The sequence below is a fragment of the Hemisphaericaspora subhashii genome, assembly GCF_019202705.1.
Source record: "Hemisphaericaspora subhashii strain CBS 10753 chromosome Unknown scaffold134, whole genome shotgun sequence".
In the NCBI taxonomy this organism is placed as follows: domain Eukaryota; kingdom Fungi; phylum Ascomycota; class Pichiomycetes; order Serinales; family Debaryomycetaceae; genus Hemisphaericaspora; species Hemisphaericaspora subhashii.
The window spans coordinates 1-55,606 of NW_026057430.1; the positions used below are offsets into that span (position 1 = coordinate 1).

The 55,606-nt window shown below is 36.0% G+C and overlaps 19 protein-coding genes across 19 annotated transcripts; 11 read left to right on the plus strand and 8 right to left on the minus strand. All coding sequences in view use genetic code 12, as the record gives it.

The window, feature by feature from the left end:
* Positions 1-301: 301 nt before the first annotated feature.
* Positions 302-4,351, minus strand: SFI1 (Sfi1p; the record flags this gene model as incomplete). The annotated part of the gene is made up of 1 exon (XM_049409410.1): positions 302-4,351. The coding sequence occupies one exon, from the start codon at positions 4,349-4,351 to the stop codon at positions 302-304; it is 4,050 nt and encodes a 1,349-aa protein (XP_049261349.1).
* Positions 4,352-5,660: 1,309 nt separating this feature from the next.
* DED81 (asparagine--tRNA ligase) lies at positions 5,661-7,325 on the minus strand (the record flags this gene model as incomplete). The annotated part of the gene is made up of 1 exon (XM_049409411.1): positions 5,661-7,325. The coding sequence occupies one exon, from the start codon at positions 7,323-7,325 to the stop codon at positions 5,661-5,663; it is 1,665 nt and encodes a 554-aa protein (XP_049261350.1).
* A 312-nt stretch (positions 7,326-7,637) lies between these two features.
* J8A68_005355 (proline--tRNA ligase) lies at positions 7,638-9,695 on the plus strand (the record flags this gene model as incomplete). The annotated part of the gene is made up of 1 exon (XM_049409412.1): positions 7,638-9,695. The coding sequence occupies one exon, from the start codon at positions 7,638-7,640 to the stop codon at positions 9,693-9,695; it is 2,058 nt and encodes a 685-aa protein (XP_049261351.1).
* Positions 9,696-9,754: 59 nt separating this feature from the next.
* Positions 9,755-10,702, minus strand: J8A68_005356 (histidinol-phosphatase; the record flags this gene model as incomplete). The annotated part of the gene is made up of 1 exon (XM_049409413.1): positions 9,755-10,702. One exon carries the CDS (start codon positions 10,700-10,702, stop codon positions 9,755-9,757), a length of 948 nt encoding a protein of 315 aa, XP_049261352.1.
* Positions 10,703-10,862: 160 nt separating this feature from the next.
* Positions 10,863-12,380, plus strand: J8A68_005357 (asparagine--tRNA ligase; the record flags this gene model as incomplete). Its single annotated transcript, XM_049409414.1, has 1 exon — positions 10,863-12,380. The coding sequence occupies one exon, from the start codon at positions 10,863-10,865 to the stop codon at positions 12,378-12,380; it is 1,518 nt and encodes a 505-aa protein (XP_049261353.1).
* A 1,586-nt stretch (positions 12,381-13,966) lies between these two features.
* TIM9 (protein transporter) lies at positions 13,967-14,319 on the plus strand (the record flags this gene model as incomplete). The annotated part of the gene is made up of 2 exons (XM_049409415.1): positions 13,967-14,199; positions 14,286-14,319. The coding sequence occupies 2 exons, from the start codon at positions 13,967-13,969 to the stop codon at positions 14,317-14,319; spliced, it is 267 nt and encodes an 88-aa protein (XP_049261354.1).
* Positions 14,320-15,242: 923 nt separating this feature from the next.
* On the plus strand, positions 15,243-16,841 carry J8A68_005359 (uncharacterized protein; the record flags this gene model as incomplete). Its single annotated transcript, XM_049409416.1, has 1 exon — positions 15,243-16,841. One exon carries the CDS (start codon positions 15,243-15,245, stop codon positions 16,839-16,841), a length of 1,599 nt encoding a protein of 532 aa, XP_049261355.1.
* Positions 16,842-17,219: 378 nt separating this feature from the next.
* Positions 17,220-20,420, plus strand: J8A68_005360 (uncharacterized protein; the record flags this gene model as incomplete). The annotated part of the gene is made up of 1 exon (XM_049409417.1): positions 17,220-20,420. One exon carries the CDS (start codon positions 17,220-17,222, stop codon positions 20,418-20,420), a length of 3,201 nt encoding a protein of 1,066 aa, XP_049261356.1.
* Positions 20,421-20,504: 84 nt separating this feature from the next.
* MNN26 (Mnn26p) lies at positions 20,505-22,673 on the minus strand (the record flags this gene model as incomplete). Its single annotated transcript, XM_049409419.1, has 1 exon — positions 20,505-22,673. The coding sequence occupies one exon, from the start codon at positions 22,671-22,673 to the stop codon at positions 20,505-20,507; it is 2,169 nt and encodes a 722-aa protein (XP_049261357.1).
* A 3,564-nt stretch (positions 22,674-26,237) lies between these two features.
* Positions 26,238-29,213, plus strand: J8A68_005362 (uncharacterized protein; the record flags this gene model as incomplete). Its single annotated transcript, XM_049409420.1, has 1 exon — positions 26,238-29,213. One exon carries the CDS (start codon positions 26,238-26,240, stop codon positions 29,211-29,213), a length of 2,976 nt encoding a protein of 991 aa, XP_049261358.1.
* Positions 29,214-29,899: 686 nt separating this feature from the next.
* J8A68_005363 (U6 snRNA complex subunit) lies at positions 29,900-30,413 on the plus strand (the record flags this gene model as incomplete). Its single annotated transcript, XM_049409421.1, has 2 exons — positions 29,900-29,902; positions 29,976-30,413. 2 exons carry the CDS (start codon positions 29,900-29,902, stop codon positions 30,411-30,413), a joined length of 441 nt encoding a protein of 146 aa, XP_049261359.1.
* A 9,156-nt stretch (positions 30,414-39,569) lies between these two features.
* On the plus strand, positions 39,570-40,736 carry TOM40 (Tom40p; the record flags this gene model as incomplete). The annotated part of the gene is made up of 1 exon (XM_049409422.1): positions 39,570-40,736. The coding sequence occupies one exon, from the start codon at positions 39,570-39,572 to the stop codon at positions 40,734-40,736; it is 1,167 nt and encodes a 388-aa protein (XP_049261360.1).
* A 146-nt stretch (positions 40,737-40,882) lies between these two features.
* Positions 40,883-42,724, minus strand: J8A68_005365 (uncharacterized protein; the record flags this gene model as incomplete). The annotated part of the gene is made up of 1 exon (XM_049409423.1): positions 40,883-42,724. The coding sequence occupies one exon, from the start codon at positions 42,722-42,724 to the stop codon at positions 40,883-40,885; it is 1,842 nt and encodes a 613-aa protein (XP_049261361.1).
* A 372-nt stretch (positions 42,725-43,096) lies between these two features.
* Positions 43,097-43,942, minus strand: J8A68_005366 (putative rhomboid protease; the record flags this gene model as incomplete). Its single annotated transcript, XM_049409424.1, has 1 exon — positions 43,097-43,942. One exon carries the CDS (start codon positions 43,940-43,942, stop codon positions 43,097-43,099), a length of 846 nt encoding a protein of 281 aa, XP_049261362.1.
* A 161-nt stretch (positions 43,943-44,103) lies between these two features.
* Positions 44,104-44,724, minus strand: MED9 (Med9p; the record flags this gene model as incomplete). The annotated part of the gene is made up of 1 exon (XM_049409425.1): positions 44,104-44,724. One exon carries the CDS (start codon positions 44,722-44,724, stop codon positions 44,104-44,106), a length of 621 nt encoding a protein of 206 aa, XP_049261363.1.
* Positions 44,725-44,895: 171 nt separating this feature from the next.
* Positions 44,896-46,017, plus strand: J8A68_005368 (putative serine/threonine protein kinase; the record flags this gene model as incomplete). Its single annotated transcript, XM_049409426.1, has 1 exon — positions 44,896-46,017. The coding sequence occupies one exon, from the start codon at positions 44,896-44,898 to the stop codon at positions 46,015-46,017; it is 1,122 nt and encodes a 373-aa protein (XP_049261364.1).
* Positions 46,018-46,181: 164 nt separating this feature from the next.
* On the plus strand, positions 46,182-46,769 carry J8A68_005369 (uncharacterized protein; the record flags this gene model as incomplete). The annotated part of the gene is made up of 1 exon (XM_049409427.1): positions 46,182-46,769. The coding sequence occupies one exon, from the start codon at positions 46,182-46,184 to the stop codon at positions 46,767-46,769; it is 588 nt and encodes a 195-aa protein (XP_049261365.1).
* A 192-nt stretch (positions 46,770-46,961) lies between these two features.
* Positions 46,962-48,651, minus strand: J8A68_005370 (SUI3; the record flags this gene model as incomplete). Its single annotated transcript, XM_049409428.1, has 2 exons — positions 46,962-47,806; positions 48,060-48,651. 2 exons carry the CDS (start codon positions 48,649-48,651, stop codon positions 46,962-46,964), a joined length of 1,437 nt encoding a protein of 478 aa, XP_049261366.1.
* Positions 48,652-48,911: 260 nt separating this feature from the next.
* Positions 48,912-51,857, plus strand: J8A68_005371 (uncharacterized protein; the record flags this gene model as incomplete). The annotated part of the gene is made up of 1 exon (XM_049409430.1): positions 48,912-51,857. One exon carries the CDS (start codon positions 48,912-48,914, stop codon positions 51,855-51,857), a length of 2,946 nt encoding a protein of 981 aa, XP_049261367.1.
* Between the last annotated feature and the right edge of the window lie 3,749 nt (positions 51,858-55,606).

The window sequence follows — 55,606 nt, forward strand, 5'->3', positions numbered from 1 at the left end:
AACCCATTTTGTACCCTTTCTGAAGGTTATGGTATAATTCGTGACATGATCCGATACTCTACCTAGGGCCCGATCAAGAGATCTATACATTGACTTATAAATTTATTCTAGAGTAATATCTAATGGAGCAACCAAAAGAAACGCTATCAATGGGACCGCTAGAGGTACGTAAAGTTGTTTTGTTGCCAACTGAGAGAATAAATCAACATGAAAAGTTTATCTCCAACCACATACCCTTTTCCGTTACTCATTAAACCATGTACTTTATATAATATTTATACACTCTATAGAATAGATATTTCTAACCTTGGAAGGACCCATCCGTAAATCTCCTCCTTAATGTGTCAACATTAGAAAGTTTCATCTGATTATATTCCTCATCAGTAGGGAATCGCTTTGGAATAATCCGTTTCATTTGCTTTGCTTGTTCAACCATATTATCATCATACCGATTTCTCAAATCGGCTTCAACTGCAGAAGATGAACCTTCTTGAATCTCAGGTTCTACTCTATTATTAAGAAAATCAACTTCTTTTGTAAACCTAGGTGGTTTTGGAGGCGATATCGATCGAGTCCGAGTTGTAGGAGGAGACAATCGATAAAACTTTAATCGTTGAGGTGTCCTTCCTAGAGGTGGAGCAGTTTGACTATTCTTATTAGCATCAATTGGAGATGTGTTTGGAGTAAGTTTCACTCTTGAAAATCTTTGTCTTAATGCATACATTTTCTGATTTTCCATTCTTTCTTTAGTCTCTTGTAACTTGGTTGGACTCGGACCTTTTCGAGGGGATGGTGTAAGGAATGGACCTCTATTTTCAGCTTGTGATTTCACTGGTGTTCTTAAGGAAGCCATTTGTCTTCTTGATCTGCTTGCAAGTGGTGACAGACTACTTAATATTGATGTATTTGCATCAATATATTCCTGTTCCTCATTCTGATTATTCCGATGGGCTATCCTTTCTAATGTCTTATGATGCCATAATTTGAAAATCGATTGGTTTCTCGAGCGATCCATTTTTTCAATAAAAAATTGACATTGTGATTCATGCCTTTTGATATGCTTATGATATTTCATGTTCCAATTACGAACTAGATCACGCAGTATACTAAAATCCTTTCCTGCCAATAAATCCTCCGCTTTATTTTCCATTTCTTTATTCATGTCTGATCTGCCAACCCAAATCGTCAAGAATTTCTTGCCTAAATTATTTTGAACAATTTCATTTGCATGCATTTCCATTTCATACCGCTGTGCTAACTTTACTCTCCATAATTGAACCATTGGTTGAACAAGAGTCTTTCGTAGAAAGTCAGCAATTTTCGATTCAGCTTCATTTTGCCAATCTAAACGGGTCTGTAATTTATTCCGCCAGGTTTCAACTTTTCTTGCCAATGTCATTTGCTCAACCATTTTAATCTTCTCAGTTGCTTGCATTTCAAATACTTCATGATGCTTATCTCTCCAATTCCTTAATACCCCTTTCATGGTGATTGAATCCAGGAGTGTTATTGGATGTTGTTGTTTATAGCTCTCATACAAACTAGCTAATTCAGCAGTACTAATGTTAGTTTGAGTCCGCCATAGATCATAATATTTTCTTTTATCCATTTCAATTGCAAATATTTCCATATCGACTGCATCCTGAGTGCGTGATTTCCAATGATGTAATACCTTTGATTTTAATCTGTCTTCATTAATTCGTTGTGCCAGAAGCTCGTTGCCTCGAACTTGAGAAGCATGGTCCTTCCAATTTGAGAATATCACATCGACACTAGTTTCATTTTTCTTTCTAGCAATCACTCTTAAATTGTAATTAATGAGCAATAATTTCCAGTATGATCTTTTTACCGTTTCTTTGAAACTATTTTCATTTCTTATCAAAGTCAGACTTGTGTTCAAAAATTTTAAAAATTTCTTCTTGGTATTAGTTTCATAAAAGTTTTTGGCTATAATCATTTGAGACGTTTTAGTACTCCATTGCTTAAAGATATTTGTTTTTAATTTGAATAAATGATCAGCATAAATAATATCTGCTTGTCTTGAAAGTTCGACCTTATATTGCCAATTATCGACAAATATTTGACGAGCTAGTTTTAAATCACTATTCTGTTGAATGAGATGAACTGTTTTCTCTAATCTATGTCGTTTCTTCCATTTATTAAAGTAAATGGATAATACAAACCTTCTTGCTAATTGATTTAAATGGATTAATTTCTCACTTAGGGAACCATTGAAGACTGATAAATCACCATAAGCTCGAGAGTCCATTTTAACGTACCAGTTTAAAAAATAGTATGATGTAATACTTTGATCTCTTTGAATACGAAATGCATGAGAAAGTTCTAATACCTTGGACTTGTTCTCTTGGATAATACGATATTTCTCTTGGATTATATTGAAATATTTTGAAATTAATGAATTGTTGAATACTTGTTCGGCTTTTTTCATTAGATCCATTTTCTCGGTCAAACCGTTCTTCATCTTGATTAGAAATTTCCTCTTCACCAAACCGTCAGCAACAAAACGATTCTGACTGTGATTGTGCATCTTTTGTTTCCAAAGAGAAACCAGCTTCTCCTTTAAATTTTTCCCATAAAACGCATCCAGATCGTTTAACACAATATTATGTTCAACAGTTTTCGAGATCCAGTCCTTCAAAAATCGTTTTGTTCCTGCTGTGGATACATACTTTTCCATTTCCTCCGCATGTCGATTTAGTCGTGAGATTCTTTGAGATTTTTCGTACCAACCTCTCAATACTATTTTGTTGAGTTTTTTCAGCTTGTAATAATCCAATGTGCTAGCTCTCATCAATAATGAAGCTTGTCGATTCAAATGATTGCCTATACTTAGTAGTTTATGTGCTTCATAAAACTCATAAATAATATCTTTTAAATTAGCTTCATCCACATCATCATCCAATTTCTGCATAATTTCCGCTGATAAGGATATAATTCGTGGTACAAACTGATGATCAGAAGCCTGAGCCATAGTTGATAGAATAGTATTATAACAATCAAAATAGTGTTTTAGGAGTTTGGGGAATTCGGGATCAAAATCAAGTTCTAGACTATTTAAAGTTGGGATTAGAAGTTTCATTTCAATAAACGTCTTTCTCTGATTTTGCTTGAGGGTTTGTTCGGAATTATTAGCATTATCATCAAAATTAAGATTTTCAAAAATATCAGGCAATATATTAGATTTTTGGGAACCTTGAGAAGTTTGGGATGGTGGTGGGTTGTATTTGTTAACAATTTCTCTAACCACTTTCTTGTTGATATCATCAAGTCCTCGTGGAAGGATCCTATCGGCTTGGTAATCATTTATTTTATTATTCTGGAGAAGGAACCTATTTATCGTATCAGTCATGAATTTGTTGTGATAATGATTGATGGATTCGAAACAGTCTATATTTTCTTGTTTCTTAAATAAATTGACAAATACGTATGCAATACGGGTAGGGTTTGGAGATTTCATAGCATATAGTATACCGAGAAACAATTTATAAAGCTTGTTAAAACTTTGATTATTTGATTCTAATTCTAATGGAAGTTCGATATTTTCATTTCTTCTAGGGTTGCTGTTATGATTAGTATCTGCATCTTCATTATCAGCGTAACTGAAGATAGTGTCATTTTCATCATTTCTTGAAGAAGGACGAGGAGGAGATGGAACATTATTATTATCCGAAATAAAAGAATCCAAATAGTTTGCAATTGCAGTAGTATCTTCGCTATTCATATCCAGTTCAAATTTCCGTTTTAAATCTGAATGAAACTTTAATTCATAATGAAAACATCGAGTAATATAATTAATGAAAGATTGATCCGATTCTTGATGATAACTCAATATTTGTTCTAACATTGCAGAAAGCTTAAGTAAAATGTTTGAATAAAAGCTTTTAATTCTTGTCGGCTGTTTATCATTAACTGAAAGTAACAGGATTAAATGTTGTAATACTTGAATTGTTGAATTTGTTTCATCTGTATTCTTTTGATAAGCTTCAAGATAATTTAGTATGCTTTGTTTGGTAATATTTCTGCTGCTGTTGTTGCTATTATTACTAGGACTAGAATACCAACGTAGGTGTAAGTTTCCAATATTCGTTGTTCTATCGGTAGTTGTAGTTGTAATAGCAGTAGTAATTTGTAAGTCTGCGAATGTGTTTGTATAGTTTAATAGTTTCATTAAACTATCTAAAGTTGAGGTTAAGCTACTTTCATATTGATTTCGTTGATCCCATTGATTGAATGAATGAAGATTATTTAATTGTTTAATTACTTTATGTAATGATTGTTTTAAAGGATTGTTGATGTTGATGTTGTTGATGTTGTTGTTGCTAGATGACATGATTCTAATTAATAATGCTATTGATATTGATGATATTCTCTTACTTCCATATCTTCTAAATTCTCCTTAAACCCCTCTGTTATTGTTTATTATATATATCTCCCCTAATCAGATTAATTACTTCTCCCCTTCTTTCTTAATTACAACCAAAATTTTCAATTTTTACAACCAAATTGTTTTTTTTTTAATAAAAAGTGTAAAAATTAAGGTTTGCGGTTGTTTTTTTTTGGCTTAATTTATCTACAAACTATATAATTAGAGATACTATAACTTATAAACAAATACTTGCTATTATTGAATTACCCCAAAAGAGTGTAAATTGTTCAAAAGGTAATTGTTTAAATGATTTTAAAATGATTTTAATGTTTAAATTGTTATTCATTTAAAGTTAATTTTCAATTGTCATGGCTTGAAAAACACACCGTATGAATGACAACGGTTTTTGGTCGGTCGTCTTCTTTTGTGCCTTTTGTTAGTTTGGTAAAATACCTATCGGCTACATATTCATCCATATGGAGAACTTCATTACCTATTAAAGCCGTAGATTAAAGGAGTAGTTGGGACAATAATATCACCAAACTGTAAGATTCTTTGTATTACGTAAGCAAGAAAAAATAGAGTTAATTTTTAACATGAATATTAATGGAAGGCGTTTATGTCCAATCCCCCTTTCGGCCTGTCTTGCCTTCGGAGAACCTTAATACAGCAGAATGTGGTATGACACTAACCCGGACTGAGGCTCCCAATAATGCAAGTTACATGCTTGGTCCTTCCTTGACATAGAGTTCAATTTAGTGGTTCAGAATGGTACCACCTTACACTTGGTGTTAGGTAGAGTTTACGCCCAGCTTCGAATGCCACATCTTGTCATACGGTATCCAGCTTGACTTGGATAAATACCTGTGGAATTGCTGCTTCTTCAAGTTGGAATCAGGAACGGCAAGAACAAGAGTTATTCGACAGGTCCTGCACAAGAGTCATTCTACGGATCTCACCGTCTACGGTTCTCGACACAACGATATCAAGCTTGGAACTGCATCCACCTCCCCTATTGCAATACACAATCATCCGGTTCCTCCACAGACATAGAACTTTGATGGCGATTCGGTCCAAATGTAGTTTCTCTCCCAGGGTTTTCCCCCTGGGTAATATCCGCCTCACAATAAATTTCATATTAAAATTTATGAACATAATAGGTCTTACTTTATTGTTCGTTTTACCACATTCGCTTTTTGATTAAAAAACAGAAAATAATATTAATTAATTAGTAATATTAGTATAAGTATATTTACATATAAGGAGTATAAACTTATGGTTTACATCTACCAGTAAATCTTGGATATAAGGAACAATCTCTAACAGTAAATCTATCACATAACCAAGCTAAAATTCTTTCAGTACCTAAACCATATCCTCCATGTGGACAAGTACCATACTTTCTTTGATCAGTAAACCAATAATAACTTTCTAAATCTAATTTTTCTCTTTTAATAGCAGCAATTAATTCTTCATAATCATAAGTTCTCATAGAACCACCAGTAATTTCTCCAACATTTGGCATTAAAACATCAACTGATTCAGTAACTCTTGGATCATCTTTACATTTTTGCATATAAAATGATTTAATTTCAACTGGGAAACGAATTAATAAAATTGGTTGATTAATTGTATCAGTCATCTTACGTTCAGCAGCTTCAGCAATATCATCACCAAATTTAAATGGTTCACCATCTTCATTTGGAATACCATGTTCATTTAACCATTCAAGGGCATCAATATATTCCATTCTTTTAAATGGCATTTGTGGTGGTTTAAAATCAGGGTTTAATTGTTTAATTAATGGACCAGCAACAGGATCTTCCAATACATATGAAACTGTCTTGGTGATTAATCTTTCTAAATGAGATAACAAGTCATCAAATTCTATAAATGCTAATTCACTTTCAATATGAGTATATTCTGATAAATGTCTTCTAGTATGAGATTTTTCAGCTCTAAAAGATTCTTGAACACAATAAACATCACCAAGAGCTGGTAAACAAGTTTCAAGATATAATTGAGATGATTGAGTTAAATAAGCTTCTTCACCATAATAGTCCATCTTAAATAAGGTTGAACCACCTTCAACTTGAGTTTGAACCATACATGGAGGAGTAACTTCTAATAAACCTTCTTCTTCAAAAAATCTACGAATTGCTTTTAATAAAGTAGCTCTAACTTTCATAACTGCAGATAAAGTTTCACCTCTTAAAGTTAAATGACGTTGATCTAATAATAATGAAGGATCAGCATTTTCTTGAACCTTGTTAGTAAAAGCATCATCACCACCTGGAGATAATCCAACAACTTCATAATAATCAGCTTTTAATTCAACACCACCTGGTGCAGTCTTACCTTCAGGTAATTTAGAAATAACCCCCTTGATAATAACAGTAGATTCAATAGTTAATTCTTGAGTTTGTTTAGCTTTAGCTAAATCACCAGTTAAAACAGCTTGAATAAATCCAGTACCGTCTCTAAGAGTAATAAAAGCTAAACCCTTTTGAACTCTTAAACGATGAATCCAACCTTGAACAGCAACTCTAGTTTCCAAGTTATCTTGCATTGTTCTTAATTTAATCTTCTTAGCAATTGGTAAAGATTTATCTTCTTCAATTTTAATTAAATCTAATTCAGCAAGTTTTAAACTTGCTTCTTCAGCCTTTTGTTTCTTTTGTTCATCTAATTTAATTTGCTTTTCAATCTTTTTCTTAATACCTTCAGCTCCTTTCTTAGCTTTCTTTAAAGCAGAGGCAGAAATTTCAAGATATCCTTCTTGTTGTTCTTCTCCTTCTGATTGTTTAAAAACATAAATCTTTGAATCTGGGTAGGTAAATAAAGCATAAGCTGGAGTAGCAAATGGTTGTTGCTCAGTACCTTTTACTTCAGTACTGTCAACACCTGACTTTTCGTTAACGTATACAACTTGTGACATAATGTCAATTGACTACCAAATAGTTACTAGAAGTTGTCAAATTATAAGACTCATTTTTCAGATATCCGAAAAAGTTTTTCATTTTTCAAAAAAGGTTTACAGAATGTCATATTTACAGTTTACCTATAAAATACACATGTTAAATCATAAATTTTTCATCTTTTGTAATTTTTACAGTTTATGACTCTGGTCGTAAAAATAAAAAAAAATTCTTCAAAAATCTTCATCTATTACTTTCCAATCACTCTGTCTCTGTCTCTATTTCCAGCCACGTCAATACAATCTATATTTAGACAAAATATAAAAAAAGAAATGGCATTAGAACAATCATTAGCTGCTTTGTCTTTAGCTACTGTTGCATCTGAATCTTCAGTTCCAACCAAATCTTTAATCTTTAAACCAAAAACAGCCAAGACTGCTACCCCAGTTCCAATCTTTGTATTTGCATTACAAGAAACTCAAACTCCAGCTTCAGTAATTGCTAAAGCTGCCAATGTTAAGGAACCAAGATTGGCTAAGGATGATTTAGTTCAAGAGTTCTTTGCTACTTCTACCAAAGAAGTTTCCATTGCTAATTTAAATAAAAATTTAAAAGATAAAATTAAAATTATTATTGATGAAAGTATTATTAAAGCCGCTGGTCAAGATCTTGTTTTGAAATTATCTACTGAATCTTCAGCGGTTTCTGTTCCTGCTAAAACAGTTGTTGAATTCTTAGAATCAACTGGTATCGAATTGATTAGTGTTGATTTCTCCGCTGAACCAGCTGCAACTACTCCAGCTTCAAAGTCGGAATCCTCCACCAAGAAAGAAAAGAAAGAAAAAGATACTGGTAAATTAGAAGATGCAAAATTAATCGGTATTACTTCTGATAAAGTTAAAGATTTCTCCTCTTGGTATACTCAAGTTCTTACCAAAGGTGAAATGTTAGATTATTATGATGTTTCAGGTTGTTATATCCTCAGACCAAACTCATATGCCGTTTGGGAAACCATCCAACGTTGGTTCGATGATCGTATTAAGAAATTGGGTGTTCAAAATGCTTATTTCCCTATGTTTGTTTCCCAAAGAGTGTTAGAAAAGGAAAAAGATCATATTGAAGGTTTTGCCCCTGAAGTCGCTTGGGTTACCAGGGCAGGTAAATCTGAATTAGAAGAACCTATTGCCATTAGACCAACTTCTGAAACCGTCATGTATCCTTATTATGCTAAATGGATTAGATCTCATCGTGATTTACCATTAAGATTAAATCAATGGAATTCAGTCGTTCGTTGGGAATTTAAACATCCACAACCATTTTTAAGAACTAGAGAATTCTTATGGCAAGAAGGTCATACTGCTCATTTAACCAAAGAATCTGCTGCTGAAGAAGTTTTACAAATTTTAGATTTATATGCTGGAGTATATGAAGAATTATTAGCTGTTCCAGTTATTAAAGGTACAAAAACTGATAATGAAAAATTCGCTGGTGGTGATTATACTACAACTGTTGAAGGTTTTGTTGCTGCTACTGGTAGAGGTATTCAAGGTGGTACTTCTCATCATTTAGGTCAGAATTTCTCAAGAATGTTCAATATTTCTGTTGAAGATCCAACCAATCCTCAAAACCCACCTATTCATGTTTTCCAAAACTCCTGGGGTTTATCTACTCGTGTTATTGGTGTTATGGTTATGACTCATTCTGATAATAAGGGTTTAGTCTTACCACCAAGAGTTGCTCAACATCAAGTTGTTGTTATTCCAGTCGGATTAACTTCAAAGACCACTCCAGAACAAAGAAAAGAAATTAATGATGGTGCTGAAGCTATTGAAAAGAGATTATTGGCATCTGGTGTTAGAACTATTGGTGATTATAGAGATATTTATTCACCAGGTTGGAAATTTGCTGATTGGGAATTGAAAGGTATTCCAATTAGATTAGAATTTGGTCCAAAAGATTTAGCACAAAATCAAGTTACAGCAGTTAGAAGAGATGATGGAAGTAAATATTCTATTAATTTGAATGATTTAGAAACTAGAATTCCAGAAATTTTAGATGAAATGCATGATGGATTATTATCTAAAGCACGTCATGAATTTGATACTCATCGTATTCAAGTTGATGATTGGAAAGATTTCGTTCCAACATTGAATGCTAAGAATGTTATTCTTGCTCCATGGTGTGGAGATAGTGATTGTGAAGATGATATTAAGGATTCTTCTGCTAAAAAGGATAATGGTGATGATGAAGAAGTTGATGAAAAGGCTCCATCTATGGGTGCTAAGACTTTATGTGTTCCATTTGATCAACCAGAATTGAAGGAAGGACAAAAGTGTATCAAGTGTGACAGGTTGGCTGCTAAATACTGTATGTTTGGTAGATCTTATTAGAAATGTCTACAAAAAGTGCTTCGATGTAACGAATGAATAATAAAAATGTAATCTGTTTTCTATTTATATTGATCCCAAAATGTAGATCTCTCTAATATGTTTATGTCCTCAGTTCTAACCTTTAACTCATTATCATCATCTAAGTCAAGATGATAGATTTCATCAACATTCAATGATTTCAAATATTCCAATACTTTATGATAATTAAGTCCAACCTGAGTAAGTGCATGTGAATCATCGGATAGACAGAATCTCCCTCCTCCATACTTTATAATTGCTTCGGCTATATCTCGTCTAGGATAAGGTGTATCCCAACCTTTTCTAATCGCTGAAGAATTCAATTCAAAAAGTCCACCATATTCATAAACAACCTTAATATTCCTCACTATACGTTCCCAAACCTCGGGCCAATCTATTTCAACATTAACATCTCGTGTAAGTTTTCCCGTAGTACTATCGAAATCATCTTCTGGTTGTAATAATCGAATCAAATCAAAATGACCAACCACCATTGGTTTCAAACTTGTAATCACACGATATTGTAAATCAAAATAATCACAATATAATCCTCGGGTTGTTCTTGATTTAGATCTTGCCTCTTTCCAAAGCTCTACCGTAAAATCAATTGGAATTTGATGAACAAAATGTACAGACCCTACCATCATTTGAATCTCATTATTCTTTGCAATTAATTCTTGTGAATATTCAATATGAGGAATATCAATTCCTTCAACTTCAAACCCAATAATAATCTTCATCTTGTCTTTGTATTCCTGTTGTAGTCTCTTCGCATGGTTTGTGAATGCCTGGAAATCAGAAACAAGATTATCAGTGGTGTAATGCTTTTCAAGTTCTTCAGGATATAAGAATTGATCATGAAGACGAGGCATATGTTCAGTTAAACAAACTATTTTGAATCCTTTGGAATAATATAAGGCGACAGTTGCATCGAGCAGATCAGTCGCATGAGACACATAATCTCCACTATGTGAATGATGGGTGTGCATCGTGGTGGTGCGTGGGGGGGATCAAATAGGCTATCCGGGGTTTAAGATTTCATTTTCTTGGAGGTTTGAAAAATCGAGATTACATAATCAAGATCTGGAACAAAAAATTTTCAAAACGATTGAATCGATTAGGAGACTCTGATAGACAGCCCCCATACAAATGCTATCAATAATACGAAGTCGATGGCTATTGAAACGGAGTTCATGCACCGTAAGACTCTATAGAAACATAGCTGCATCAAATTCCACTCAATTAAAACCAACAATTCTTGAAATTCATAATCAACCACCACCAACTAATCAAATATTGGAAACTCAAGGACATGTTAAAAGTATTAGAAAGTTCAAAAAAGTAGGATTTTTAGATATTAATGATGGTTCAATATATCAAGGACTTAATATCGTATTAAAAGATCCAAATTCTCAATCACTACCTGAATTAAAGGTTGGTCAAAGTATTAAGGTTAAAGGTGATTGGATAGAAAGTAAAGGAAAACAATCATATGAATTGATATATGATGATAAGAACCCAAAGCATGAGTTGACTATAGTTGGTGATGTTGCTTCTGATTATCCTCTTCAAAAGAAAGAAACAACTATGCAAAATTTACGATTATATCCATCACTTAGACATCGTACTTCTACATTATCATCATTTCTTAGATTACGATCATTTTTAGAAACTAAATTTATGGAATTCTTTAATTCAAAAAGTTTTACAAAAGTAACTCCTCCTATAATTACCAGTTCTGATTGTGAAGGTGCTGGTGAAGTATTTAAAGTAGAACCTGTTGTTAATAAAGGAGGTGATGATGGCAAAGAAACAGAGAAATTCTTTGGAAAAGATGCATATCTTACTGTATCGACACAACTTCATTTGGAAGCACTTACAATTGGATTGAATCGTGCTTGGACATTAACACCATGTTTTAGAGCGGAGAATTCCAATACTAGTCGTCATTTATGTGAATTTTGGATGCTTGAAGCTGAGATTTGTTATATTGATGATTTGAAACAATTGACGAATTTTACAGAAGATATGGTTAGATATGTCACTGAAGCGTTGGTTGAAGGCACAGGAGCAATAACAACTAAGTTTGAGTCTGGAAATGGGAATGATTTATTAGGTGCTTCGTATGGTACTGCCAATGAAATAATTAAGAAGAGATGGGACGCGTTATTGACATCAGATAGATGGCCAAGTATGACATATACTGAAGCAGTGGAATATCTTAATAAGAATCATTTACCATCCGTAGAACAGCTTACATGGGGAGAATCATTACAATTAAAACATGAGAAATTATTAGCTAAGGAATCACCAATATTTATTACTGATTATCCATCAAGTTTAAAACCATTCTATATGTTAAAATCAAAGGATTGTGATCCAACTAAACCCACGGTTGCATGTTTTGATCTTTTGATTCCAGATTTTGGTGAATTAGCCGGTGGATCCCTTAGAGAACATGATTATGATACATTGGTTAGGGATATGAAGAGGTATAACATGAATATAGAAGATATGGAATGGTATTTAACTCTTCGTAAGAATGGTACTGTTCCGCATGGAGGATTTGGTTTAGGATTTGAAAGATTAATGATTTATTTGGTAGGACATGAGAACGTGAAAGATATTGCTGCATTTCCTAGAGCTCCACAAGTTTGTAGTTGTTAGAAAAAGAAGATTACTTGTAAATAACAGAAGAAGATTCTCTAGACTAGAAATATATATATATTCATGTAAATATTAAGAAGTTTAATGTTCCATTCCTTGCTATTCATACGTTAATTCAATTACCTCACGTACTTTTTTTTTACTCATATCAATTAGGAAAACTATACAATTATAAAAACTATACAGAAAACCTTTCTCCTATTGAGTAAACTCAAAGGATGTTCCTATCGGTTGGTTGTTTGTTTATTTATCTGTTTATTGAATGGGGGACCCTTATTATTATGCGGAGTAGCTGTTTGTCCGTCAATGGACTCAATACTTTGTTGGATCGACGTCGATGTTTCCATAAGTAGGTGACAGTTTTGATGTAACTATCCACTTTTAGGGCGCAAGTGCGTTGTACCAATAATGCTTCTTAATACTAGGTATTGATTTGGTGAATCTATTTTTTGACATTTCACGGTCTTGGTAGATGTGATTTGAGCCTAGATTGATTGTGGATTGATTTAGACATAGTCGACAATATTTTTTGTTTGGATATTATGGATGCGGTTCTGTTGCGGTTTGAGAAGCTAAATAACTACAAAGACCTAAATGAAATCGATCTTAGTTCTTCAATTCGTCCATTATGTGAATTTTAGTATTTTCTGATATTTCCAATATTTTAACCATTTGTTGAGAGCCCATATTCATAGCTAATTTGTGTTGCTGTTATAGTTTGGTTGTGTCGAATATTTGTTGAGGAGGATTCAAATGTAGTTGTGTCATCAACTTGCAGAGAGCTCTACCAACCAATGCCGGCGGCAGCGATCGCAAGTTATTATCCAAAAAGTTACACGGGATTGATTGGAAAACCCCAACAGCTAGGACGATACTGGGTACTTAACCTTAAGTATCAGCTTATCGGACGAAAAGCAACCCTCATATATCAACTCCTAACCAGTACAAAAACCACTCCCACCATTATTATGTTTCGTTTTAAAATTCAGTATGTTATCCATTATAAGTTAACAAAATCTGATTTAGAATTCAACAATAAAATTAAAACAATACTATGGTATTCAGTATTATTGGGAATGAGGATTCATCAACCAGATCTTGAAGATTTCCACGCAACTTTCCAATATCACGAACAATTTACCAAAAGCGAGGGATATATCTTACAAGGATGGTTTTCATTAGTATATATCGAACACCTCAACTACCAACGCTTCATACATTGAAGTTGATCAACATGATTTCAAATTCAATCATCACAAACCTGTCAGATCCCATGTTAATTAATCGATATCTTACAGATTTGGATGACCAACCATTATTGAATCCTCATCAACAAAACATAATATTTGACACAACCTATAACTTACTCAGTTAGTGATTTCCCCATACAAAAATAATTTACATTTGGTAAAAAAAAAAGCAATTGGAAAAAAAAAAAAAAAATCTTTTTTTTATTTGCCTAAAAGAAAAAGTCAGTTGAAAAAAAAAAAAAAAAATTCGATGAAATAAATTTGCCATTTAAGAAAACCCTTTCTCTCTCTTCTCTTTGATTACTACTAAGTTTAATAGACAACAAGCATTACAAGATGGACCAATTAAATGTTAAGGAACAACAAGAATTTCAACAAATTGTTGAACAAAAACAAATGAAAGATTTTATGAATTTATATGCAAATTTAGTTTCAAGATGTTTTGATGATTGTGTTAATGATTTTACTTCTGGTAATTTATCAACTAAAGAAACTAGTTGTATTTCTAAATGTTCTGAAAAGTTCTTAAAACATAGTGAACGTGTTGGTCAAAGATTCCAAGAACAAAAGTATGTATATAACCCCCTCCCCCCCTAGCTGCCCCCGGGGCTTGATTTACCAATGATGATTTAAATATACTAACCCATGTTTTTAGTGCTTTATTGATGCAAAAGCAAGGTCAACAATAAATGGAATATGACTGAATAGATAGAAAAAGAGAAAGAAGGTTAATAAGTTGGAGAAGAAGATTAATAGTTTGTTACTCTTATATATATTATCTTCTTATTATTATTATTATTTGTACATATTATTATTTATAAGCTATCTTTATTTATAAAACAATACACATACATGCTTACGTATTACATCTGTTAAGTTGGACACAATCTATCCCTCTAATAAGCTATCAAATGTGTTCTGCTTTTATTGTCGATAAATCACCAAACATCAAGATGGTTTGCAAAAACAGAATCAACTCCTGGAATATTCATATTTTGCTTCCCCCTTGGATGAAGATATTTACTTCCAGAATCAAAATAATGTCCACTTACTTCCATTTGATGGTAGAAGTAAATGGGAGAAATATCAAGTCTCTAATTAATCGTCATAATAATCGAATCAATCGCCTTGTTACCGAGAAAGTTAGCATTATTTGAAGATTTAACAAAACTATATTTCTCGACAACAAGTGAGGATTGGTTCTACCAAGTTCCAGCGTAGCTTGATTGAAATCAAAGTTGTGGCTTTAGGTAGAGGTGTGGTAATTTGAAATACTCTTGAAGATTGACACTTTTTAGTATGCTGCAAATAAACAGAGTTGTATTAATTATATCAATTGGTTCAATGTACATATTTCGTGATAATCATATCACACCTTCTATAAAGTTACTTTTCTAATTAATATATCTAACTATTTAAAAAGAAGTCTCTTTTAATTAATTACTTTCCATGTAGAAGAAGAACAAGAAGAATCTCCCTTTTATATTTCCAATATCAACTGAAAAATTTCAACACCCTTAACAAACGAAAAAATAGAAAAGCATTATTCATCATCAACTAAAACCAATCTTTATTCCATACAACAACAACAACAACAAAGAGACAAGAGACAATGTCGTCAGAGCCTATTAAGGTAAATCCAGATCTACTGATTATATTATTAGGATCTGCCATTAATAAAGTTGTTAGTAAATATAATCAACAAATTAAAGATGATTGTAAAATTGGAATATCATTAGAAGAATTCCTTTTAATCTTAAATAAACAATCAAAAGATTATATAACAACATTTAATAATAATGATATTAACTTCCCAGATATTGATTCTAAATTATTATTATTCATTGTTAGTAAAACTTTATATCATAAATTTGTAACCATTTCAAATAATAATAATGAGGTTATAATTGATATACTGCCTCCAATATATGAAAATATAATGAAGAATATTGTGGCAACTTCAACTTTAAGATATTCAAAATATCTACTTAAACATGCTAGAGATGCTTATAATAAGGAGAAACAACAACAACAGCAAGAGATTGTTGAACAAACAATGGAAGTTGAGTCAGAAGAGGAGGAGATCAAACCAGCTGAGAATGTCGTTGAGGATAGACAGCAACAAGAGGCAAAGAATGATGTAGATGAAGACATGGAGATTGACAAAGAATCAATTGGATCGGAAGAAACACCAAAGCAACTGCAGGAGTCAACACCAGCTAAAGAAACCGAAAAGGAAGAAAATAAACAACTACCAACCGTTCATGAGGAAAAGAATGAGGTGGATAAAGAGACAGATAAGCTACCTCAAGCTATTAAAGAAATAGATATTTCCGAAGAGCAAGAAGAAGATGATGATGAAAAGAACGAGACAAAACCAGGTTCAACTCCTGAATCTATTGGAGATGTATCTTCTGAACAAACTTCAACTGAGATTGAAACTAAAGAGACTAAGAACGAAACGATAGAAGAGCAAGATGTTGCGAAAGTTGATTCAGTGGATCATATTCAAGAAGATAATAAGGAAGATAAAGAAGAAGACGTAAAGAATGACATAGTAGAAGATGAGGACGAAGGACACGGTGACTCTGATAAAGCAGAGGAAAGCGTCCAGGAAATAGCTTCTCTTGAGGAGGGACAGTCTGTACCAGAGGAAAACCCGGAATCTGATACTGAAATGAAAGAAGAAGACAAAGAAGAAAAATCTATAAAAGATAAGAACGAGCAGGTTGAGCCAAAGGAAAATGACAATATACAAGAACAAGAGAAAGAGGAAGAAGAGGAAGAATCAATAAGAGAAACCCGCAAATCGGACTCACGCAAACGATCACGGTCACCAGCCTCCACTCCAGGTCCATCTCAACATAAACGATTCCAGAATATCGGAGTCAGTCTAATCACCGCCATTCAAGAACATCGATTCTCATCTCCATTTTTACATGCTGTTAATAAGAAAGATGCCCCTGATTATTATGATGTCATATATGAACCAAAAGATTTAAAGAATATGTTAAAAGCTGTTAAACTGAAATTGGATCCTCCAGTATATCAACTGATAAAGGAATTGGAAAGGGATATTATGCTTATGTTTGCTAATTGTGTCATGTATAATAAATCAGATGATGATTTGGTTCAATTAACAAGAAGTATGAAGAATGAAATGACAACAATATTTAAAATATTTGAAGAAGCTGAAGAAGAAATTAGATAAGTCAAATATTATATAATGAGTTTATGTATCAACCAATAATAAATAGACATTGGGTTGCGACATTACTTTGTCATCTATATTTATTTACTCCATCTCTTACCTTAAGCTTTTCTCTCTCTTCTGGGCTCTTCGCATAATCAAAGATCAATGAAAAAAAAAGCCTTAAAAATTTCAAATGATTTCATATCAATTTGCTTTAAAGAAGACAGTTTTCAAGTTACTTAAGAAGAGTAAGTTACGAGGGCAAGTGGTAATCCGTATACAATTTATAGAAGTTTTATAGAGACACTAGAAACGCATTTACATCATAAATATTATTACCAGAAGTTTCCTTTTAGAAAACCACCAGTTAAGATAATTCAAATTAGAAATCAATTAATGACAAAAGTTGCTTCTCATTTCATAAAGCAATCTTCATTTGAAGTTGAATATGCTCCTACTCATATCAAAAAATGGAAATCTCAAAGAACTGGTTTACAACTCACCTATATTAATCAACCTTCTCCTATTGTTAATGGATATTTTGCAGTAGCAACCGAAATCAAAGATAGCTCAGGATGTCCTCATACTTTAGAACATTTAGTGTTTATGGGATCCAAGAAATATCCATATAAAGGTTTATTAGATAATTTAGGTAATCGATTATATTCATCTACAAATGCATGGACTGCAGTAGATCAAACTGTATATACATTAACAACTGCTGGTTGGGATGGATTTAAATCATTATTACCAGTTTATTTGGATCACTTATTTAATCCAACATTAACTGATGAAGCTTGTTTGACTGAAGTATACCATATTGATGGAAAGGGGAAAGAAAAGGGAGTTGTTTTCAGTGAAATGCAAGGAATTGAAAATCAATCATGGTTTGTTTCATTCCAAAAGATGCAAGAGACTTTATATGCACCAACTTCGGGTTATTCTTCTGAAACAGGTGGTCTTATGTCTGAATTGCGTCATTTAACCAATGATCAAATCAAAGAATTTCATAAATCAATGTATAGACCGGATAATTTATGTGTTATCATTACTGGGTCGATAAATGAAGATGAATTACTTGAAATTATGACTGAATTTGATAACGAATTACCTGATTTACCAGAAATACCCAACAAGAGACCATTTGTTGATTCAGAACATGATGAGCAATTAAAGGAAACTATTGTTAAAGAAATTGAATTCCCAGACGCTGATGAATCAATGGGAGAATTATTGATGTCATGGATTGGACCAGATGGTAATGATACGTTAATAAATACAGCTATTGATATGGTGGGGTCTTATTTTACTGATTCTCCTATTTCGCTATTTAATAAGAATTTAGTCGAGATTGAAAATCCATTATCTACAGATATTGATTATACAACTGATGATTATTATAGAACAACTATTAATTTCAATTTCAATGGTGTCCCCACTATTCATTTGAAAGAAGTCGATTCCAAAGTTAAGGAATTAATATTATCTCAAACAATCCCGGAAAATATAGACATGGCTTATATGACACAAATGATCAATCAACAACGATTGAAATTTATATCTGGGGCTGAAAAGGCAGCATCTGTTTTCTCAAACATTGCCACTCTTGAATTCATCTATGGTAATCCAGATGGTTCTGATTTGGAAAAGTGGTCTAAGGATTTAAATGAATATGAAGTATTACTTCAATGGACAGCAAAACAATGGAGTGATCTTATTAAGGAATATCTTGTTGATAACAATTCTGCCACTATTTTGGGTAAGCCATCTGCTAAATTGAATGAAGCTATGAAGAAGCAACATAAAGAATTAACCAAAGAAATTAAAAAGAAATATGGAAAGGAAGGGTTATTAAAACTTCAAGAAATGTTAGATACTGCTCAGACGAAAAATGATACACCTATTCCAGATGAATTGGTAACTCGATTTCCAAAACCTGATCCATCCAAAATTGCGTTCATTAATACAAAATCTTATAAAGCAGGATATTATGAATCTCTTGTTGATATTAAATGTAATCCATATGTTGAGAATGATGATTTTATTCAATTGTTAAAAAACGATACTCCAAAAAATCAATTCCCATTATTCATTCATCTTGAAGACTTCAAATCTCAATTCACTACTATACAATTAGTCATGTCCTCAACTAGAATTGATTCTCATTTATTAAGTTATATGTCAATAATCGAAGAATTATTTTCATTACCTATTCAATTACCAAATGGTGGTGAATATATCCCTTATGAAAAAGTAATCGCGCAAATGAATGATGATTTGATTGAATTCCATTTGGATAATGGATATGAAAGTCAATTCTTGGAATTGATAACTGTTCGAGTAAAATTTGAAACCAAGAAGTATCAAAAGGCAATTGAATGGTTATTGAATGTATCGAAATATTCAGTATTTGAAGAGTCTAGAATTAAAGTTATTATTGAAAAGATTATCAACTCTTTACCTGATAAGAAGAGAAATGGTGAATTAATGATGTATTCTTGTCAATATAGACATATGTTTGATAAATCCTCCATGAGAAAAGCACAAGATTCGATGTATACGGAAAGCTTTTATAAAGGATTATTGGAACAGATTGAACAAGGAAATTTCTCCAAAATTCAAGATGATTTGAATACTATTAGAAATCAGTTATTTAAATTAGATAATATCAAGGTTTTGATTTTGGGAAATGCAATTAATTTAAAAAATCCAATCAGTAGTTGGACTAAATTTACCGATGGATATATTAAAGAAGAAGAATCTCTCAATGGTAAGTTTGAATACATTCCTGATGGATTTGATGGATTACCACGTTCATTCCAATTTAGATCCAATTTAGGTTCAAATTGTAAACAAGAAGCATTCCTAGTTAAGATTCCAGCTGCTGAATCTACTCATTTGGTTGCACTCACAACCATACCAACTGATTATTTAGATGATGACATGTTCAAAATCGCGCTTGCTAGTGAATTTTTAACTGCAGTTGAAGGACCATTTTGGAGAGGGATCAGAGGGACTGGTTTAGCTTATGGTGCAAGTATTAGGAGAAATGTCGAAACTGGCTATTTACATTTCAGCATCTACAGAGGCTCTGATGCAAAGCAAGCTTGGTTAACTGCCAAGCAGATTGTGGACCAATATGCTAATATGGAATTGGAAGTGGATATTATTAGTATTGAAAATGCAGTTGCTGCTATTGTTAATGAATTTGCCAATTCCCAGGATAATAGTTATGATTCGGCTAATTGTAAGATTATTGATAATTTATTCAAGAGAAGAGGACCTAAATATGATGAATTCTATTTGAAGAAATTGAATCAATTGGGCCCAGAGGATGTGGTTTATGCCTTGAATAAGTATTTCAAAAAGTTGTTCTCATCTGATCACTCCGTTGTATTTACAAGTTTACCGCCTGATCAATCAGATGAAATGAGTCGTTTCTTTAATGAGCAAGGGTTTAGTGTCAACATTGAAGAGATTTCAACGGATGACCAATCCGATTGTGAAGAAGGACATCATCACGAAGACGAAACTGATTATGAATCAGATGCTGTTAGTGATAGTGATGAAAGTGAAATTTCTGATCCCGAAGAGTAGAATAATAAGCTAGTTTTTATAAAATACAGTGTAATATTACGACATGATTGCAGTTAAATTGTCTATAAATCTATAGCATCCATTTTAAATACGTCGCTCAGTGTCTTTGAATATCTTTAAGACGGAAGAATCTGGATCCTTGGTATCTTTCATCAAGAAATCAACAAATTTAGAAACTCTTTCACAAGTTTCAGATCGATCCACCTTCGCGATATTCTTCCAAAAGTTATCACTTTGCAAGCCCTCACAAGCTACCCACTTGGCAATTGTATGGAATTTCAATTCCCAATCAATACCACGAAACAAATCTTCGTGTTTCTCTGGATGGCCGATGTTTCTTTTTGAGTATGTACCCCATTCCCCTTTTTCAGCTGCGTTTTTAATTGGATCAATTTTTGGGTGATGACAATGCAAGAATAAGATACTGGGAAGCTCATATTCAACTACATGTTCTTCTTGTTCTTCGCCATCAATGGGCTCAGTTTTAATTGTCTTTTTCATTGATTCGATAAATTCCTTGCGTAGGTTAGCAGTGTAGCCTCCAACTTGAAATGGATTCAACCTAGTATCCAAGTCCTTTGATTGTAAGAATTCTCTCCATTGTTTGTAAAATTCGTAGTTCTCGCGTGGATCGGTCTGTCCTAATGTTGTTTCTTCGGAATGTTTTTTATTATTTAGATCTTTGAAATCGTAACCTATACGGAAGATTGATTGATGTTCCAAGAAATAATCCTCATTCATAACGTGCAATGCAGGTAGGAATGTTTCTCTATCACCTGAGCCTGGTGCGCCCTGATATAGCAAACTCTTATAGAAGTCCTTTTGGTTTAAACTATAATATAAAGATAACAACAAGCTCCTAAAGTGCTTCCGTTTCGACATGACTATTTGGCCCGTTTCTGTACTTACTGATTTAGGTATACCCAGTAAATCATGGTAATGGATTTCGGAAAATCTGTCTTTAGAAATATATTCGGTAAAAGAGTGATCGTTTCCTAATCCATGACGACGTATTGGTTCCCCTTTCTCGAATCGTGCTATATCATAATAGATAGGACTCGTTGTTTTATGCCAAATGTCGGGCCATAAGAGCATCTTAGTTGATAAAAACGGTTCAGTATGAAAAAGGGAATCCACATTCTTTATGGCTAAATTATCAGCATCCAAGGCAATTATATTGTCGAATGAGCTTACTAAAATTCCCAAAACTTTACGAGCAAATTTATCAGTGACACGTTCCAATACATCTTTTCCAACCTCCCTTTCCACAACAACGCATTTGGCGTTAAGAGTGTTTGGTAATAATTCGTCACATACTTCAGAATCGTATTCAGTCGACTTATCAAGAATTATCTCAACAGGCAAAGTAGAGCCAAGCTCTCTCAAATTGACTAATGCTACTAAAGCACCACCAATCATTCCACCACCACCATTTATAACAATACCATCTCCATTTATAAAATGTAGTAGAGGATCCGGTAAGACTTTCAAAGCTTTGACCAATTTGTCATGAGAATCTTGCAATGCTTCGAATTTTTCGTCAGACAAATTCAAACCAGAATCTCGAAGGTCCTTTTCGGACAATTTCCTACAGTCCCATTGATAAGTTGGATTGATTCTACCGCCCTCTTCCTTAGTTATTGGTTCACATTTGGGTTTATTTGCAATAAGAATATCTTTCAAAACGTGTGTAAAATACTTCTGTCGATCAAGGTACTTGCTCATATGTGATTCAAGCTTTTTATTGAAGTCGTGTGGGAGGGAAATATCCGGGAACGACATACCTTTGAATGCATCCAACAAGTCAAAGTCTTTGAACTCTTTGACGTGTTTTTGAGCATAGTCACTTGCCAAATCTTCAAACAACTTATAGGAAAATACTTGCTCTTTAAAATATTTTGAAGTATAGTCTTTAGCAACTTGTTTTCTTAAAGCCTCTTTAATTGCATCCTCGTGTGTGGCTGCAATCTGATCTCTGAGTTCCTGGATGAGCCGGGGCTTTTCAGTATCTTCTATTTTTTTCTTCAACTCGTTAAGAAGTTCTTCTTTGTTGGATTGTTCGAGCTCATTTATCATAGAAGCTCGATATTCTTCGCTGCCAACTCTACTTACTTCATCTTGTAATGAGGCTTGTGTGTTTGACTCGCCCGAAATATTACCGTACACAATAAAGTGAACATTGAAGACAACGATGAGCCCTATTACTATTGCTAATATTATACTCGGATATGAGAATCTTCTACTATTAAACATAATGACAATGTCCTTACAAGTAAAAATGGAATCTAAGATTGAATTTTGAGTGTTCTAAATTTAGATTTTCAACTTTTCGCGAAGGGTATAATTTCCATTGTTACTGCTGGGCGAGGCATTCTCCTCTCAGAAAAAAAAAATTAGGGTCCTTATGTACCGGAACAAAACGTTCATTTTCTTATACAAACAAAAGCCTCCGTCCGTTAGTTTAGCCTCCAGTATTATTTCATAATGTATACAGGTCCTCTGTTAACTGTTCTGGTCTACATACCCCATCATAATTCGTCTTTAGAAGATAGTGCTTAGGCGAAAGGAGGTTATGTATATTTGAGGTGGTCTACCATTCTTCCTATTTTAGACGTATACAGGAACCACGTCACTTTATCATCCACGTGTGCTGTTTTATATAGTCCAAGCGTGTTCGCGAATTGTCATTGGAGATAGGGTCGCGACATCACTCAGTATCCATTGTATCAGAAAAAAAAAAAGGAGTATCGTATAGACGATATGCAGGCATGAATTTTCACTTTTGTCTCGACGACTGCGGGAACGACAGATGTGGTTGTAATTATCTTCATCTACGATGGAATGTAAGGGAGGAGGGATGGACTATTTTATATATAATTTGTATATTGTTTGATCACTACTACTTATAATTTACATTTGGCTAGTTTAGACTATTACATTCGCTAAACAGATACCAATTTATTATCAAATTGTTATCAAACCGCGTCCCAAAACAGTGCCCCCTNGAATCCTAGTCTAATCATTGTTGTTAGCCTAATTGTACCGTCCAGTTTCATTATGGATGAATTTCAAACTAGTAAGGTATTGTGAAACCTGTGCAGTACTATGTAATTAGTAAAATTATACAGAGCATGTTACGACCAAGTTGGGATTCCTAAGTACACTTAGTCATTATGCTTAATTCTCTTGATTAGTAATGCTGTCGTTATGCTTATAGTCTATCCAATAAAAGTACCATGCGGCGCTTAAATGAACAAATATAAATATGTCTCAACTTCCCCCTACTTCAAGTCTAGTGTAGATAGTTTACATAAGTTATTTTACTTCTATAAAAAGGACCTAGTCTTTACTTCTAATACACCCAATAGTATTCCCAAAAAGCAAGATTAGCGGTAATCTAACTTCACGCAATCCTTTTGGTTTGTAATATACACACATTAATAAGTCATAAAAAAAATCAAGATGGGGGGGGTTCGTGGGTATTAAGACGGTGTTATAAATTTTGGTCGTAAGATGTTGGACTTTGAGTCCCAAATGCCGTTCTTCAATGCATTTCCTTCAAATTCAGTCATCTGATAGTTCCTCTATTCTCGCTCAAACGTTGGGTATTTAGATACTCTTTAGGCGTATAGTCTGCCATAGACATTATAAATAGACATTGATTCTATGAAAAAAACCCTATACACACATCAGCCATTATTTCTGAATTTCAAGTCCAAGAAGAAAAGCAACTGTCGTCTCTTCTGTTACAGTTTATTAAATATAACATCTTATCATAATAAGAGTTTACGTAGCCCCCGTGACAAAGAAGAATAAACGTCTTACTTCACTTAAGAGAAATTTTGTCAAACGCATCATTTAACCTTCCAAAAGGGATTAATGACGTTAACGACTATTCATTCTATGCTGTTTATTTCTGTCGTTAAATCAAGATGCAATGGTTATCATGTTCAAAATGAATGTCTTCAAGATTTTAAAAAAACCTTGAGTTTAAATGCTTTACTAAACTTGTAGAGTATCCCCCCTCCGTGGCCCTTCTGGATTTATGCCTATATGTGACAGCATTGTTATCCTCATTCGATTTTAGTGAGAAGCTAGTACTTTGCAAATCCACATCGTCATTTTGATCCCGAGCGCAAGATGAATCCCTTTTTGTTAACCATTGTGACAACCAACTTCTTGTATGTTCTTTGTGGGGGAAGAATCTTGTCCGTTGCATTTCATAATCTAATCCAAGAACAAAAAGAATACTTCCATTTCTATCCCGTTAGTTTTCGGAAACTATTGGTTTACTTTATATTCCAATTGTCTATCAAGCCTACATGATGACTCTACTGATGAGTTAACATTTGGTACGAGAAATAAGTTGATTTGTAGAAGACACTCGAGGGCAGAAAAGATTTGGATACCCTTTTGTTTTAAGTATATATTAAAAGCTACATATAGCTTTGCAAAGACTTATGACACCAGCCCTTATTGGTGGCAGAAATTCTGAGCCATAATTAGGTGGCAGAAATTATTAGCCATTAAATTTTGGCTTTTTTGATAAATTCGCAACATGCTTTTACCAACTTAGAGATACTGAAAAAACGACCACCATAAAGGAACCACTTAGAAATCGGTTGGTGAATTCAATGGGGAAGGTTATCTTTCTTTGATTACAAATCCAAACTGGGATCCATTTGTGAAAGACTCACATTTGAAAACTATTTCGGACCGAACATGAGAACCCCAACTAAAACCAAATACAATACCCAAGAACAAATGTCCAAGAAGCTATTGTCGTAATTCCTTACTGAATACGACCCAACACTGTCAAAGCCTACTTAAATACTCTGTTGTCACAAGCATCCTAGCTGCTTTGAGAATTTTCCCATTCAAATGACTGATATCACAATCCTCAAGCCCCACCCAAAACCCCTCTCATTGGTATTCCACCTGCTTTCCCAGAAAACTTATCAAACGACTACAAGATATTGGAATAAACACGGCAGCAAAAAAGAAGGACACTATGTTTTTGTGACCCAAGTGGAACAATCAGTTGGTGCATGTTAAAAACATGCACGACCCAGGCTTTATACTAAGCCACCTCAACAATCAGGCTGGATCAGAATGCACCTTCCATTACGAGGGCTGTTTAAAAAACTGTAATTGTTAACAAACACCCCAGGAACTGTTATTGACTACGGTTCTTTACCCCCACCTAGTTCGTTCACCATGTTTCGAAATTACCTCTTTAAACAATGGAAATTCCTGAAAGAATGGTATTGTATTGGTAAAGGTTAAGGCGAACAATAGATGTTTACATAAACATTCCTGATTCCACGTATTGTTGCATCATCGTGCCACGGATAAGACCTTACACATTTACGTGTTTTGGCCCGAGAACTTCCTGTAATTAATTATATTTCTGCTTAAATTGATTTTAGTTTCTATTGTTGAGCCCCAGTTATTTTTTCGTGGGGTAGAATCGTCGAACAATTAGACTATTGTTAGCCTTAATTCACTTTTTTATTGTTTTCTAGTGGTACCTTACTTTTGGACAGAAGGTCAAGGAGGATCCTGCAACAACTAGTATCATCGTCGGTAAAATGTTCAAACTAATAACACCGAAATCATCAAACCGAGAAGGTCTAAGAGCCTTCTTTTTACGCAAATTACTTCCGGAAACAATGGTTCATACTATCTTCTGGTAACTATCAGACAATTATGAGGGTCACTTTGGGAATCCAAATTATGAATAATTATAAATACAACTGTTTTGGACACTGAAGCCTTTTGATATATTTTCTAGAAATTAACGAACTCCCTTTCATCATGTTGTTTTCATATGTTCCGACGTTGATTGCTTTAGCAACAGCTGTCAATGCTTTGGGAGGCAAACAAAACATTTTCTTCGATGGAGGTAAAGACAGATTACAATTACACTCCAAGGGTGACTCTGCTACTTTGTTCCTTAACCAAAATGACTGGCCAGGTGTAAACCGTGCTGGGGAAGATTTGAGTGCTGATTTTAAGAGAGTTACTGGACATCAATTACCTGTCGCAAATTATACTAAAAACATTTGTCAAAACATCCACGGACATGTTGACAGTGCTATTATTGTTGGTACTTTGGGAAACAATACTTTTATTGATTCATTGGTTGACGACAAGAAAATCAGCACCAAAGAAATTGATGGCAAATGGGAATCCTATGTCATGCAAGTTATTGATAATCCTGCTCCATGTATCAAGAGTGCCTTGATTATTGCTGGTAGTGACAAGAGAGGTTCTATTTTTGGTCTTTATGATATTTCAGAACAAATTGGTGTTTCTCCATGGTATTGGTTTGCTGATGTTGTTCCACAATCTCATGATCAAGTTTATGTTGACAAGAGCCGTAAGGTTCAAGGGGAACCTGGTGTCAAGTATAGAGGTATCTTCCTTAACGATGAACAACCAGCTTTAGCTGCTTGGGTTCAAGAATATTTCCCTGAAGGTAACTACGATTCCTGGTTTGTTCATCAATTCTATATCCATGTCTTTGAATTGTTGCTTAGAATGAGAGCTAACTTCTTATGGCCAGCTATGTGGGCAAGTATGTTTGGTGAAGATGATCCAGAAAATCAATATTGGGCTGACTATTATGGTATTACTATGTCCACTTCTCACACTGAACCATTGATGAGAGCTACAAACGAGTGGACCGTTTTTGGAAACGGTTCCTGGGATTACGCCACTAACAAGGATAATATCCTTAAATTCTGGGAAGCTGGTATTGTAAGATCCAAGCCATTTGACAATGTCTGGACTGTGGGTATGAGAGGTTTCGGTGATAATCCAATTTCTGGAGGTGAGGAAACTAGTTTATTAGAAGATGTTATTGCTAATCAAAGAGTATTATTATCCGAACATTTTCCTGACGTTAATGCTGTCCCACAAGTCTGGTGCTTATACAAAGAAGTTCAATCATATTACGAACAAGGTATGCCCGTTCCAGAAGACATCACTTTATTATGGGTTGACGATAACTGGGGTAACATTAGAAGATTGCCATTATCTAATGAAACATATAGAACAGGTGGTGCTGGTGTCTATTTCCACTTTGACTACGTTGGTGATCCAGTTGATTACAAATGGATTAATACCGTTTCCTTGACTAGAACCTGGGAACAAATGCATTTAGCTAAAGAAAGGGAAGCAGACACCATTTGGCTTGTCAATGTTGGTGACTTGAAACCATTAGAAATTCCAATTGAGTACTTTATTTCATTAGGTTACCATTATGAAAAATGGGGACCAATTAACACCGTTACCGAATGGACAGAAGCATGGGCAGCTAGAGAATTTGGTCAATACTACAAAAACACCACTGAAATTGCTGATATTGTTGATCTTTACGGGTTCTATGCTGCTAGAAAGAAGTACGAATCTTTGAACACAACCACCTATCACTTGTACAACTATAAAGAAGCTGAAACCGTCTTACAACAATGGTCAGATTTGTCCGATAGAGCTTGGGCTGTTTACAACCAATTACCTAAGAATGTCCAACCATCCTTTTTCCAATTAGTTCTTCACCCTGTTTATGCTGGTTACACTTTCCATGACATCCTTCTTTCTGCTGGTAAGAACAACTTGTATGCTGAACAAAGAAGAAACCAAGCAAATTCCTTAGCTGCTTATGTTCAAAAGAGATTCGGTGATGATCATTCTTGGAAGTTACAATGGGATTCTATGCTTAATGGTAAATGGAATCATATGATGGATCAAACTCATTTGGGTTATTTCTACTGGCAACAGCCAATGAGAGATGTCATGCCACCAGTTTCTATTCTTCAACAAGATGACAACGCTTTATCTGGATCTTTGGGTGTTTCTGTTGACCAATCAAGAGGTGCTGTTCCAGGTGATGACTTATACAATGCTGTTTCTTATTCAAACAACACCTTAGTTTTACCTCAACAAGATCCCTACACTGCTGGTACCTACATTGACATTTTCAACAGAGGTAATGAAGATGTTACTTTCAACGTTACTGTATACTCCGACTTTGTCAAGGTTATTCCATCTGAAGGCTTTATTTCTGCTACAAACGACAGTATCTGGAACTCAATTAGACTTGATGTTGAAATTGACTGGAAGAATGCTCCTGATGGTTGGAATATCGTATTCATGGATATTAACTCCAATGGTACCTATGGTTATTTTGGTAATCCAAGTGTTCATTTACCAATCCAAAAGAATGAAGCTCCTAAGGATTTCCATGGTTTCGTTGAAGCTGGTGAATTGATCTCTATTGAAGCTGAACATTTCTCAAGCAACAAATCTGCTAATGGTACTTACTTTGTCACTATTGACAGATATGGTAGAACTTTATCCGGTGTTACTTTATTCCCTGTTACTTGTGATTCTCAACCAGCTGAAGATGATGCATCTCATTTAGAATATGACTTCTACTCATTCTCCACCCCAGAATACGGTACCAACATCACTGTCTACACTTCGCCATCGCTTAACACCAATCCTCATCGTCCATTGAAATACGCTATTGCTGTTGATGATGAAAAACCACAAGAAGTCCAACTTGTATTTGATCCAACCAACCCTCTTGACATGCCTGATAACTGGGAATCTGCTGCTTCTGACACTATTTGGCTTCATAACACCACCCACAAGATCACTAAAGCTGGTCAACATACCTTGAAATTATGGGCTTTGGAACCAGGTGTGGTTTTCCAAAAAGTTGTTGCTGATTTTGGTGGTGTCCAATATTCCTTCTTTGGTCCTCCAGAAACCTACCATCAATAAATGGATAGGTGGAATTAGTTAGTTTGTCTTTATTTAGTTTTTTAGAGACTTAGAAGTTTATAAGAATTTACTTGTTTTTCACTTTTTTAAAATTTGATATATATCGAACTTCTCTTGTAGATTTAAAAACTAATGCACTTCTAACTTGACTATCATTCACTTCAACTATTGGGCTTATGTATGTTTCTAAAATGAGAAAGTAATACTAAAATGAGAAAGTTTCCGGTTAGATGGCTCTCCTTTTATAATACAATGACGGCTGCTGTATATTCTATAAAGAATCATACTATATTACTGACAGCTCACCCTGTTGATTGTCAAAAACCAACGGCTTGAGAATCTACTCTGGTGATGATTTGCAAATATTTTGGTGAAATTTCAAATAAAAACAGTAGGAAAACTTCCTTGTTAAAAAAAGAGACATAATCCTACTGAATCAAATAATTGTCGGCCAGGTCCAAGCACCGTGAATTAGTTTAGACACTTCCTTTATGTAGTTCATCCCGATTGTTTGAAGATTGAATTCCCCTAAGAACTTGCTTCATATAAATACACTAAGTAGGCATAAATTAGCCATCTTTACACGACCACTTTCGCTGATACAAAAACTTTTCCAATACTTAAACTATAGCAGGGGTTTATTGTAATTATTAGCAATTTATTACATCAGCCATTTTGCTTTAAGAATGGTAAGTACTTTTTGAATAAGCTCCCCCCTAGAATGGTAGTCACAAAGAACGTAATACTAACAAAGAATTGCAGCTCCCTTTATATCTATTAACAGCAGCCAAAACAAAACCTGTCCTAATTGAATTGAAAACAGGTGAAACCTACAATGGTGATTTAGTTAATTGCGATTCCTGGATGAATCTCACTCTTAAGGATGTGATCCAAACAAGCGCCAATGGTGACGAGTTCACCAAGATCCCTGAAATATATATTAGAGGAATGCATATCAAGTTCTTAAGAATCCCAGAAGAGATAATGGACTACGCTAAGGAACAGAATGTTTTAAATATGGAGCAACGAAACAGAAATCAAAAGAGAAGAGGAGGTGGAGGCCCAGGTCAATACAATAGAGATGGATATGCCAATAGAGATAATAGAAATAGATATGGTGGCCACCAAAGAGGATATAACAGTAATCGCCGTCAGCAATCACACCACCATCAACAGCATCAAGAGGAATCTGCTGAATAGATGATATTTCTACGATGTACTAGTTAGGATTTATTTTTATGTAGTTTTCATGTATTATAAGTCGTTTTCAAATAAAGATTAAATCGGCACTCTCAATGGAAAGGGAATTCGCTTATATGTATTGGAATCATGAATAAGAATGCCCTACTAGAGCTATTTTGTAAGACAGTTAGCCCCCCCGCCCCCCGATATTGTATACGAGTAGGACCAATTACTACTTGAAAGATACTCCAGAAATCAATTCCGTGTTCAAATAGTGTTGTACACCTTGTTAATCGAGATCAGCTAAAGACTGTTCCTACTGTTAGGGCTAGTCATGTAATTATTTCAAACAATAAATAGTTTTCACTGATAATGGCAGCTAAACAAGGTTTATTTGTCATCCGGGTGCCAACGAGGCAATATTTTTGGGAGCTTTACCAAGGAATCCTTGTTTATAGCGATAGCGGAATGATCGAGGAAATGGCGTCCATTAGAGACCTGTTCCTTGGAAAGTATCGGATGGATAAAGATAGAGAGTTCCGCACTTGTGCATATGTTCATAACTGACTAGCAACGGACACACGTCGTAGAACCTTTCAAACAGACCCTTTCTATGCTCCTTGAACTTGTCTACAAGCGAACCTATAGATGATAACCATGTCACGGTAGTTAATGATCCACCAGCGCAGCATGATTGTGCTGCTGGAACACCATAAACAACCTATCTTGGGAGATGGAGCTAGTCCGGAGAACTCCATGACGTACAAGCCATTGCAACTTAGCCCCACACTGGTCAATTGCAGATTGTGAAAAGTTAAGAGAATTAACTTGGCTTCTTTATTTGCTGGCAATTTGGATAGGCAAACTAGAGGGAATACTAGCCCTCCACAGGAACTCATATGATTACCAAATCAATGCGTATCTATTTTAGATCTGGATATCAAGTATCATGCCATATTGAAAAGTGAATCTAGAAAATTTAGACTGTGTATATTCAGTACAATGAAAGCAATTTGAAGAGATTGAGGCATGACTTCAATATGTCTGCCGACCAGCTCCATTCAGTATATACGCCTCTCTAGCAAGGGTTGAATGAGGATGTTCGATTACCTTAAGTGGTTCTACCTTGCGAGCTTTGCATAAATTCATATAAGGTTATCTGAGTATCTACAAGAAGACCAGGAGTTGCACTGTCTGTACTATATTACTTTTACTTTACCACTCTCTGTATTATAATACCTTGTTCTATATGAAAGGAATGGTATACGCAAATAGTGCTGTTTGTAAGTATCGCTTAACCAGGGTATAATGCTTTTGTAAGATCCGAAGTAACTTTGACAACATGCATTGTTTGAGAATTCTAAAAGTGGGATCATTTTAGATGTCAGTCGGTTCTCAAGGAACTCAACAGGTTGTGTAGCAGTTAGTTTGCCTCGTATCAATTGAAGTGAAGGATTACTTTGTTTAGTCGTAAAAGCGAATGAGAAGGTGCAACACCGAAGAAATACAAGAAAGTTCAAACTAATTTGCATTTAGCTTTGATATTGTCCAATTTGAATGTGGCTCCCGTACACAGGTAAGGGATTTTTGGCAGATTCGAGAAAAATGCTTATGATGTTCGTCAATCACGAAAGTACAGCTTAATTGAAAATGGATATCGCAATGAAGGTTCTGTGAAACTCCAGACTGACAAGAAGACACTATTCAGGTTCACTCATACTTGCGTTGTACCTCTAAGCCCCGGAACTCCAGTAAGTAAGCGGCTGACTGCGAGGCTCACAGCTTGATGTGCTAGGGGTACTTCTCAACGTCGGCTTAAGGCTAAGGGCCACTTTGGCTTGGCCCAAGCCCGCACCTATGCCCCCCGCCCTCATCTCTCTATAGTCCCAGCATTATTTTAGACGAGGGGCTCTTCTTTAAGCCTAGCTGGCCCAAGCCTAAATTAAAGCACTCTCCTCATATTATTGGTGTCGTCTAAGCCAATCCCCCCCTCGGTGTGATGCAAACCTCTCCTACACAGCCTCGCCCAACGGATGCCTCCGAGCCCGCCTCGGCCACACCCATTCTAGGGGTCTCCCACTACCTCAGGTTAGCCTAGGACCCTCTGTGTAGTCTATGGATCTCAGAACACAGGGGGCCATGAGCCGTCGAGAGTTTGTACAACCATCGCCTTTGACCTAGCTCTTTATGCAGCCAACTCCGATTGAAGCAAACAGCCACAAGCCGTACGAGAAAAAGACGTGCGAGGCAATGTAGTGGAGAGTTTCTATGTCATGCTGACATCTGGGAGTCCATCTGACATATCTCATGCTGCTGTACAGCAAAGGTTTTCAACGTTTGGATACTAGACAGCTAGGAAAGCCTGAGATAACTTTCACCACCTGGGGGCCCACACTCGCACCTTAGTTTAGGATTTTTTTAGACGCTCTTCCGACGCTGATAGAGGGATATAGTACTCACTACGGCCAGCACCAAGTTGAACCCCCTCTTGAGACAACGAAGGTATCCGAGAGCTCTTCAAAGGAATCTGAGTGGTCAAACACATTAGGTGCTGGAGTACCCCACTACTTCTTAGATAGGGAGAGGATGAAAAGTACCGAATCCATTTCAAATGCCAACTAAAGGGCCAGAGTAGATAGCATCAGTGACTATCAGGGAGTAGATAGGTCCCAGACCACTGCGGAGGGACCACTCTAATCTAAATACTAGTACATTCCCCAGATAACGGGATTGTACTCAGAAAAAATATACCAACAGGGACATCTACTCTCCTTCACAGAGCAGACGTAGGTTCAAGTCCTTATGTTTCATAGTACTAAAGTCTACCGTGAAAGAGACGGGCCACTCAGTCTGTCCTTGCCTCCCATAGCCATCTAAGTCTCAGCCTCACTCAGGTCTAGGGCTAGCGGTAAGGTGGCACTCAATATCAGACACGAGCACCCTCACATAACCTCAAGGAGGGGATCACACACAGCCCGAAGAAGAAAGGTGTCACACAATCGCAAGGAAAGAACTCACTCATAGACTCAGAGAAAAGCGGGAGACTTCAACATCAAGCTAATGAGAAGTCTAACCATCAGGACTATAGGCATTCAATAGTCCAACATTACTGATGGAGAATCCAACCTAAGTCCCACTAGAGTATCTCCAAACCCCTCGGTCTCATTCATAGGGCCAATTCTTTCATTTGAAAGAGAAACTCGGAGCAGCAGAACCTAGAGGCCAGGGGCTCACCTTCTCGCTAGCTTCTCTAGGCTGACTAGCCTGCGAGGCTGGTTGAATCTACACTAACATATCTAGACTGGTTCACCCATGTAGCAGGTCGCTTTCCCCCCATTAGTTCCTATGGGCTCTTAGCGCTATTCTTAGTTAGCAAATGAGCCGACTGTCACCCTATGCTGTGGGCGTAGTTGAACTACAATCTTAAGAACACCATTTTTTGATGTTACCGTTACATCACAGTGCTGGACTTTGATTATGGTCCATTGTGGTAAACTAGGAGACCCCTTAGAACCATAGCGAGGGCCCTGAGACTGAAGACAACAGCGAGGATCCTAGGTTGCGTAGATGAGTACCCTGAGGTCCCATATGTAGTTTAGCGGGTCCTAAAGCTTGATCCCAAGAAGAGGTAGGGAAGCGGTTCCCATATCGAAGGACTATGTATCAAGTCACCCATCCTGAAAGCCTTTTCGCTAGTACGCTCTGGTAGGCTGCCGATGGTACGCGATGGCTATAATGACCAGCTTATAGTCTCGTGATACCGCTCCTAAGGTTGAAAAGAACTCCCCTATAAAACCACACTGCTAGAAGGATCCCAAAGCGATCAAATATGCAGATCATCAGGAAGGAGGCTAAGATGGGTATACATAAGGACCAGTCTTCGAAATGGCATAAACTCAACCGTGAGCTTTTAATTGTTCACCATATTTGCTATTTTTGTTAGAAAGTAAACATCCACACTTACATACAAACATTTTTCTGTTAACAAAATCCATCCAATCTGGTGAACAATCTGGCTTTTTTGCATCAGGTCGTTTGAGAGCAACATCGCGTGTCGCTGCCCTAGGCTGAACGCTTGTAGTCCTTTCAGTTGGTTGAAACCTTTCGCCAAAAGTAAGTGCATATAAAATACAAAGTTCTGTGAATCTTACAAGTCAACGGGCCTAGTGGTATTTATGCTTTAATACATATGACCTGATTCTTATCCTGTTGGTTGCAGACTCCGGCTTTGTCCCATCGGCTCTCCAGAATTCGGTTTTGTCCCATCCGATTTCGGTTTTGTCCTACCGGCTATATACCAAAATAGGCAATAGCCGAAAATGAACAACCCAACCGGTCTATACCATATTGGGCAGTTCCGCAAACATATTTTGTGTAACGAACTGGTCATATGCAGGCGTGCAGTCCTGCACTAGCCAAACTTAAAAAATTTATCAGTTTTTGCAGGAAGTGTGCAAAAAAATAATTTTTAAATAGCTGTTTTTATATGCCGGATCTGTGCGAAATTTCATTAAAGTTCATTTCCTCATACTAAATTTTACGAGCCTTAACTTTTTTTCTTACGGCCGTATCGGGTTTGTAGTATACCTTAAACCCGTCCATAAAGTTCCTGCATGTAGTTTCATCCTACTCCGGTATCGGCGTCATTTGCTCCGTTTCCGGGTGTTTATTTAGCCGGTGTTAGACCCGTTTCCATGATAACTCCGGTTTCACAAACTAGATTTTGTGTTATTGTCAGTATAGTCACGACATTATTCCTAAATATGTTCGCTTTCATGGAAAAATGCGGACAGAAGACCCCATTAGTTCCGGTAAAATCCGAATGATCAAAATTCATTTCCACCTAGCGCTATCCACTTAACCCCATCCTAACTCATTTTTCATCCCCCAGCCACCTCGTACCAATGGTTTTAGTGTGTATACAACCAGTTCTGCTGGTCTTGGACTCACGTACTACTTGCGTTGCATCTGTCATGAACTTAACTGATAAAAGGTTTTTACCATTTCTTCAGAACGTTATGCCCTATCTGTATCAGCGGGTCAGTATCAGTTTATATATTCTAGTTTATAATTTCAGTGTATAATTTAATCGATAGCGTTTAAAGAAAAAAAAACGAGAGAGATATGCAAGATACTATGGTCGGAATTTGATCATGAATGACCAAGATCGAAATACGATCATTAATCAATATAAATATATGAGTCAGGCTGTGGATCTGGTCTTAGTGAAGGTAGTCCTGCACCGGGCTATGACGGACCTGGAGGCTAGAGACCCGCAAGTATGTTCCACCCAGACCACACCAGCCATAGGAGACCTAATCCATTGGCTAATGTGTGGCATTCAGCACCTGTTAGCAGGTACCCTCAATATGGAGAGTTCAGCACTAGTATCCCTGGTGACACCGGAGCTGTAGCTAAACGATAGAGCTAGTCTTTCATAACGACTTGCACTCAGCTATATTTTGAGTAAATCAAGACATTACGGCAATACCTATCCATGGAGCTGGCCGTTCATGGACTGCCGACACAAAGCACCTGTACCACACGAACGTTACGTTTGTTCAGACTCAGTGTTACCTAGAGGTCTAACACTTCTGAGTCAACCTACCAGGGCTTATCTACAACAAGGGCAGGAGAGAAGGGGAGGAGTATAGGAGTAGATAAGCCAGCACTATTAGAGAGACATCTCAATGGTGTTGATTTTAAGTCCCAACCCTAGCCTAGGAACCAAAGACGATGATTAAGACCACAAGCCCTGCAAATTCAAACAAAGGTGCATTCCAAATAGACACAACGCTTGAATTGCCAAGAGTAGGGTCGCCATATCCGAGTATCCTAGCCGGAGTCATGAAAGTTTACTGAACAGAAGTTGTCCTTTAAAATTATAAAATTTATAAAATCCTAAAAGAAGCTAATAAAGAAAGAGCAACCTCGTGTATCCTCCCACTTACATACCATACCGTTATAACTGAAAAGTTGCAACCATTTTTTTCCTTAAAATATTCTATCCATCAGAAATCACTTACAATAGGGAGCTGGCAAAGCTTGTTTCCTCTAGCCCTCATCGACAGCCAGTAAACTGTAGGTGTAGCACCAGTGAAGAATCTTTGACAGCGGCCTCATTGCAGATCAAGCCATCTTGAAGTGCTTCACTAGTTCTTAGACTTGGGAATCCTGATCCCCAAGCGCATGAACCGAGAAGAAAAGAATGTGACAACACTAGCGGTTAGAAATGTTGGCCACTTAGGACGGCGTCTCTATAGGGCCAACGTGCTAGGGGCAAATATGTCACCATCATGTGATTGTCCCCTCGAGCGCTTAAGTGCCAGTAGGGCACCCACTGGCCCGATGGTGACATAGAATTTCAAATCTAATGGTCACAAATAACCCCTTGGAGACCCACGAGTAAGGAGAGCCTCTTAGTGTTGGGGAACACCACACCCTCAGGGAAGAGGAACCAGACTCGGTCCCTTATTGTGCGAGGAGCTTTACAGAGGTCCTAAGCCAATTAGAACCGTGGGGGGGCAAGAAAGACGACTGCTAAGATGAGAAGCCATGGCAGTCACCGGTGACAGAGAACCCTCTCCTTACATAAGTGATGTTGAGGTATTGAGCCTGTGAGAAAAGCGGGATTCCATACTTGCCTGGTCACAGATGCTGATGATCGCTACTCATACCAACCAGTCAAAACCAGGAGTGATCCACCTGGAATGTACGCCCATAGGCGTGACACATGAGACATTGCCCGGTCGTAGACACCAATAATGTGGAATCTTACTCCACTTGAATAGCCTCGCGCTCATCTCCCTTAGAAGTTGCAACAGTAGTTCTTGCACAAGAGCCGGAGATTTGACTCTACCCGTGAACTAACCGCCTAGGTATGGCCAATGGACGACCCATACCCCAGGGAACGGTCCTCATTCGTCAGACCTGGGGGAGAAATCAATATAGCTGAAGTCGAGATGAAAGGGGCTACCTGTTTGTCATAGGCTCATATTGGGAAGCTTGGGTAACCTTCCTGTGGCTCATACCCGGAACTAAATGAAGGTAAGCTTTATGTGGAAAGTGGTCATAGGACCATCACGGTAAGGAGTCTGCCCCATAGACCGTGTGGTACGCCCGAAATATTCGGTACCCATGGAGTGGCAAGTGGTAGAACGACCTGAATTGTAAAGAATCTATGAAATATGGCCTGCTGTATACCCTGCATACAGACCATCAGCTCTAGAGAACGTGGCTGCAAACTAAACTAGATGATCCTGATTAGGAAGGGAGTTGTTATAAAGTCAGTATACCCGACCTCCACAGCCCTTCACTCAAAGCCCCAGAGGCTCACCCAAGGATTGAGCTCTGCCATTCATTTGTCACTAATTGTCCGTAGACAGGCCAGGTGAATTCTCCGTACTTCGGAGTAATCACTCTTGGTAACACAGTCTTCCTTTAATAACTGGAAGTTGTCAAGAGGCTAAGGGAAAACTTTTTTAATTCCAATCTGTCTCTCTCTCTCTTTCTCTTTCTTTCGCTCTTTTAGATCCCCCCTCCAACNGGCTTCCCTTAAAAAATGGGAATTGTTAAAAGGCCCCAAACCCCCCCCCCCCCCCCCCCCCAACACAAATACACACACTCTCTCATTCTCTAAAGTACAGAGCGACAGTCTCGGCCTGGGATCCAATTGAGACTCAAAAGTCCTTTTTTGTAAGTAAAAGTCCAGTTATGTTTATTTGAACTTTAGAAAACATACTTCTTTTAAAAACCCTTCAAGAATTGTAGTTGGTGGATGAGCCAAAGTTAGAGACACCAGCTTGGAGATACAACGAACGGATTCCTATGAGACATCCACGGTGGTTCCAGTAACATCAATTCCTGATAACGTACTTATAATGTTCTTGATTTAGGTGCAGAACTCGTAGAATGAACTTACCCTCAACAAGAAAATGCCAAAAGAATACAAGCCGGGAAATTCGAGAAATTAATTCCGCTTTCATTCTAATATTTATGTGTTCATTATTATTGATCTAGTCTATTCGAATGTATATTTGCTATTTATTTATATAATAAGATCAGATTGTTCGGAGACTCCTAACTACTTTACCCTTGCTTCGCTAGCTGTTGTCGTAGGTTGCTTATTAAATTTTAAGGTGCATGCTTCTAAAACGAACTAAAGATGTGGTGACTGCTTGTTTTATTGTACATAAATGTTTCCCTGGGACCAACGGCATGGAAAGGACTTTTTGGTTTTTCAAGTAGAATGACTATATTGATTCCGGAATAACTCATATTGACAAAGGGCCCGAGCAATTCACAAATCGTCACCATTGTCGATTTTTGGTACATTTATGGTGTTTTGTAAGGCGAGAGAAGCATCTACGAGACATTCCCCCAGTATTTTCATTAGCTCGCTCATTATTCTAATGCGGTTGTTCCATACAAAATTCCCTTCGTGTTGGATGTCATGCAATGGAACATTAATTGGGAGAATTGCTCCTATTTCGATTGGTTAGTGCAGTACGGATAACCGTTACTTTTTTTGAAAAACTTGAAGGTATTAGATATGCTGAGTTCTTGTTGTCCTTGATACAATTGCGACCTTTCTCCATTCTTCGGGTTTCATTGCAGCAATGTAACCTAGGATATTTTTGATCTGACATTCAAGATTTAGCAATTGCACGATGCTTGGTATTGGCAGAATTGATAGAAGTTCGAAAATCGTCTTTGCAGGTCCAGAACGAACGAGAATCCCCAAGAGAACAACCTTCATATAGATTGGAATGTTTTATGCAAAATAATTGCCAAAATACCCAAAAAAAAAATAGATTTGGTACATTTTACCTTTGGTGAGTCGAATGATGGCTCCTACTGATAATGACAGGAACCATGAACCTCTGTTGGTAGGGTATCTAGGATATTCAATGAGGGTTTCATTGATATTAGAAGCAATTGGCTGTAAAATATTGATACCGAACTATTGGTTAGCGTATTCGAAATCACGTGAATTACAGACTGAAATTTACTGAGATGAATAGCACGGCATTATGGAAGAGTAAAAATCCGTTAAGTTAATTTCAGAACGGGGTCCAGTTTTTTTTTTCGTCCCATCATTGTCAAAAATTCTTCGAAAATTTTCAGGAGAATTGCATGAATCAGTAGTATTCCAAATAGACTTATACAAACACGATGTCACAACAAGAGAAGACAGCTCCTGTGCCTTTAGGTGACTTATCTAAGTTGAGCATTCCAACATTACCAAGTGTCACTCCAGAACCTCCAAAGTCAAATGGTTTATGGTCCTCGAATCCTGTTTTCAGTTATATAAATGATGTCTATATTACCATCAGTGAACATCGTAAGTCACTCGGTTTAACTAACCCAGGAACAATTGAAAACTTAAACCAAGAAGTTGCCCGTAATGTTTTCGTCAACCAATACTTTTTCACTGGGTTAAGAGCTGACTTGAATAAGGCATTTTCCATGTCCCCAGCTTTCCAAACCTCCCACACTTTATCCATTGGATCCAATGTATTACCACCATATGCATTCTCTGCATTGTATGCCACTGATGACTATTTCCTCCAAGGTAATATCGATAACTCTTTATCATTTTCTGGTAGAGTTAACTATGGCTGGGACAAGCATAATATTTCCAAGTTAACTTTGCAATTAGCTAACGGTGAACAATCAATGGTCCAATTAGAGCAAGATTATCAAGCCAATGATTTCTCTATCAATGTGAAAACTTTGAATCCATCATTCTTATACGGAGGGTTTAGTGGGGTTGCAGTTGCTTCATTATTACAATCCTTAACTCCAAAGTTTGCTGTTGGTTTAGAAGCAATGTACTCCAAACAACCAGTTAACCCACCAGACACTGCCGTATCATATGTCGCTCGTTATAATGCTGAAAAGTGGATAGCTTCTGCTCAAATTCAAGCTCAAGGTGCTTTGATTGCGTCTTTCTGGAGAAAAGTATCTGATCACGTCGAAGCAGGTTTAGAAACACAAGTCGCAGCTACTATGAAACAAGTTGCTGACCCATTAATGGGTACAATTGGATTTGAACCTGTTATTGAAGGTCAAACCACCATTGGTGCAAAATACGAGTATCGTACCGCTGTATTCAGAGGTCAATTAGACTCTAATGGTAAGGTTAGCGCCTTCTTAGAAAAGAGAATATTACCAACTGTTTCAGTCTTATTTTCTGGTGAAATTGATCAATCAAAGAGCTCATCCAGACTCGGTTTAGGATTACAATACGAGGCCGCCGGTAATGAACAATTAATGTTGATGCAACAAGGTTTAGTTGACGCAAACGGTAACCCAGTTCCAGGTGCACCACAAGTTTAGAGGAAAAGCAAAACGTACTTTTTCTTGCGTATAAATAGTTAATCTGTTGTATATATACGTTTGTACCTAATTATTCATTTTGTATATATTAAGGAAGATCCGCTTTTAGATCCCTTTTACCACATAATCTCTCGTTTTCATTCATTTTACCAACCAAAAATTCTAGAAGCAAAACTTGCACGACGAGTTTGCTTGATGTCTTTTGTTTCCTTTGAACTGAGGAGTTGATATATATCTCCAGATTTTAAAGTGATTTCATTCGGTGCCACTTTTTCTAGATTCTCTTGGGGCTTCCGTGTAATTGTAGCTGAGCCAAAAGGATTGCTGCTCAATCCAAGTGGGACCGCCTGATTTCTATTCCGCGCTATAGGCATAGATCTGATCGAATAACGATCATCTCGAGTGACTGATTGTGGTTCTCGAACAGTCACCCTCCCATTTTGAAATTGACGCTTATTTATTGATTGATAAATCTGGTTTAAATCACAACTTTTAAAACTGTTGATGCTATAATGGGATCTTGTTTTGGGGATTCTAGCTGAAGTTCCAACTGCATTTATAGGATTTGGATCTGCTGCATTTACACCAAGAGTCGGCTCCATCCAACCACTTTCAGATGTATACAAGTCACTCCTGGATGATCTTCGAGATATAGCACCCTTTTTTCGACGGTTATATTCACTCAATGATGGAATGTTGTCCAAGCCATCGTAAGCATCGTCATAAATCAGCGATCTGATGTCCTTGGGACGAACACTTCCGGATATGGATTGCCTTCTCGAAGCCGGTCGAGAAGCAGCCTGGGTTAAAGTTTCTTCATACTCATCAAGTAACGAATCCATGGACGCGTCTAATTCTTGGTCTAACCCGATCGCTTGTTTCAGGTTTGAATGCAACCCATGACTGAAATGATCCTTCTGGGAATTTGTGAAAGCAGATAATTCCATGTGCGCCATTCCTTGAGAAACAGTCTTCATTGCGATATAGTCTTTGCTAACTCTTGGGAGATCATTGAGATAGTGTAGTCTAGGGTTAACTGAACCAGGGCTCGAAGGTGGAGATTCGGGAATACTTTCCGAGATTACAGGAAAGTGTGCTAATGTGGTTAATGGTTGCACTTTTTCTAACTGCTCCGAGGACAAGGGTGCACTGGTGATATTCTGCGTACTACTGTCTGATTTTTTATTCGTTACCTCGTCATTATTCTGTATTGATTGATATAAATCCTTATACTGAACGATTCGTCCAAATGTAGACAGCAAGATATCAACAACATTAGGTTCTTCTGTATTAATAGATATTTTCCAATATCTGTCGGGGTTCACCAATGGAATTATAAACTGTCCAAATCCAATTCGTATAAGATTCATTTTAGGTAGCAAGGGGTAAATAAAGGAATTTCCACATGAAATATATGTTACATCTCCATTATGTAATTGAAAAATCTCAAACTCCCCATAAGCAAGAAGCGTTCCAGTGCCAGTTTCTGTAAACGTATTATTCGCTGCCTCGGAAAACAGTACAATCTTACAAGATTTATATCTAAATAAAGTAACTTTTTCATCCATATCCAACTGGGGAAGCCCAGAAGACCCTTCCTCATCAACCGAGGTCTTAGATCGTAGATGTTCTTTCATTTCAGTTAATTTGTTATTCATATTTGTATTTCCTTTCTTATATCGCATTAGAGCTTGCCTTCGAGGACTAGCATTATCTGAAGTAGGCTGTTGTTGATAATTTTCCTGGGGCGTGATTGAGGTTGAAGAATCAACTTTATCATTGGAAGCAACAACCATTCGATCTTTATTATTATCTATTGATTCCTTATCTTGGGATGATTTCTTATTTCCTCTTGTCTTTCTCTTTTTCTTTCTAATGGGGGGTTCTCGTATCTTTGTTTGGGTATTGGTATATGAGTGGGGTTGTTCGAAATTGGTGGACACGCCATGCACATGACTTGTATCCGCTATTTCAGTTGCTATAACCATTCTTATCTTGATACCGAGATAAACGTTATATAGCGTTTATACTATTTTACTTATCAACTTATCAATGATTCTAGGAATTAATTTAAAAGTATTCAAATTAAAAAACAAAAAGTGGAAAATAAAATTTGAAAACAGACAATCCTTTTCCTGTTCCCCATAATAAAATATTTTCTCTCTCATTTTACCGAGGCAATGTGATCAGCAAAAATAGAGGGTTAATTATACTTTATATTACTAAGAAAAAGAATATTTTGCTAATAATTACATAGTTACAATCAATTAAATAGTTCCATTAACAATTATATATTATTATATACAGTATATGGTGATGCAAAAACTAACAATTGTATAAAATTTATAAGGAATAAGAAACTAAGCATTCTCTGATGTTCCCAATACTCTTGTCTCACTAAGATACGCGGGTGGTACCACACTTGGGTTGGAATTCATTGCACTCAGCTCTATATCATTCATAAACAACAGAGAATATTGAGCGCTTCGAACATGAACTGAATCATTTTCCTTATAATAATCAACCAATGGTTCAAGTAAGTCTATTCCTGAGGATAACTTGTCTTCTATAAACAATAATACTTTTGAAGGAGGATACAACACTTTCAAGTACCCCAATGCCAACAAATATCCCGTAGATATTCCAGCCAAATGTCCAAAAAACGAACTACCAGGCATTAAAAAGATGAACAACACTGCTACAATGAATGGGACGATAATTGCATAAATCTTGACCTCAAAAGCACCAATATGGAAACATTTTATAACTGGCTGATGTTGATGTTCTTTATATGCTAAGAAACTAAACAACAGGAATGCAATCCCAGACAAACCAACAACTCCAACATTGGGATATACAAACATTCCCACTATACAATATTGAATAGCCGCAATTACTGCCAACAAATTAAGGGTAATCCCTGTGTATATGGTGCCATGTGTTTGTTCAAATCTAGCCAAGGGAGTAGCAATCGAACAAATGTTAAGGAACCAATGAATAAAGTTAACATGAATCAAAGGATATAAGGAAATACTATTAAGATTAAACTCCAATGGTGCATTAGGATATAAAATCAAATTGTCAAAGGAAACTCCATAAACCTGTAAAAGATACAAAAACAAAGTGAATACAATCAAACCTAATGTAAGGGCCGGAATCTTCTTTGCTCCAGGATCCAGGGATATAATTTCCATAAAATTCATCATAAAATTGGAAATACTAAGAAGAAAAAGTGGACAGTAATAATTTTCAGAAAGTGGTATTTTTTTTTTCTTGCTCATTCTAAAAATTATTTCGGATTAAAGCGGCAGTTTTCCGTAACAACAAAAAAACCATAGGAACACCAATAACCAAAAACCACTTCAACTTAATGCAAGTCATTGTTTTGATCATCTTCAAGTTCAAGATTGACTTTTAATTTGAATTGCTTCAAAAGCGAATACTTCATTTCATTATTCTGTTTCAAATTTTCAATTTTCAATTGAGTATTTTGTAAAGTTTCTCCAATTCCTTCAACTTCTTGCATATACTTTTTAAGAGTAGCCAACTTCAATCGCAAACTACCAGCAGTATTATCAAAATCCTTAGCCAGAATCTTTCCTCTCAATAAATCATGAATCATGTTGAATAAATCTGGAAGGATATGCATTCGGCGCATTTTCTGAATTGGATCATCTTCATCTCCTTCCTCCTCTGGGTTTGGATTCTGATCAGGTGTGCCATTGCCAGAGTCTTTCATGACTATGTCTTCCCTCGCTTCCTCGAACATTTTAATCGTGTCAGATGGAATAGAATAATCAATATCCATTGCATCTTTGTTTTCAAGGTTCAGCATATCATCAGTTTTAAGAGATGAAGGTTCTTCCACGTTCTGAATTACTTGCCCAGTTACATTGTCAATCAATGAAGTATCAAATGTAATTTCTAACGGTGTACCAGTCTTTATATCACCAAGCATTGGTGGACTAATGGAATTAGGTGTGCTCATCTTTTCTATTTGGTTATTTGAACTTCGTGATGTTACATGTAATTATTCATTCATGAGTTTTTTTTATTTTTTTTTTATATACCGAAAGGCAAGGTGGTGTATGCGTGGGTTATTAATTGTAGCTCTTTAAACTTCAATAAAAAAGCAAACGAATTACATTAGCTACCCAAAATGAGTAGTTTACTAAGTCTATTCAGTTCTTGTCTTCCATGTTTCCCTGATCTTTCGGCCCCATCAATAACAATCAACAGATCCAAATTTAGAATAATCAAATTATTAGGAGAAGGGGGATTCTCTTATGTATATTTGGTAAGTCAAAAATCAACAACATCAAATGAATCATTCTATGCCTTGAAAAAGATCAGATGTCCGTTTGGTTCGAATGACGAAACTTTCAAGAATGCAATTAAAGAAATTAAGAATTATCATCGATTTGTAAATTCAAAAACACCTTATATAATACAATCAATTGATGAAACAATTATAAACGAAATAGATGGATCAAAAACCATATATATTCTATTGCCGTACTTTGAAAAATCATTACAAGATATTATTAACAATCTAGTCTTGAATGATGAAAAGATGGGAGAAGATGAAATCTTACGAGTATTTATCGGTGTTTGTAGAGGATTGAAAGTGTTGCATAATTTCAAGAAAGCAACGTCAACTAGACCATTGACTAATGAAGTTGAAGAAGAAGACGAGCTTTTGCTTCAGAGTGAAGATGAAGATGACTATGAGGACGCTTTAAGTTTATCACAACCAGGTGATGCGAATGTATCCACAACCGAAATGCATGAATTAGTGCCCTATGCTCATCACGATTTGAAACCGGCAAATGTAATGTTATCTGCAGAAGGCTTGCCAGTGTTAGTAGATCTCGGATCATGTTCTCGAGCAAGATTTTCAATTAAGAATAGGCAGCAAGCATTATTGTTGACTGATTTTGCACAAGAACATTGTACCTTGCCATATCGAGCCCCGGAATTGCTTGACGTGGCAACGAATGTGGAAATCACAGAAAAAACTGACATTTGGTCGTTGGGGTGTTTATTATATTGCAACTGCTTTGGATTTTCACCCTTTGAGAAATTAGAAATAGAACAAGGAGCCAATTTAAATTTAGCTATTTCACAAGGTAAATATGTTATTCCTGATGGGAATGGAGGATATTCTCAAGAATTAATTGACATAATAAGAAAATGTTTGGTTATTGATCCTGAAAGAAGACCATCTATTGATGAAGTATTAGAAGCAGCGTTAGAAATTAGCAGAAGAAATGGATATTAAGTTAAATAACTCTGTATAGTAATTAAATCAATATTAATTCTGTCAGAAGATAAGCCTTCTTATTAATTATGACATTTTTTTTTCCTCCTGCGTGGTATTTTTAATCTTTCAATTTGAAATTTATTAATAAACCTTCTCTCGCATACTATCAAACACAGACTAACATGACACTTACGAAATACCAAAAAGGAGAATCTATGGAAGGTTGGAATGACTGTCCCTCCGATGTTATGATGCTTCATAGTGATTCTTCATCTTCAAGTTTGAATAGTAGTCGGTCTTCTTCTTCCCGAAGGAAAACCAGAAGGGTTGCCATGGCATTTGATGGTAGTGGCAGCAGTTTGAGTGTAAAGCAGGATCCAAACGGCCTGTTTACATCCATCACATCTCTTCCGCTGGCACCTCCTCCAAAGAATAGATCAAACCCTCCAATTAGCGGACCTGGGCTGGGAAAAGAGAGAGATACCAAGGATGTTATTGAACTTTTGAATAGAACCTTTGAGTTACCACTAAGTTTAGGAAAAGAAGAAATAGCGGATGCAAAGTCAAAGCTTATCCCACAGATAGAAAATCTTAGTTCAAGTGATATTACATTTGTGGGGAACATTCTTGATCGAGTTTTGCTGGCACAAAAGTCACATGATGCTGTAGCCCTAACACTGGTTAAAACAGACATCGTTAAGTATATGATGTCCAATGATGGGGTAAGTGTTTGGTGTACTCCTTTAAAGAGGATTATTGCTGCCCTTTAGTATTATCAGAAATCTTAATTTATTATACACAGTTAAAGAGAATAATGCTATGTAGGATCTTTTCGTGAAGTATTGGAGGACAGGAATACAAATTTGTCTTGTAATATGCCCTGTCTGTAATATCTTTCATTTCACACCACACTCAATATTCTTTTGAGAAGAGAATTCTTAGAATGCACATCGTTATAGTAATTATAGCTTCTTTCTTCTTCCAATTTGGGCTTGGAAACCAGTTTTGATTGAAGAAACAGATCTTGTAGAACCACAAGCTTTACAACTTAAGAAATGTAATCTATTAGCTGATTCTCTCTTCAATTCAGTATTCATTGATTTACATGTCTTACATGTGACATATTCAATAATATATCTTCTTAAGACCGATTCCATTTGCTTTGGTTGGAACTTACCCTTCAATACCAATCTCTTTTCACCATCAATGGAACCTGAGGTACCCAATTCTGCGAATAAAAACTGTATCAAATGCTCTGGATTTCTTTGTAAAACGGTGGCAATCTCTTGGACATTGGCAAATAAGGTCTTCTTTGACCCTTCTCTTTGACACACTGGTGGTGGAATACGGAATTTTGGACCTGATCTGTCACCAGCCAATTCAGGATTGTTTGTTTTCAAAATACTGAAAAATCGAGATAATAATTCTTCATATGCTAAACCACCATCAACTTGATTGGAATCTTTTTCAACTGGAGCAACTATATCTTCAACACCTGCTTCTTCTAATTGTTGTTCGAATTCATTAACATCCTTCGCAGATGACTTCTTCTTCTTTTTCTTAAACCCAAGCTCACTCAATGATGCAGATAAATCATCAGAATCAAGGGCAGGGGATGCAGATTTTTCCAAGTCGTCTGACTTTTTTGATTTCTTCTTTTTCTTCAATCCTGAGAATAATTCATCAACACCTGCGTCTGATTCAGGTGCAGGGGATTCCCTTATGCCATCTTCTGTCTTTTTAGACTTCTTCTTCTTCTTCAAAGTAGGATCAAAACCTAAATCACTCATATCTAATGTTACTAATTCTAACTTAAGGGCTCTTGGGTATCACCAGTTCATTCTGAAAAAAAAAATTTTAATGAGTAATGAGTCGAAAATTTTTCTCTCAATAAATTTTAGTAAAAGTACACTACCCTGTAGGAATCGCTTACTTAGAGATTATTCATACAGACTTTAAAATATCGACATAAAGCATTGTCCATTTCTATCTATTTAATGCAATTCTATCGGCCTACTTGTCTAAAGATAATTTTTCTGTTTCTTGCTCTAAAGTCTTACTTGAAGCTGGTTCCGAAGACGAAGTAGCCGTGGCCGCAGCCGCAAATGACGCATCCCTGGCTTGCTCATCTGCCAACTTACTTTCTGTCCCAGGCTTGTAAGTGATTTTGGTATCTTCACCATCTTCTTCAACTTTAAAGTCTTCTTCTACAGTATATTTCTTCAAAAACCAATTTTCAATCTCGAATTGATTGTTATTCTCAGCTTCATATATTGGGTCATGTCCAGCTTCATTTTTGACAAACGCATCAGCCTCATATTCTTCAACAAGGAGCTTAACTATCTCCAAGTGGCCATTGTATGCTGCCCAATGTAAAGCGGTGTTACCATTCTCGTTCTTTTGCGCAACTAATTTTGTAGCGTCTTCCTTTGAAAGAATAGATAGAAGGTATTTCACAACCTCCAAATGTCCATTCGCACTTGACATATGTATAGGAGTACTTAAAGTAATATCATCTTTAACACTAGTCAATGTTTTTGGAGTTATTTCTTCGAATATTTCTTGCAATGTTTCTAAATCACCTACTCTGGCATCATAAATAACCACATCCATTTCTTCTTGTGTTAAAGTTGTAATTTCTTCTGCTGACATTTTGTAATACCCCTGGTTATGCTTTCTAGTTTGGTAAGGTTAATTTTTGAGTTAATGTTGTTTACTTCTTGATCTTGAAGTATTTATCTTTTCAAGATGAACCTTCTCATCTATTGAAATTTTTTAGACCCGCGATGACTGCAGAAAATCAAATCTACTGCATATAAAATCTAGAAAATTGGTGTCCCAGTTTAAGGTATTTATCAAAAGCAGCAGTTAGCAGAAACTAATCCACCTATTTACTTCCCATAGAGTTAATAATGGTCTCTCCAAAAATTGAAGTAGTAAAAGACGAACCGGCGAAGATCGAGTCCAAGTCAAAGCAAAATCCATTTGAGCCCCGGAAGAAGAACACCACTATAAGAAGATCTGCAAATGAAGTTTATTCACAACGGAAAGGGCTCAACAAACCAGAAATTATTAGTAACAAACCTATAGACATACTATTCACCAAACTTGAAAAGATTTTAGACTTGCTGTATAGTGAATTGAGCATTGATTTGTTGTATAAAAGGTTATTTCCAGATGGACCAGATGGCAAGGATGAATTTGAGAAGAGATATAGAACAGTTTCCAAATTACTTGAATTGTTGATTGATATTCAAAAGTTTTCCTCAGAGTCAGATGGAACAAAGGACAAGTCGGTGATTAGTATTTCTTTGCATGATATGAAGACTTTTGGGAAATTAATCAATGTCATTATTATTCATGGAATTTATCCCGTTTTAGCTTCACTCAATATAGGTGTCCCATTTGAAAAACGTCGGTTGAAAGACTTCTCTAATAAGAAGGATCAAATCAAAATAGATAAATTGCCAATAAAGGGGTCATATGAAAACCATGAGAAATTGTTAGGCTTAGTGTACGATAGATTCCTTCAACTTTTTCAGGTTAAATCGGATGTAACTGACTTACTAAGCAGAGGAACAGGGTATGCTGACTTCATTACAGTCTCGATTGCCCTTATTACAGTTCCGCATTTTGATTCAAAACGGAAACAAGATGTTTGTTCTCAATATGACAATCTGATTCAAAAAATTCCCGAAACGTATGAATTATTTCAAATATACACTGTTCTAATGGCAACGCCATCTCCGATGTACTTCAAACAATTTGTTATCAGAAGATTGCAATCTCTTCACTACGATGCTCCAAGAAACGATGGATTACTAAGTTTAATTGAGTTTGTTTTGGAATTAAGAGAAACTGAAGAGGTTAATATAGAAAAGTTTGACCATGTTGCGAATGTAGTCTTACTGAAACCTTCAGGTGTCGATACAAGGAAGTATTTTACTTCAATCGGTAACCAAAGCTATGAGTTGTTGGTAAATATAAATCGACCAACAGTAACTAGTTGTGTTGTTTATGCCATCGAGAAGCTTTGGATAAGGAATAAAAGGGTAACCCAAGATTTTATTCTTAAAAAGATTTGGAATTGCTTTAATCCAGAAGCCAGGGACGAACCAATTTTAATAACAGAAACTCAATTGAATAATACCGTGAACGTATTAATATCGTTAAACAAGAAAACCTTGGATTTGGATTTGTATGCGGCTATCTTCGAACCTATACTTCTTTCATTATGGGGTTATTATTTATTTCTCAAGAAACATGACAAATCAACTGGTGTAATAATGGGTATATTAACTAGTTACTTTACAATTATGAAGGATTATAATACAGGAAACGGTTTAGAAATTATTGCAAAGAATCTTATTTATGACGGAAATGATAATTGGGTTTTCGAATTTGGACCCAATTCTATGACCCAGATTGCATCAAGAGTTTCGGAAGTTAGTTCGGTTAGCAAAGAAGTAAGAGTGGCTCGCTTTATCTCTGGATTGGATTCTGCTTGTGAAGCGTTTATTCGATTGTTGGAAGATCTAGATGATGAATTAGTACAATCGCTTTTCATAAAAATATTGAAAAATTGGTTAAATGGTATAGAATTAATTGGGGAGGAGAAAAATGCGTTCCTAGCTTTGATGGATTTGAGATTATTGGAAAGCATTGGGAATAAATTCAAGGAATGTCTTGCAAGGACACCTATTGAAATGTTGGAAATGGTAGATAGTTTTCTTGTGTTTTCAAGAACGAGAACGGGGGATTCTATTTCCAATGAGGATGAAAATTCCGACGATGAAGATGAAGAGGAGGATATTCGAGAAGAGGTTTTACCGACGCTTTTGGAATTGCTATCAGCTATTCTCTCTGAAAATGATGGTATGATGGGTAATGCAGAACATCTTCAAGTTCTTACAAGTGTGAGTACATCATTGATGAAACTTTCTGAAAAAGGAGATATAAAAGAAACAACAAAGAGAAGTGCACTCGCTTTGAATTCTAGAGTACAAGAGCTACTCAAAGGAGAACCTCGAGATAAGGACAAAACTGATACAGATAGAGACATTCTTAATAGGGCCATAGTAAGTCTAAATGACCCTCTTGTCCCAATACGAGCACATGGTTTATATTTGTTGCGGAAATTAGTCGAAATCAAGAGTAAGACAATTTCAATTGATTTTGTTATTAACTTACATCTTGTACAATTAAAAGATCCCGATCCTTTCATTTATCTTAATGTTATTAAAGGACTTGAAATATTGATTTCGTGGGATGAATATACTGTTCTCGAGATATTATGTAAATTTTATAAGGATGAGAATTCCGAAATGGATGAACGACTCCGTATTGGGGAAGTTTTACTTCGGTACATTCAATCTTCAAATGACGCTTTCGGGGGGAAATCTGCTTCTTTAATTGTGGAAACTACATTATCACTAATCAGAAGGTCTAAAGATGAGAACAATGTAGTGGATGATCGTTTGAGAATGTCCAGTATGTCTTTACTTGGGTCCTGTTGTAAAGTGAATCCATTAGGGATGATTGACAAATTAGAGGAATGTTTGGACTGTGCTATAGGGATATTACAATTAGAGACTTCAGTTGAGAGTGCGATTATGAGGAGAGCTGCTATTGTGTTAATACATGATTTAATTCTAGGGACGTCTGAAACGAATAAGGTAATGTTTCCAAAAAGATACCAGGAATCAGTTTTTAGGATTCTCAGATATGTTTCGGAAACTGATAATGATTTACTCGCAAGGGAGCAAGCTCAGAGGGTATTGAAGACGATCTCTGAATTGACTGAGGCAGCCATGGAACTTTATAGAGAGCAATTGCCAAGTGAAACTGTGCATCGTTGATCAAGGGTAACATAAATAAATGAACTTTACCGATGTATACGCATATAGATTCCTATTCATTGTGAGATACAGATAAAATTGTCTTTTGTAGGATGTAGGATCAATTTAGTATTTCTGAGAAAGTAGTGCGGCTTTGCAAATGGTTGCAAAAATTTTTATCCTCTTAGAAATACAAATGTATAAATAATATCTATAACTGAATAAACTCTCGACAATGTGTAAACACGCAAGGTTTATTGAACCAAGTGTAGGGCGACACACCATTTGGCTATGTGGAGGAAATGTACAGTCCCTCGTCAAAGAATTTTTACCCACAGCGTGTGGAACTCAAAAGACCTTCATTTTACCACCGCTTTTATTAACCCCAACTTTAATATCTGACAGCTCACCTGAAAACCTCAAGAGACATGAGTGATTGGATTATTCGTATTGGCATTATTTGCAAATACAATAGGAGGGGTGGGAATAGTTTCTAAAGTTTCGGTAGCGAACATCAAGCAGTTCAGCTAAAATCAGCTCTTGGATTTGTATATTATTTTGGAAGGCCTTGGCTTGGATTAATTACATTATTTTCATTATTTAAAAATCCCTTTGTAGAAGTTGCTTGACAACCTTCACTTGAAGCTCACCAGGAATCTCAAATAAATAAAACTTACCATGCTCTGAATTGAACCTGAGATCCCAAAATAGCAAAAAAAATCAACAAAATTTGTGGTGAAAGTGCTAACCAACCACGCCAAATTGACGCAAAGTGACGAGAAAAGTCTTAACGAATTGGGCGGGCGTGACATGGCACGTGAATGTCATGTGACATCTTGCACGTGATCCATATCATGTGACCAAATACTAAATTGGAGTTAATTCGACACCCCCGCCTGGTAAAGGCAAGCTAGACATGTCTATGGATTATACTGGCCTATATCTAGATGGGATACGGATTATAACAAGAAAGAAGAAGTTCTTTCTGCTCTTTTGAAAGTATTCACATATTGGCAATTGCTGACCACCCAACTCATGCAAAACCTCTGACATTAACCATAAGATATGGCCCAATGCTCCATCCGAAGTAGAGAATTTCATTGTCGCTATTCATCATTTTATTGGTGTTTGAAATCCGTGTGTGATCTTTGCTTTTGTGCTTACGATGTTTACAAACACTAATTTTCGACCCTCCTCCAATCTGCTTCAAATCATATGGAAAGTAATCTCCCTTCTCCTGTCATCACATTCTGAGTTTGATCTATCGATTTAATTAACATGTGGTGGAAATACTGCTAGTTGAAATATCTATTTGTGGTTGCCAAGTTTACAAAAAGAAGTCCACAAAAAGGAATTTCTGTGGGCGGCTAATTTTCGACCCTCCTCCAATCTGCTTCAAATCATGTTTAAAGTAATCTCCCTTCTCTGCTAATCACATTCTGACGTTGATCTATCGATTTAATTATCATGTGGTTGAAATACTGCTTGTTGAAATATCTATTTGTGGTTGTAAAGTTTACAAAAAGATGTTTACAAACAGGAATTTCTGTGGGCGGCTAATTTTCGACCCTCCTCCAATCTGCTTCAAATCATATGGAAAGTAATCTCCCTGCTCTTGTAGTATTATTCTGACGTTGATCTATCGTTTTAATTAACATGTGGTGGAAATACTGCTTGTTGAAATATCTATTTGTGGTTGCCAAGTTTACAAAAAGAAGTCCACAAACAGGAATTTCTGTGGGCGGCTAATTTTCGACCCTCCCCCAATCTGTTTCAAATCATGTTTAAAGTAATCTCCCTTCTCTTCTCATCACATTCTGACGTTGCTCTATCAATTTAATTATCATGTGGTTGAAATACTGCTAGTTGAAATATCTGTTTGTGGTTGACAAGTTTACAAAAAGAAGTCCACAAAAAGGATTTGCCCTCAGCGGCTAATTTTCGACCCTTCTCCAATTCGTCTCAAATCATGTGGAAAGTAATCTCCCTGCTCTTGTAGTATTATTCTGACGTTGATCTATAGTTTTAATTAACTTGTGGTTGAAATACTGCTAGTTGAAATATCTGTTTGTGGTTGCCAAGTTTACAAAAAGAAGTCCACAAAAAGGAATTTCTGTGGGCGGCTAATTTTCGACCATCTTCCAATTCGCTTCAAATCATGTTTAAAGTAATCTCCCTTCTCTTCTCATCACATTCTGACGTTGATCTATCGATTTAATTAACATTTGGTTGAAATACTGCTAGTTGAAATATCTGTTTGTGGTTGCCAAGTTTACAAAAAGAAGTCCACAAAAAGGATTTTCTGTGGGCGGCTAATTTTCGACCCTCCTCCAATCTGTTTCAAATCATGTTTAAAGTAATCTCCCTTCTCTTCTCATCACATTCTGACGTTGATCTATCGATTTAATTATCATGTGGTTGAAATACTGCTAGTTTAAATATCTGCTTGTGGTTGAAATGTTTACAAAAAGATGTTTACATGAAGGAATTTCTGTGGGCGGCTAATTTTGAATAGGAAGTGAGGTGAGTGTTGCTACGTCCCCTAGATAAGGTTTACATCTAATAACTCATTCGTTTGATTGATATTTATGATGGTTCTTTACGTGTGTGCTACAACTGTTTGTGGTTGCAAAGTTCCCAAAGACGTTTCCTTTCGGAGGTTTGTATATAAAGTTCTTTTAATTTATTTCAAGCACCCTAGAAACTAATCTGTTGTATTCGCTACTAATAACTAAGTCCGTATTTTACATTGGTTAGTACCATGTCTGTCGGTGTACATTTAGTGGGTGGATAATTTAGAAAGACAAGTTTACAAAATCTGTACTTACAAACAGAAGCTCACAAGCAGAAGTTCACAAACATAAGTTTACAAAGAGAAGCTGAGTTTGCAAAGAGAAGTTGAGTTTACAAACAGAAGTTTACAAATGCGCTTGCCTGGGTTTTTCAAATAGGCTAGCCTGGTCTTCTAGATTTCTACTATCAACACCTACTGCTCCATACATTATTATAGTCATTGTTCCATTTCCATCCTTCAATGCCATCCTCCCTGGAGAATCTCAATCCAATAAGGAGCAGATGTCAGAATTGGAAAGGGTTGTTATACACCTTCCAATACTCTCAAAAGAGTGCCAGATCAAAGTAATTGACAGGGTGATGCATTATAAGTTTTTTTGGATGACAAATTTGAGGGATGACAGAAGGCAGTTGAAGTATGGGATGGGGGGATAAAGCAAAGATTGACTGGTTGAATGAATGAGCTAATGAATTAATTGAATAACCAGAAACTAATTGAGAGAGGAATAAATGTATGGATAAAAGCATGAACAACCAATGAATAAATGAATATGAGTCAAAGATGGTAAATAACAGAACATTTAGATGACACAAGAAGTGTATGGATAATAGTATGAGCAAATGAAAATGAATATAAAGGTGGTAGACCAAAAGACCGACACAAGATGTAGCTGGATATTAGTGTGAGCAACCAATGAATAGATGAATATAAAGCAAAGGTGGCATATCAAAAGAACATTTAGATGACGCAAGATGTAGATGGATATTAGTATGAACAACCAATGAATAGATGAATATAAAGGTGGTAAGAACATTTAGATGACACAAGATGTAGCTGGATATTAGTGTGAGCAACCAATGAATAAATGAATATAAAGGTGGTAGATCAAAAGAACATTTAGATGACACAAGATGTGTATGTATAATAGTATGAACAACCAATTAATAAATGAATATGAAGTAAAGATGGTAGATCA